The sequence below is a fragment of the Periplaneta americana genome, chromosome 17, assembly GCF_040183065.1.
Source record: "Periplaneta americana isolate PAMFEO1 chromosome 17, P.americana_PAMFEO1_priV1, whole genome shotgun sequence".
Taxonomy (NCBI): Eukaryota; Metazoa; Arthropoda; class Insecta; order Blattodea; family Blattidae; genus Periplaneta; species Periplaneta americana.
This window is the reverse complement of record NC_091133.1, coordinates 33810587-33882675: the sequence shown is the minus strand read 5'-3', so window position 1 is coordinate 33882675 and position 72089 is coordinate 33810587. Positions and strand designations below refer to the sequence as shown.

General features: G+C 35.2%; 1 protein-coding gene and 1 long non-coding RNA gene across 2 annotated transcripts; one reads left to right on the top strand and one right to left on the bottom strand.

The window, feature by feature from the left end:
* Positions 1-56035: 56035 nt before the first annotated feature.
* On the bottom strand, positions 56036-66443 carry Srp14 (signal recognition particle 14). The gene is made up of 4 exons (XM_069816283.1): positions 66304-66443; positions 66124-66196; positions 65893-66005; positions 56036-56663 (listed from the first exon to the last, which is right to left on the bottom strand). Exons 1-4 carry the CDS (start codon positions 66325-66327, stop codon positions 56547-56549), a joined length of 327 nt encoding a protein of 108 aa, XP_069672384.1. The 5' UTR covers positions 66328-66443; the 3' UTR covers positions 56036-56546.
* A 2656-nt stretch (positions 66444-69099) lies between these two features.
* LOC138692925 (uncharacterized) lies at positions 69100-70206 on the top strand. Its single transcript, XR_011330162.1, has 2 exons — positions 69100-69413; positions 69962-70206. It is a non-coding gene; the product is annotated as an uncharacterized lncRNA (long non-coding RNA).
* The last annotated feature ends 1883 nt before the right edge of the window (positions 70207-72089 follow it).

The window sequence follows — 72089 nt, the reverse complement described above, 5'->3', positions numbered from 1 at the left end:
GTATAGTATAAGAAAAGTAATTCATAGTATTCTGGCTGTATTTGTTGTGTTTCACATTTTCAATGCTGAATAATTTATTACTGCATGTATGGTAATGTGCTTACTTATAATTTTCCTTACCAAAATGAAAATTAGTGTTGTCAATTTTTAACTCGATTTCCACCTTATTTCAGAATTTTAACTTGGCAGCTCTGGAATTATCATATATTGCAGTTGCTAGCTTTTTGCACCTGGATCGGATGGTGATACCTTCAAATATTATAACGATATTAGACAAGAACATGTCTCAGACCCTACATGAACCTCAAATACGAGATAGTTGGAGAAATTTTTATGTTATACCTATTCAAAAACCACATACCATCGAACCAGGCTAAACAGAATTTTTAAGCAGATTATACATGAATGGCTAATTGTAAGACCTTTCTATAGTAGGCCTATTAATGAATTTATTGAGTGTGAGATGGATGGTTCTTCTTTTTCATTATGTAACTGACGATGTCTTTTTCAGCTTCTCATGTATTGATCTCTGGCGAATAAAGTATTATTATTATTATTATTATTATTATTATTATTATTATTATTATTATTATTATTATTATACTACATATTACCGCCTCAGTTTTTAGACCAACACGGAAAAATACGATGGCCTAATCAATAATATGGTTCCCCAAAAGAATTTAGCACTACACATAATTTACTAACATTTTGAGCCCACCGGCGTAGTTCAGTAGGCTAAGGCGTTTGCCTGTCAATCCAGAGCTGCGGTCGAGCGTGGGTTCGATTCCCGCTTGGGCTTATTACCCGGGTTGGGTTTTTTTCTGTTTTCCACAACCGTAAGGCGAATGTCAGGTAATCTATGGCGAATCATCAGCCTCATATTGCCAAATACCATCTCACTATCACCAATCCCATCGACGCTAAATGACAGAATAGTTCATACAGCGTCGTTAAATAACCAAGTAAAAGAAATATTGTTGGCTGAAGCTCAAACGGTCCGATTACACATGAAATGCCTATCGGTAGTTTTCCTGAATCTTTCTAGAGCATAATTATGATACAGTAAATTTAAATATTCTTCTATCAATACTTCATAATCTACATTTACCAGGAAAGTTGATTGCTCTAATATAATATACTCCAACTACAGCCAAGTATCAATAGAATATCGTCCACTGGTTTACCACAGGGTTCAGCACTTGGTCCTCTTCTTTTTAATGTTTATAGGCCTATACCTTCATTAAGTAAATTGCCATTGTGTATCTCCAAAATACAGTATTGCGTTTGCTGATGACATTGCAGTATACTATAAATACAATAATAAGGATTTTCATCAGAATCACCTAGATCATCTCAGGAATTAGTCTCATTTCGCAAGAGCTACTGTAACTGAGATTAGAAACCAATCCTCAGAAATGTTAACATTTGATCCTAGCGAGGAAAAAACTGGCCAAGGAAGACAGAAATTGTATCTACGCCTATAATCATACCATCACTATATATCTCCATATACATCTCCAATGCAAGTTTTAGATATTATATTGGACTACAACTTATAAGAAAATGAACAGTATAATATAATATTATACAAAAACTCCAATCTAAAGCGGCAATATTTAAGCATATAGCTGGAAAATCATGGAGTAACCACCCAAAACCTCTCAGAATTTTATACAATAATTTGAAATAATCACTTCTTCCTGCCCAACTAAACTCAAGCAAAATAAAATGGAAAACAACTAAAAAATTTGATTTCTCGAGTTAGACATATCATGAGAATGGCAGAACAATTTCTTCCATTACTCTTCCTAGTTCATTATAGCAACAACTCATAACGTTGCGTATACCCATTTATAATTAAATAACCAGTTCAAGACGGCAACAACTCGCAATATTTCCTTCTCGATCTTTGAGATTCTTATTTTACCAGTTCAAAACGGCAACTTGAAATTTTTAATACTGTGCTATTATTAAAAATGGTAGATTTTAGCATATTAAAATTATAAAATTTCGGTTTTAAAAATAAGATAAAGAAAAATTTGGTATTTCATGCCATTATTATGTTAGAATTAAGTTGCTTTTTTAAACTTTTTTTGATTAAACTAGTCTAATTTGAAAGAATAATATTGTATGGTGGAAAATTAACTTTGCACTTTATTGATTTCCCAGTTTGATATTTCTTTATTGCAAGCAAATAAACAGAAACTATAGTTATGAAACCACATAGAACATAGTCATAGATTATCAATTCAATTAATCACTTTGAAAGCTTTTACATCGCATGCATATGTATAAATATAGCCTATAATTGAATATCCACTCTTTCGATTAACCTGAAATCACTGAAAGTTTAACATGGAACAAATTACAATATTGCTCTCCTTTAATCTGTTTCGTCTGTCTGTGACAATGAAATTCATTTCATTTAGTGTTCTGTTCAAGGACAGGTCTTTCGCTGCAAACCCTACTTTCTCCAATCTTTCCTATTTTCTGCCTTCCTCTTCGTTTCATCATATGATCCATATATATTAATGTTGTCTATCATCTGATATCTTCTTCTACCCCGAACTCTTCTCCCGTTCATCATTCCTTCTAGTGCATCTTTCAGTAGGCAGTTTCTTCTCAGCCAGTGACCCAACAAGTTCCTTTTCCTCTTCTTGATCAGTTTCAGCATCATTATTTCTTCACCCACTCTTACCAACACGGCTTCCTTTCAACCAGTCTTCTTTTGCTTTATCAGATTCTCTTCTTATTTTCTGCTTACTTTCCTGTAGTTTCTTCTACTTTCTTCTGTGTTGCTGTTTTTTTTCCATTTGTTCCTCTCCTTCATCTTCTCCAAAGTTTCTTAATTCTCACACCTTCTCTGTATCCTATTGTTTCTTCTGCTGTTGTCTGTATACAACTTTTAAAATGAGTTCAGTACTTATTGCTATTCTCAGGTGGAATTCTAATTTAGCGGCTATCTCTTGAAAATTTGCTTCAAATTTTCTCCTGTCCTCTTCGTTCTTCAGTTTTTCCATGTTCAATTTCTTCGTCACCTGTCTTCCTCGTATTTTCTTCAGACGAATATCTACTTCGCCTATCAGCAGGACATGATCTGAGTTAATATCTGCTCCTGGTAGAATCTTTGAATTTTTTAAGCTATTTCGGAATCTTTCCTGTACCAGTATATAGTCTATCTGATATCTGCTTTCGTTCCTTGGGCATGTCCATATGCATCTTCTTCGTTTATGTTGTTGGAATAATGTTTTTCCAACAGTCATTGCATTTCTTTCACAGAAATTTACCAAATATTCTCCTCTATCATTTCTTTTTCCCAATCTATATTTTCCAACTGTTCTTCCATCTTGTCCTTCTCTAGTCACTCATTAGAATTACGCATGCTCCCTTCTACTCCTTCTCAACTATCTCTTCTATCTTGTCATAGCTTTCTTCCACTTCCTCATCTGCTAATTCACTATGTGGCATATAAACTTGCACTAGCACTAAGTTCATTTTCTTCCCTTGTAATCTCACCATTATCATCCGGTCATCTACATAACGCACTGATATCACTTTATCTTTCACACGTGGTCCCAGTAATACACCAACACCATGACTTCCTTTGCATTCACCATTTTAATAAAACAACCTAAATTCATCACTCACCAACTCACCACTATTTTCCCACCTCACTTCTGATATTCCCATCACATCCTCTTTTTTTTCTCATTTCTTTCTTCAAGCTTTCCAACTTACCTGCTTACATTCCACGTTCCAATCCTCAATCTTCTTTTCTTCTTTCTGTTGGGTTGCTTCATAATGTGTCCTTCCCCAGAATCCCCCTTCCGGACATACGAATGGGGGATAGTTTATGTCCGGAATCTTTTATCGTGGAAACACTCATCATGCCATGTTTTCAGTTTTTCTTGGGAAAGATAAATGCGGTAGCTTCCCGTTGATTTCCGCATACTACTCTCCCTTTCGCGTCTTAAAAATATCCCAGGGGGGGGCCATACTTGTTAAAAAAATCGTTCTGCATCCACGCTATTTGTGTGTGCCCAGATGGACTGAATAGCTGCTTCAGCGAAATGTGAAAATTTGAATTTCAGTTCTATACCTACTAATTTCGGGGTTAGAATAATATGTTGTCATGTAAACAAAAGTACGTGTATGAGTAAGATGCCGTTGGCTGATGAAACCTTACAACTTCTGTGCTACTTGGCGTAGGTGAAAATCTATTTCCCTGAGTATTTCGTAAAATCAACCTATCATTTCAATACAATCATAACAATCGTTTTCTAAAACAATCTGAAACGTTGTTTAATTATACAATTACGAAAATATGTCATAAATTCATCATTATTTAACATATTATAAGTTATGATAGCGTATGCGCAGAATATGCTATGGAAGGAAGGCAGAAGAGCGGAAATTTAAATTTCAGTTTTGCAAGATGGCTGCTCGCAAAGAATATGTTAAGAACCGGAAAGGCAAACCATTCAAAAGTGGCGAAAAACAAACTTATTGTTCTAGAGGTGTTCAGTAAATACTGTGAAAAGTATCCAACATTAAGTATTCAGGATATAATGAATTGACGGCAGAGTTTACTGGTGTTTCTTCACCAAGCGCGCAGTGAAGTGATAAATAAGAGGCATTTATCTACACGGAGTAAAACGCGTGAAAGCAAAAAACCTGTGGCAGAAGTGCAGTGTGACGAGTTTATAAGAAGTGCATAGCGTCGTAAAATGCATCACTTTTTTTTAAATAAACGAGCCATCGGGTACGTCATGGTATTAAGAGCACCTTAAGGAAAATCTGCGCTAGATTTAAAACAAATAGACGAGATATTGTTTGTGGTTATTGTAAAATGCGGCAAGAGACATAGTTTAGTGCATTTTCAACAATTTAGTTTTACCATCTGACCAAACAAAGGGGTGCTCATAATAACCTGGCATGCCCATATTACCCAACACATATGGGTAAGATGAGCACCTATAAGAATCTAAATAGGAAGTGGAAATTATTTATGTAAGTGTGAAAGAATATTCAAAACTATTTATTTATGTAAAAAAATTATCAATAATCCTATGTTTAAGCAGCACTGTTTTGAAATATATTTACTATTAGGACGCACAGAATTCACAAACAAAAGTCTTTTTTACTTCATCGAAGTTGCTGCAGTTCTTCTGGGCCCATTTTCCACATAACTGGCAACAAACCCATTCTTCCCTACTATCTGGATACAGCTCAGTGCAGTACAGACATTCAGCATCTTGATCATTAATCGCTGATTTGGATACCTTTGTTTTGTTAGATTCTTTCTGCTTATTTCCAGTAGTCCCTGTGGCAGTGTTTTTTGTTCTGAATTCCAATTTTTTCTTGGATTTTTGCAGCCGATCTTGTTTCTTCTCTTCCTTTTCTTGTTCGTTTTTCTCTGTTTCTTCCAAAGCGATTTTATGTGGTGTTCCTGTCACCAGAAATGAATGTTGGACTTTCCTCTTTCTGGCATTTTGCCCTTCTTTTGGTTCCCTTTTAGGAATTGGAATCAAGTCACGAAAGGAAGTGTGTAGGCTACCAGGTGAAGAATGAGAGGAAGTTGGGGAAGCAACATTTACTGAAAGAGTAGAAATTTGACCAGATAAGGGGGATTGGAGGACATGAGATGGAGCTGAAGAGGGACCAGGCTTATCAGTAATCTGGACATGAATTGGAGACTTGGGAACTCTGTCATCAGAAGTGCTTTGAGATTCTGAATTATTTGTGATACCAACTCCAGAGTTGGACGGTGGTTCAGAATCATCAATCATGTCTCCAGTCCTGTAGAAATCAGAACAGGCTCTGTGAGACACTTCTGCACCAATAAAGTCACTATCACCAAAAATGTTCTTGTTGAAGGTTGAATGCCTGCTTTCCTCAACCCGGATTCAGCATTCTTCAATTATGCACCTATGGAATATGCTGCTGCAAAAATTCCAGGAATATCACATTCAGTAACAGCTCTGCCTGGGTTATTTAAAATCCATGTTTGTATTTCCTCGTCATAATGATGATTGATGCTCCTGAAGACAGCAACATCTAAAGGTTATAATGTATGAGTACAATATGAAGGTAAAGAAATAATCTTCACATTGTTTCTCCTAACTTTCAAAACAACTTTGAAATTTCTAGTATGGCTCTTGTGCCCATCGAGAATTAACAGTGTGGGTGCTGATTTATTTTTTGGCTGTACTTTTTCCAAAAAATGGTCCAACTACGCTGCGAATGGCTCTGTTGAGATCCATCCAGTCTTCGTTGCTATGCCGATGTTTCCAACAGGTGCCTTGTCCAAGAGCTAAGGCTTCATTCTGACTCTGGGAAACAGAAACAGTGGTGGTATATAATGACCAGCAGGATTTGTGCACACCAAAACTGAAACCGTCTTCCCCTCCTCTGCACTAGTTAAAGCTCCGATGTCCCTCTTTCCTTTCTATGAAATTATGCGTGGAGGTTTATGCACAACAGTATAACCCGATTCATCACAGTTGTAAATGTGATCTGGAGGAATCAGTCTTTTACCATTCTCATTATACAAAACATTGTGCAAATTCTCAAAGAAGAGCTCGACTTTAGCCCTATTGAATCCTCGGGCCCTCTTAATTGAAGTGCCTTGTGGACGTCTAATGGCCAGTATAGGATGACGATTAAGAAATCCTTTAAGCCAATCCCAGCCTGCTCTTAATTTATCTCTATTGAATGGATGCTGAATGGAATTGGCTTCACAGTACTGGTACACATAGTATCGAACACGCATAGGAGTTAGACCATAAAGTCTGGCCTCCATATCAAGCAAAATATTGACCAGTTCCTTTTCTTGCTCATCACTCAGTACAGTTTTTCTGCCCAATGATTTAATAATACTACCACAATTCCTAAATACTTCAAGATGTCTTCGTAAGGTTTGCCGAGGAACATTAAATAACAGAGAAGCTTTCTTCTGGCTTCCTCCTTCTTGCACATATTTGACTGCTTCTGTCATAGACTGTACAGATCAGTCTCCACGTTTACATTTATTACTGCTCGACATCTACAACAGAAAAATAATAATAGCACAATCATTAAATTGTTCTAAGCATTTATTACTTGAATAACACACTAAAAATACATTTGGCTCACTTCAAAGATTAAATAAAAAATTATAAAATTAGAAGAAAAGTGAACACAACTTAATGGAATTGAAGCCAGGTTTGCGTGCTGCGAATGCTGAACCATCTTAGCTATAAAGTTCAATATATAAGTATGTAGAAATATAACAACATAAAAATTAGTTTAATTATGATTAGAATTTTTTTAAAGTTAGTCAATCGTTTTATAATTAAAGTTAAATTTATCTTCTGGGCAAAGCACTGAAACGAGAAAATCGAGGTCTCCAGTAAAAACTGAATTCATATATCAGGCTAGCATGAGCACCTATCAGGCTAGCATGAGCACCTCTGCTCATCTTTGCCGGACATGATCAAGTATGTTACACTGCCATCTATCAATCGTATAATGTATTTTTGAGGTTAACCAAAAACAGGTAACTATAACGTCATTGCCAAAAACACACACTAAAATACATTCATATAGCTATCACATTATGCTTATTTCACGAAGATTAATATATTAGTCTAGCGATTATACGTTTTCAAACATGAATAAATAAAATAACAATAGACAAGTTCTACTTATCGAAAAGTTTATGCCCTCTCATCCGCAAACGAACAATCTCCCAGATGAATGAACTTCTATGCCACGTTGTAGATGCAGTTAGGTAAAAACTCGCTATGAGGAGCTGTTTTTCTAATCACTGAACTTCGATATATGTAGGAGTGCTCATCTTAGCTCATAATAGGGATATCTTATGCGAAATTTTACCGCTAGATGGCAGGAGCGTTCCATGCGGCGGAACAGGTTGTAGGGCCATGGATAAATATATTTTTCCATGGTAGGGCTATGTTATGTCATATACTACAGTTGATTACGTCTTCCCGCTTGTTGGTTTTCTGTGCATGTCAAAATTATATCTACAATTATTTTTATAACCTGGTATAATTTAAAATAACTCAATATTTTCTACCTCATAATTTAATTTAATTTACAATAAATAATAACGTAAACCTGTATAATATTGAGCGATTCCCCGAGATGGGTGGGGAAATCTGCAGTATACAGAATATAGATACGAGTAAATTGAATGTTCATGAACCTAAACGAGAACTCTGAGAACGAGGTGCACGAATAAAAAAATAGAAACTACCGGGATGTCGAAGGTGAATATTGCCCTCTTTAATCATTAGTATTTAAGAACCGTACGCTAAAAACGGGATATGCAGCCACCAATGTGTTTCTTTTTATAGGGAAGGGACTATCGAGATTGAATTCCTTGTATTTTTTTTTCTGTAGTTGCAGAAAGATCAAATGCAATTTTTAATAGGGTGATATAATATGATCGCAGTAGTATCACGATTAGTCGTGCGTTTTGTAGGTTAAAGACATACAGTTTTGAATACTATGTAAGATGATTTTGAAAATTTGAAGTTAAAACATGGTTTTAATAGGGTACAGTACATTAAAAACATTATTTACGAAATGGGTTCCACTACGGATCGTCCTGGATAATAAACTTCCTGTTTTATCGAGAGTTTACTGCAGGCGTAAATTTCGGAGACTCCTACAACTACATAATCTAAACTAACATACCTCGCTGTCGAGGTTGCATATGATTTTATTAATTTTTCTTTTCCCTCTTCCAAAATGAAACTGTAGTCAACAATTCCTTACTTGAAGTACCGGTAGTTACTTTTATTTAATAGCTAGCATTTTCGAGGCGCAATTTAATTACAGTACTTGTATTTTTTAAGATTTAAAGCATATATTCAGAATATTTCGGGACCTGATTGAAGACAAAAAGCTTTATCTGGTTTTTACATATAGGAACATAACAAAAATTTGCCATTTTTAGTTGTTTTTAAGAGTATTTAATATACTAATACACTACGTATATTCTCAATGTTTATATACCGAAAAACAAATGCACACGCGAAGCGCATCCCTCAAAGTAGGCTTACACGTGCGCTATGTGTTGGTGCTAGTTCAGGATATCCCTGTACCTTGACCTACCCATACAATAAATAAAGTAATGATAATGACTTTTATAAATAGTGATCCCGACTTGCCGAACTTCAAGAAGACAAGTCTTCACAATATTCTGCGAGAGATCGTGTTTGAGTTCGTACAGAGAAACAGAAAGAACATTATTGCTGACCGCGAAGATGTATTATTGTGACGTAGAAAATGTTTGAGGAAAATACGAGAATATAGACGAGAGGGATGTAAGTTATATTTTCCTGACGAGACGTCGGTCAACGAAGATCATGCTGTTTCTGAAGTGTGGGTAGATTCTACCATAAAAAAAAACAGCCGTTTTTGTCAGAGTTGACTACCTGGTTGAAAAATCCAACTGGGAAGGGTAGGCGTCTCATTTTACTTCACATAGGAAGTGAAGATAGTTTTGTGGAGAGTGGGGAGTTCATTATGGACTCAAAGAAAACTGTGGACTATCGTGAAGAGATGACCGGGGAAGTCTACATAAATTTTATTGGTTTAAAAGGATTTTGCCCTCGCTTGCACCTAATAGTGTAATTATTATGGATAATGCGTCCTAACATAGTGTGAAGTTGGATCACGTTCCTACTAAGCAGTGGCTGAAAAAAAAGACATGATCGTATAGACGGATTCAAAAGGAATAGAATACAGTAAGGACATGGTGAAGGACGAAGAGAAAGAACAAATAAAACAGCTAACGTAAACAAGAAGTTTGACAAATATGTTGTGGATCCAATGGGAAAACAGGCAGGTTACACAGTGTTAAGTATCCTTCCTTATCACTGTGTATTAAACCCCATAGAAGCCGTTTGGAGAAAAGTGAAAGGGTATGTTGCTCTAAATAATAAATCTTTTAAACTTAATGAAGACAGGACTTTACTAAACGAAGGCTTAAAGATGGTAACACCTGATAGCCTACGTGTCGGTCGTTCATACGCCATGTAGGAAAGAGAGGAGGAGAAATTATGGAAATCGGACTGCCTGTGCGACACCATGGTTATGACTTCGGATCTGGATTGCATTCATATTTACTTATTTTATTCGCAATATTTCCGATTTTTTCGTAAGAACGTGACTTCAACCGAGCGGTAAAACATACAGTTAAAAGTAACTGCCACGTGGTGGGTAAAGTAGTGCCACAGTTCTGTCTAATCACAGCAACTCACGGATGGATACCTTTTGCAGCTTAGTTTACAGTACAGTTGAAACTCTAGCTCGTTGAGTACAACAAACTCTTAGCCCGGAAACTGTATAGCAATATTTGAAGGCAGTCTACTTTTGAATTATCTTTATCTTCAATAGGTATTCTAAGGTTTTTGTGAAAATATTCATAAGCACCTGCAGGTAGCTCGCATCAGCTGATCGTGTGGTCGCCCAAATTGACGACTTAGCGCTGTAGTTTCGAGTTTGGCCGCTTAACTGTCATGTCCCATCTTTCGAAAAAAAAAAAACAGGTATAAATATTATTCGCGGGTATTATTATTACTATTATTAGATTACATTAAAGAATTAACAATCATGATTTGATAAAAATACAGGAGGATTAGGAAATCAATACGGGAGCTGGTGGCATCCAAATAATTAGCTGAAATACGGAAGAGTTGGTCACCTTACCGTATTGACTCAGATCCTGAAGAAGTAGGAATTCCTTATACAGACGCCTGTTTTGTGAAATTATTGATGTTATTTCAATGAGTATTTCCATCAGATTCTGTAATATACAGAAACTCCAGTTTTTCAACATTCTTGAAAGCAAATACTTTGCACAATATAGGGAAACATTAAATTTCGAGAGTCGCCATTTTCTTGCTTGAAGGAAAACTATGGTATGATGTTTGACTTCATACCTCATAATGTGAACTGAATGTTGTTTACTCTGATTCAGACATGGAGTCGGCCTGGTTGGCGCAGTTGGTATAGCGCTGGCCTTCTATATCCGAGGTTGCGGGTTCGATCCCGAGCCAGGTCGATGGCATTTAAGTGTGCTTAAATAGGACAGGCTCATATCTGTACCTGTAGATTTACTGGCATGTAAAATAACTCCTGCGGGACAAAATTCCAGCACACCTGCAACGCAGATATAACCTCGGCAGTTGCGAGCGTCGTTAAATAAAACATAACATTTTTTTTTTCAGACATGGAATAGAAGAGTGTGTTTAGTCTACATAAGGTCATTAGAATTAACAAGTTTCCCCCCCCCCCAGAAATTTATAAATAAATTGTGTGAGTTAGTGCTGGCCGTCCCAGCAACAAGTGCAGCGCATAAATGCTCATCCTCGGCATTAAAGAGAATTAAAAATTATCTGCAAAACTCCCAGGGACAGGATAGGCTTCCATCTCTCGCACTATTAAACATTGTGAAGTCACTTCTTAAGAAACTATGGTCTAAACCAACATTCGAGGACGACGTTATCGATATTTTCGCCACTAAGAACCGGAGAATTGATCTAGTCTACAAGAAGTAAGATAAGTTTGTACATTAATCATTCAGTGTGAATTACTGTGTTAATTTTACGAATAATCATACATTAGTCATACATTGACTACTTCCCCTAATAAAGAACTCACGTTACGCCACTGTTGAAGACGTATATTTCCGTAAAAAGTCTAAATACGAGTATATAATGCTTAGTGTCACAATAATCACTTTATCTTTATTTTTAGCACAATGAGAATATAAAAATGCACGCGACATGTTTTGAGAATGTTACTAATAAAAATATAATCATCAACATCCAAATACAGTAAGTATAGGGCCCAAGGCCGTTACGGTCTCCATTCTCGGTCTACCTTTATTTTTGGACGGCCTAAAGATCTCTTCCCTTGGGGACGGTATTGAAGCATAGCTTTTGGAAGCCTCTTCCGATTCATTCTAATAAAACATAATGCATAGAATTATAATTAGGTTACAAATCACAAGATTACAGGAGAGAGGGAAGACCTTTGAAGATATTAGACCCTATTGCATGAGGCCGAAAAAGATTATGGCGATATTGATGTTGAGATGATGATGATGATTATATTATTATTATTATTATTATTATTATTATTATTATTATTATTATTATTATTATTATTATTACTTCTATTAGGTAATATTAAATCGGGGTAATATTTTTTCATTAGGTCAGTCGTAGCAAATTTTATTTAAGCTCTGTATTTCCTGACGCAAGCAGGTCACTTACTATTTTTTGTCAGCAACTAAGTACAGTCTATTGTACAGCCTTTCTTATCTCTTGAGTAGCTTCATTTATAAAACACATAACAAAGTTTGCGGAAATAAGACTTGTATCCTTTCATTCGTTACTCTATTTACCAAGCTCCTGTCTCAATACGGTAGAGTTGCTAACACACTCCATTGATGAAGTTGATTGAATTATTTCTTATCTTAGGAACGTTAGTACTGCTTTCGTAACAAATTAATTATTATTTATTCAAGGAGCATAATACTATCAGATTTTAAGGTTCTAAGAGGCTTTATGATATTGCTTAAGTAGGAAGGTGCTGTCATGGGAATTATTTACGCTGTACTGTGTTTGGATAATTAAGACAACGAAAATACATTCAAATCTTACGTTTGTCTTCCTTTATTATTATCTCCTTTCTTTCTTTTTTCTTTCTTTCTTAATTTTCTTTCTTTCTTTCTTTCTTTCTATCTTTCTTTCTTTCTTTCTTTCTTTCTGGGTCATTCCATGGTGACTAACGTAACAAACTGAAGTATCCATTCAAGACGTAAGGGATTATGTACACGAATTTTTATAAATGTTAAACTCTTTTAACTGTTTAATAATAACACTAGTCAACAAATTTTAACGTTGAAAATTGTGTCGAAATGAAACATTGTTATCTATTATCCATATATTTGCCATGCTGAATCTAAAAATGGAACCCATTTTTCAGCCGCACCCTCAGATTTCGAGTTATTACCCTTATTACACTTCTGAAAAATTCGATATTAACTAAGCAGTTCCACATTTTTAATATCTAATGCAGAATGCATAAACATAATTATCCACTATTATAGTGGGGTTAGTACTAGAAATAGAGTATCCTTCATGTTATAATTATGTAAATGGCTACTTACATTTACATAGTGGATGGCAGGCGTCGCACAGTGGTCCTAATCGCTTAAATCCCGGACAAAAGTAATAACTTCTTTTCTAGTGGCCATATTAACTTGAAATTTGGTACACTTATTACTAATAACATGTATCTAACGTGTGCAAATTTTAATATCATTTCGAAATGGATAACTACCCCTCTCGAGGGGTGAGATAATTAGTCTATGCGCTCATTAATAAGGGCCAAATTAGATATTTTTATCACACTGCTGTTATTTTATTGCAAAACTCGATAAATGCAATAATTATAGTCATTTTACGTACACGATTTCATCAGCAACCCCTAATATAAGGGTTGAAAAGCTACATAAGTTATGTAATCCACAAGTTTAAAATTATATATAACCTGTATAAGTTATAATCGAAATTCAATTAAGGATTTTATTTTTGTGGGTGAGTACATTCTTACATTTAGTAACATAAATAATCCCTTAATATTTTCGTAGTTTTGTAGGGGTATCCAAAATGTTACGTATCATTTAATACTACTGGTAATATAACTTGTATGAACTTGCACACTTGTAAATTCCATTATATTATTGTGCTAAATTATATTAGAATATCTACATTTTTATACATTTTGTTATGAAGTTTACGACTAAGCAGAAATAAAGTACAGTATGCATTTTGATACTTACAAAGGTGTTGAGCATTTGCATCTGAGAAGTGTGCCTTGGATGCACTGAGTAGTTTCACTGTTGTAAATGCAGACAAGTTGAAATACAGAACTGTTTGAAGGTCGCAATTCAAACACCAATCAATCAATCTTCTTAATGTATCCAGCTGTTTGCTGACAACATAAAGTCCACTATAGTCCAGTGTAGTCTTTTAAGTTTTTGTTTTCATGAGAAATGAGGTGTATTTGATCGTTGTTCATTGTAGATTCCTGTTGCTAGTAGCCAGAGTTGGGGTGTAGTCAATATATACTGCAGGACTGTGTTTTCTGCAATTGGTACTGACGATTTTAATTTACTTCTTTTGTAGTTTTTGGATGGACAGTATAGAAGAATGTGTTCCAGATCTTCATCATGATTATTACATCAAGGGTGATTCGAATTTGAATAAGGAAGACAAAATATTCTTACGTAATAAAGTAAAGAATTTCAAGAGGAACCTAGATCTCCAGCCTGTCACTCGTCCCCGCAAGCTGATGTTTCAAATTCGTCGTCTTCTTTCCCCTTCTCTTCTTCGGATATTACCAAAAGACCAAGCACTTCCGAAGATATATTTAATTTTTATTTTCTTTTGGTGGTTTATTCAAACTGGAAATTAATGGGTCAGAAGTCAACATTAATCTGCTAAAGAGTCTAAATTGTCGTCTCGTTTTGAAATTCTTCGAATAAAACTTTCTCGAAATGTTGTCACGTCTTACTTTCTAGAGTCAGTGGCATCTTCTAATAATTCTGCAACCGATAAAATAACTGAGCTGCCGGCACAATTACAGACCCATGCAGGCCTACTTGGGTAGCATACAGTAGGCCTATTGACATTTTTAAAAATGTCTATACTTGCTATCATTGATAACACTTTTCAGAAGAATAAGAAGAAGTAGAAGAAATGTCTGTAAATGGTAACTAAATTTCTTGTTATAATCAGTCTGAATTTTTACGAAGATACGTGGTTTCGTGGCGGTGACTAATTTTGTTCTAACGCTGATAATATTGAAGAAAAAACACATTCTTATTACACTTTCTAGTGACTTTGTGTTATGACTGTCCAAATTTAACAATTTAATTCAAATTTATTCTTTATATATTACACAACGTATTCTTTATGTTGCACAAGAATCTTATTACTCTTTTCTTTAATTTTCTCGTAAATTTCTTCGCAAATTCATTTTTACACACAACATTATGCACACATTATACAATGACCTGAAATCAACAAAAGTCCTCTGAATATGGAAAAAATTAAGGGTCCTTGTTGTTTACTTCCAACAAATCACTCCCCAGTCTTTTAAGTAATCAAACATAAATCTCGGCAATTGCGTATGGCGCGACACGTGTTGACGGACCAGGCGCACAGATATGATTCAGAGGTCATAATTCGCAGAGTTGCAGGGTTTTGCAGATGAAACCTTCAGTGACAAACTTATAAATGCCTACAAATATACATTATGTAAGTTTCACGGTGTCACTGGTGAACATTTTTTTAAAACACTAAAACAATTTGCCTAAAACAAGAGCAATAGAAACTTGATTTATTATCAGTACTTAGAAACAAAAAATACTGAAAACTGTAATTGTTCCTAATACATAAGACCATAACACATTCACAAAAATATACTTAGCATTTTACTTTGCATAATTAAGGCAGACAGAATTTCAGAAATCACATATAAAAATGCAGAATTAATCAGGAAAGATTTGTGTCACTTTTGCCCGTAAGTATTGACCAGAACCTTTGAAGTATTCTTCGAAAAACACTTGGTCTTATTAGAATGACTATTGAGGATTATTATTGAGGTAATTTTGTGTTTTTAATATGAAGTTGGAAAAATGACTTTTGTCCGGCTTTTTAGCGATCCGGACCACTGTGCGTCGCTTTAATAGTAAAATGCGTAATGTTGAAGTTTTCATGTTCGAGGAAAAGTTTGAAAAAGCGAAACGTAGTTGAAGAATTGAAAGAAAACATACCGCTCGTGTATCGTACATTATTTTGTGCGAAGATCGTTTATTACATACCTGAAAGAGGAATTTCTAATTAGTTGCAATGAAATCTCCATCTTGGTTTCTATTCAATGACGGCAAATTTGCAAAACAAAAATATCTATCTTCAACATTGTTGCTTTAAAATGTTTTCTGTGTTTACTATACTCCAGCAGGCCGTGATATACGTGTCTTTTTTCCCCCCCAGTCTATAAATGCGAACTTAAAACAAACGGTAAGGTTATGTAATGATTTAGAGTTTAGTTAATTTTTGAAAATATTTAAAAACAATAATTAACAGTGCAATTTAGGTGAAATTTCAGTGGTAAGTTTCCAATTTATAATTATTACTATATTGAACGTCTCTAAAAATAATATGTTAAAAGCCTAAAGCAGTAAAATCAATATGTCACTTAAGCGGTAAGAAGAGGGAAATTGTTATGTGTGTTAGGTAGGGAATACTGAATGTGGAATTTTAGACTTTCCGCGGATTGGTTTTGTGTGGAAACTAAGCAAATACGCACGATCTCGCAAAAAACACTTTTTTGTGTTATATTATTCTCTCTTTGTAGGAACCAGCAGTAATCATTCATCATAGATGGATCCAATCTCCCTTTATAACACTGTTTCATCTGTAAAATGTATTGGTGAAAGCGTTCCTCTTGTTCGTCACTCACTGCACCCACGTTTTTAGGAAAAAATGTAAATGAGAATGCAGGAAGTGAATTTTGAGAGACATCCTGCATAATTTTGAAGCAGATTCTGAACAAGTTCGTCACTATTTTCTTCCTTCTTGTTGCCGAGGAACCAATTCACAACACTTTTAAATGACTCCCATGCTGCAAGTTCGTTAGGAGTTAATTTTTGTAAAAAAAAAATTGGTCACTCATCACTTTTTTTAATCTGAGATTCAATGAATATTCCTTCTTTTAATTTTGCATCATTCTTCGTAGATATTTGAAACCTTCGACTGTTGTGTCCATACACAAAGTTCTCCATGAGCTCTAATTTAATGTGTAAAGGAGAGAGATATATTTTTTGTGGGTCAACTAAAGTTTTAAATTTTGTATTATGTTCCCTGGCAGTGAAATCATCTCTTCTTGGCCATTCCTTGACTATATAGTGATGTCGAGTAACTCGCTGTCCCAAAGGCACAGAAAACAAGGATATTCAGTGAATCCATTCTACATTCCAAGTTTCTACTCTAATCAATAACTAACAACTTTAAGATCCCCGCAAATATGCCAACATTGGTTTTCATATTTAATGGCTTCAAGAATATGACACATGTTTTCGTATAGGCTATTTCTTTCATTGCTGCACTGTATACTACAGGTATAGAGAGACGTTTATTGCCATTGTATAACAAAATGGCTTTCAGACTAATTTTAGAAGGATCTACAAATAAACACCATTATTTAATATCTACTTTTAACATTAGCCCATTTACATCGCTGCATGCACAAACTCCAGAATCTGTAACTATGAAAAATGGTAATAGATCTTTATTTCTGTTTCTAAATACTGAAACATGATTATCTTTATCCAGCACCTTTCATTCCTGAAGACGAGATCCTAGAAGCTCATCCAGCTGTTTAGATAAGTACAGTTGTCAAAAGAAAAAGTGGCCGCTCTCTAGAAACAAAGTTCACTTCGGGTATCTTTGCTACAATTCGGAGACAGTCGATGTCACATGTTGTTGGACTACGTTACCTGATATCTACAGTTATAATTAGTGTCCTCTGTGTTTACTTTATAGCGTAATGGTAGCGTTCCCGCCTGGTATTCATGAAATCCTACGTTCGAACACAACCTAGTGCTTTTTATGTTCTTTTTTTGTTTTGTTTTTAAGAGAGAGAGAAAATATATATAATTGTTCCTGTCTCTTTTATGATTATTTTAGTAATTGACATCAGGTTCATGAATGTATTATGCCATGACTTTATCATTATTTATTATGACATTATGGCTGCAAATGGAAATAAAAAAAGATTCTATTCTCAACAAAAATATCTTTCGTGTCATAAAGAAAACAAACTTCCTGGCGTCTGCCTTAGAACATTCAAACAATTAAGCGTTCAAAAAACAAAACAAAAAGCCACGATTCAATATTTAGTCTATCTTTCCCAAATCTCGATCACATCTTGCTGTCGAGTGGGCATGGAATCGACTAGTCTTTTCAAATAGCAACTGTTCTCAGCCACGACATTCCAGGCATCCTGGACATACATGCGTAAGTGTTCTGCCCATGGACAGGTCTTTCACTGCAAACCCAGCATTCTCCAATCTTTCCTTTTTTTACCTTCCTCTTAGTCTCCGCATATGATCCACATATCTTAATGTCGTCTATTTTTTTATATCTTCTTCTGCCCCGAACTCTTCTCCCGTTCACCATTCCTTCCAGTGTACCCTTCAGTAGACAGTTTCTTCTCAACCAGTGATCCAACGAATTCCTTTTTCTCTTTCTAATCAGTTTCAGCATCATTCTTTCTTCACCCACTTTTTCCAGCACAACTTCAGGGGGCCCAAACGTGCAGGTGAGGAGAGTGGATTTGATTAATTGGACTTCATCGAAATTCACCACAAAGGTTAAATATTAGTCCTATCAGGATTTTTGACCCGATCAGAGACCGAGAAATTCCAATTAGTCTTTGCCCCCCGCAACCTGGACGATCTTCTACAAATCATCAGAAAATCTTGGAGGGGGATTGGGCCAATTTTTCCTCAAATGTTTCTATGTTAGTGCTCTCGTAGCTGAGTCGGAAAAACGTTGTAATTTAGATTTCAACGTGTCAGGTTCAATTCCTCGTGACTCCTTTTTATTTTATTGTGTTTCAAGATAGTGTAATGTATAATATAAAAAGAAAAAACTAACACCAGTATTATGCAACTATATTGTTTCAAACCTGATATTAAATTTATTTCTATCGCTAAAGAACGATAACAGACTATAATTGATAACGTGAATATTATTTATATTGCTAAAGAACGATAACAGAATGTAAATGATAAATATCAGTTTGTTTAATTAATGTAAGATATTATACAATATATAATTAATTATTAAATAAATAACCTATTTTACAAAGAAAAATTGTTATTTATATTATAATGATTACTTATATAAAATACTGATTATTTATATCGCGAGAGAACAATAACAGAATATAAATAACTTTCATATTATTTATAACTCTAAAGGACGAAAACAGAATATAAATGGTAACTTCAATATTATTTATATTGCTAAAGAACGCTAACAGAATACAAATGATAACTTGAATATTATTTCTATCGCTAAAAAACGGTAACAGAATATAAATAACGTGAACATTATTTATATTGTTAAAGAACGATAACAGAATATAAATAACTTGAATATTATTTATATTGCTAAAGAAAGATTAGAGAATATAAATAATAACTTGAATATTATTTATATCGCTAAAGAACGAGAACAGAATATAAATAATGACTTGAATAACATTTATATCGCTAAAGAACAATAACAGAATATAAATTTTGATTTGAATATTATTTATATCGCTAAAGAACGATAACAGAATATAAAAAATTATACTGTTGAAGACTCTAATCTTGGAATCTGACAGGAATGCGACGCGACCCTACACTTCGCGATAGTGACCCCTATTAGTAATGCTAGCCTGCTACCAGCTGTCTAAAAATTGTGTTACCTACCTCATAGCGGAAGCTGTTGATCAAGTCCCATGTCAGCGTCACATTCAGATGCGGTGTCACTGTTCTACTACCCCTACTGCCATCACCGTCATCAGTATTACTAATGTTATCACTATCACTACCACTGCCGCAAACCCCCTTAAATTTATAATAACTAGGCTTGTAATGTTGGGGACCGATGTTACGATGGTTTCAAGTTAGCTATCCGTTCACCAGTCAGTACTCTAGCATGCATAAACAGTGTACCTGCTGAATAATAATGCCCAAGGTTGAAGGTTTTCAGGTGCATATATTTTAAGGGAAATTTGGCGAGCTTTTTGAAGTGAATGACGGGAATATTATACGCAAATTAAGTAATACAAATATACGAGGTTACAAGCGATATTATATACAGAGATATTGTAGCACAAGAAAATCAAGGAGGAAACTCAAACCCACGAATAATTCTACAGTATGATACTTCTGCACATAACGAAAGGTGCGTAAAAATATATCTTTGTAATGCTGTGTAGCGTACATTTACTTTTAGAGTTGTCCAGATTTGTTTATATCCGCCTTGTTATTTGTGTAATTGATCGCAGAACCAAGTCAATGTCCTCGTACTAGCTCACATCCTCGGTCTATGTACCATGCTGCAGTCAACTTGTATAATCGGTCCCCAATATTACAAGCCTAATAATAATTTCATTAATCACATATGATAGTTCATCTTTTTCCCAGTATTGTCTTTCTATATTTTCAATGTATCTATAGAATCCTTCTCAGTCTTCATTTGTCACAAGATAAAGTGCAGTTTTTGTCACTTGCATTAACTTCTGTAAATTTAAATCGCCCATGACATTATTGTCCCTGACAATACGTTTCACTTTAGTTAAAGCCAATTCAATTGGACTCAACTCGCATATGTAAGGCGGCAATCTAAGAACTCTGTGGTTATGTTGTTACAAAATGTTGTCAATTCTGTATTTTTTTTTTTTTTTTTTTTTGCCTTCAGAGATAGAATAAGGTTATAGAGGTCGTTCTTTCTCATACTTTCATCACAGTTTACTTCTTTCTTGCGAAGCCAAGAGATCATGTCTGTCTTTACTGCATATGCAGATGGCGGTTTGTCGATCTGGAGACAGTGATGCGGAGCGTTGTTGAGAACAATAACTGATTGAGGAGGAAGATTGGATATCGACTTTTGTATTACCAATCTTCCAAAATTTTCGGCGTTCATCTGACCGTGGTAATCTCCCGTAGCATTTCCGACTTTATAATATATAAGTTCTGCATTAGGAAGGAAGCCATTATATTCTTTCTACATGTACCACGATCAATCTTTGTTCAGAGTTTACATTCGTGTGAACATTTACACTCTCATTTTGATAACATTTTCGAATTGTCATATTGTTATTCACCCAGGTCTCGTCTATATAAAAAAAATTGAATTCCTCCTGCTCCGGAATTCATTTATTTGCACCAGATATATCGATCTCCAGTCTACGATGGGTGAAATTATTTTCAGAACGTCTTGTAATATTGAACACGTGCAGTGATGATACACAAGGTTCAGTACGTTATCTGTTGTTTTTTATTCCCCGCTTAGCCTCACTTCCTCGCACCGAAAGTTCCAAGATTAGAGTCTCGCACATTAACTTGAATACTATTTATATCGCTAAAAGGACGATAACAAAATATAAATGACTTGAATATTATTTATATCGATAAAGAACGATAACAGAATATAAATGATAACTTCAGTATTATTTATAACGCTAAAGAACGATAACAAAATATAAATGATAATTTGAATATCATTTATATCGCTAAAAAACGATTAAAAAATAAAATGAAAACTTGAACAAGGCTCGAACTCACAATCTTCGAATCATTAAGCGAGCACTCTACCGCTGGTCTATGAGACGCATATATGGAATAATTTCCTAGTTCCGGAATGGCTTCTACAAGCACATGCATCGTGTAACATCGCCGCGACCCGAAGTGGACTTAAAAAATATTCGCTGTTCACGAGTGCGGCCAATTTTTTTTTTTTTTTTTTTTTTTTGGCAGCTGTACACTAGGCCTGAGTTCTATTATATTACTAATTCATGCGTATGATGCTTATTTCATACTAAAGTTGTGATAATAAGCTAATGCATGATTGGTCTAGTTATATTTCAAACTAAAACATTAGGTAGCGGTACGGTACATGTTTTTATTTTACAGGTGCATATTCTGTGATATGGAAACAGATAAATAATAATTGTAACAACAAACAAGTGTTTACAATATAGGTCTAATGTAATGCCCTACACAACTGGAATTGTTTTGTTAATAATAGTTAATCCTAATAATTTTCTTTTCATCTGAACTATTACTACAATATGCATTTGTATTTCTGTTCCATCTGTATGTTGTCAAATAACTACACAACGTCTTTGGTTACGGTACCGGTATCAAAATGTTCCAGTCTTATTTCATTTTGTGTCAAACTAACGGTAACTAAGCTTGATTATGTCCATAACGTGGTCGTTTTAATGTTAATAGGATTTATTTCATTTATCCATTCAGATTGATTTATAAGATACACGAAACATATACAGGGACATCATTTTATTTTTACTTCCATACAGTGATAGAAGCCTTACGGTTATAGTAAACAGTACGTTCAAAAAATATGTGCGCGATTTCCAGTGACGAAAGAGCTTTCAATATTGAATCATTTTCGTCCATTTGCCTACGTCGCATCCCGGTTTCCTGCACCTGCTACTATTCGCCTCTCTGTAAAGGCTAGTGCCTGGGCTGTCTTAGCTCTTTTCTGAGAACATTAATTTCTGTTAGGAATTGGACGTCTACGTAATATTATACCCATACAATATTATACCCATACAATTGTTTAAAATAACTTAAATAAAAGGGCCTTGTTAAGTAATTAAGTGTCACGTGATTTCCTCCCTTTATACGACCCTGCGACATAACCACTTGGACGGACAGAAGATAGCATGTCTGAGTAATTTCATCTTTTCGGATCGAGCAGAAGTGAAGATTGAATTTACAGTACGTAAGGTACTCTTTTATAGAGTAGGTACAGAATTATTTCAACATGAGTTACTGATACGAAGTACGAACCTGATAATTGGAATTACGTACAATAGTCTATGGTGCGATAATATGCACATTAGAACTGAAGCCTGTATCAAAATGAATGGTCACCATTTTCAAAAATGTGTTTAAATATCCATATTATGATTATTTTTCAATTTAACCTCAGTCTCTATAGTGTACACTAATGTGCTGTAGACAGTATAATATACACTTCATAATGAATACGCATGGACATCTCAGTCCGTGAGTAAAAACAGTCATTGTTAATACTGTACTGCATTTTGATTAAACAAAAACCTAATGAAAATTATCAAACTCAAATTGTGATATTTCTTAGTTTAAGTAAATGGATGAACTACTTTTCTTCCCTCCTATACCTAGTAAAGTGATTTGTTTGTATATTACGTCAGTATCATCGAACTCCAGTCATGGAAGGGGTTAGCAAACGGTGTTTCCGGGTCTCAATCGTTAAACCAAAGGTATAGCTAGGTTAATATTAAAAATGTTAGTAAAAATAAAATGATGTCACTGTATATTAAACATTTAATATTGCATAGTACAGCCGTCTTCTAGCCGGTGCTTCTTCCAAATCATGGCGACGGACGCAAGCTTCAATTTGTTCCTACTCTAAACTTCTGCACAGCCTCGGCTGTAGGGGTTTGGTCTAAACGTAGTAATTGTAAACAAGAAGAAAAACCATAATTCTGATGACAAAATATATCCCGATTTCCTAGGATTATAACGACAAATTTTCATCAATTTTGTAATTATCTGTATGTAACATGAACTAACATAAGCAAAATTATTTGACTACATTACACTAAAACGAGTTGTAAACAATAAAAGAAAGGACAAAACAAATAATTCTCTACGGAGATTCGAAGCAAGCTGTGGAGGTAGCCCAAATCAGCGTCTTGTATTATGGAGTTAACTAAGGCGGCGCACAGTGTGTAATTTAGCGAGTCTAGCCGGCCAAAAATCATTTCTTGAAAACTAATCGCTCAATTTTCATAAAATTTGGTATGTAACTTCAATTATTGAAGTAGATAAGTTTTTAATAATGAAAATGAAAATAACAACTATTTTTACTGAAAATAAAATTAGTAATATTGTAAAAAAATCGATTTCAGTGAAAAAATAAATTAATGTTCATAATGTGGAATGCGCTTAAAATTGAAAGAGTAAGATGAAGAAATATTGCTACATATCTTATTCGTTCAGACGTCAGATGCATCCCCATCAGAATCCGTATCCACGCTGTTAGTCTCTCCTTCGGCAGCACCGAGTAACAGAGGCTCGGAGAGAACAGCAGCACTACTATTAAAATCGACAATGATTTCCTCTTCTTAATTTCTTTAAGCTGATGATGTAAGTGTCCAAAGAAATAAGTAGCCTCAGTAAAAGATCGGTATTTGTGTCTTTTTTTTATGTTTTTCTTGCGAAGACTTCTCTGAAAAGTCTAATATTGTATTTTTTCCTCGTTTCCTGGGCCTCCTCAGATAGTTTGCCAGTAGGTATAATAGTGTCCTGTGACCTTCTGTCCACGAGCCAAGAGTTTGTAAAGGGTTGTAGGCATGTAATACTATTTGTGCAAGCATAAATATAATTCCCTTGTCTCCCTTGCATACATGTCAAGTGCCCGTTCATCAATATAGCAAAACCTCAAGAAAAGGTTTCTAATATTGTGTGTGTAAACGACTTAGTAAATTTCCATCTATTCCCGTAATATATGCGAAAGTGGAAACCTCCCTGAAAAATCTTCTTGCGGTATTTGCATCATTTTTATTGCGAGTGCTTTGTTTTATCACGCCAACAAATAGTCCCCTTTCCTGCCTGAACCTATCCTATCTTCAGTGTTTCGCAATAAATAAAACGATGGATCTAAATTAACTGTTACAAGAATTTGCATTTCCCTTAATTCTTTATATTGATTAGAGGTCAACTGTAAATCAGTAATCAAAGCGAGAACCTTATTAGGTGACAATTGTTGGTCGTTCCTGCAAAATCAATTTTCACGTTTTTTTTTTTCTCAATTTTGTCGCACGTTGAAGTGTTGCAAGTAAAAGCTCTCCTACAATATTGGCCGCATCTCTTTTCGTAGAAGTTCTGAAACTCATATGGGCAGCAGAAAGCTTTTCTTCTGGTGATCTTTCTTTAAAAAGTGGACTAATTTTTTTCCGTTTTGATCTTTCGCTCAGTTCTCCGAAAAGTTTACGTATACGTCCCCGAATGCTTGTACGGGCAGACTCAAATTGGAATTGTTTTGTAGTAGATTTCAAAGTATTATATATTTTATTCTCAGACTTTGCATCTTGGTTCGGTTCAAACATAGCACATTATATTTTAAGAAAATTTTCTCATTCATGCTGTATTTTTCCCACCGTAATCGAATTTTCGAGCATAGAAATTTAATTAATTTTTTTATTGACTGTAAAATGTCTTCAGAGTAATCTTTGAGACCAACATGTTCAATTATATTTGAGAATTTCACTTTTTTCTCTCTCTTGTTCCATACCTGGAAAACAGCTCTCCTGATTACGGAGCTCATGGTGTCTGAAAATAATTAATAGTTTTTCTGTCTGCATCTGGTTGCAGAAAAAAATCACGACGCCTTGCTCAGAAAAGCATAATGAATATGTCCACAAAATTTTATCGAGGTGATAGAGGGCTACACCTTTTAAAATTCAACTCAAAGTAATGTAATAAGATAGAACTTTGACTCTCTGCACATGTTCATTCAGACTCTTATTCTAGACAATAAGATAATAATTTTTAGCAAAAGAATTAGTTTATTTGTAAGTATATACCTCCTTATAATATATCCACACTGTATATTAAAGAAAAATATTATATTAACTTCCTCACTTTGCATCATTCAAATACAAACTGCACGCCCGCCTCTGCAGCGTAAATGATCTTATCGGAGACATCCAACTTTCGCTCTGTTGTGAGGGTCCCCTAACAGATGTAAGCATCTGTCTACACTTGGATAGTATACTTTGGAGTGTTATAAACACGCCTGTATAAGAATTTAGAATTAAAGATGGGGTGTGAAAATTGATTTTTGGCCGGCTAGCTGCTTGAAATTACACACTGTGCGGCGCACGGAGGTTTACGGTAGTGAACTGCACGCTCACCCGAAGGGACTTAGAAAATTTTCACTACTCAAGAGACCGGCCACTTTCATTTTGACCAGGTGTACAGTGGATCCTATAATAGACCTACAAGGAAAGCTGTAATATTACTTACTTATTTACTTACTTACTTACTTACTTACTTACTTACTTACTTACTTACTTACTTACTTACTTACATACTTACTTATGGCTTTTAATGAAACCGAAGGTTCGTTGTCGCCATCATATAAGCCCATCAGTTCCTATTCTGTGCAAGATTAATCCAGTCTCTATCATCATATCCCACCTTCCTCAAATCCATTTTAATGTTATCCTCCCATCTACGTCTCGGTCTACCCAAAGGTCTTTTTCCCTTCAGCCTCCCAACTAACACACTATAATAATAATAATAATAATAATAATAATAATAATAATAATAATAATAATAATAATAATGTAATATTACGATGGCTAAAAAGTAATATCTCGTATCTGTGAATTTGCAAGTGAATAAAAAATTGTTTTAAAAAAATTACTTCTCTCAATAATTTGTAGAAACAAAAGCCGCCCTAAATAAGGGTTCGATAGATCGGCCTACTAATCAATTCATAAAGAATAATAAGTAAACAAAATAATTTTGTGACACTTGGAAAGAAAAAGAAAAAACATTAAGATAAGAAAACGTAGGAAATCATTTACAATAAAAATTTTGTTGGGTACAAATGATTACTAATTATAGCTAAGGATGATTTTAACACGTGAGATCCTATGGAATCAATCGTTGCATCAGAAATTTTATACTGTTTAAGTTGATTTAAAGTTTCACGTGGGATCGTGCCACGGGCACCGAACATGAGCCCAAAAACTGTCCAATGTGTCATGTGGTATTGTGCTCCAAGATGCTGACAACAAGGCTCATATATGACTTGTTTTTCACGACACACCTCTTGTGGCTGTTGCTCATGCATCTCAAAACGGATTGTGGGATCAAGAATGACACCCTTATACTTCTGCCGATCAATTATGATGATATCAGCCCGTCTAGTAGAGCCATCAGAAGTGACGCAACCAACTTTTCATGTATGTTTCTCCTTCGCAATATCTTCTACTCGAGGAAAAAATATTAGTTACCTAACTATCCAATTTTTGAACATAATAATAACATAGTTATTCTAAATAATGTAGTTAAACTGAATGACCTTTTTTTTTAGATACCAGCTATCACTTTTTAGTGATCGATTAGCACTAGTCACAAAACGTAGGTTAAAAATTGGCTACAAAAATGAAAGATGCAAAATATAAACAAATACAAGTAATTGATATAATTCTCACATTATATCGAATTGCACGAAAAACTTTTCAGCGTAGATGAAATTCTCAATATATAAAACAACGGACCAATAAATGAAATAAAAATTAAAACTAAGAAAAAAGTAAACATCACATGAATTTGATGTGGAAAAAATAGGTTATTGATGCAGTAGGTTATAAAAATAATTTCCGAGCGAGTGACAGTTTATTTTAGTCATATTACTTCAAATAGTAGACGCCCATTCAGTGCAGAATACGAACATGAAGATCTGTTTATTAGTTGAAGTGAGACTGTTTGTAACATTGCGATATCTTGCAATTGGAAGAGATTTGAATATTTAAAGTTTTCTGCTGTAATGGCACAATCGTCTATTAAGTTCTGTTCAGCAAAAAAAAAAAAAAAAAAAAAAAAAAAGCTTCCTTTGATGGTAACTAAATTGGAGAAATGACGAAGGATAAATCATTTTATAAATGATTCAATCCTTATTTATTGTAACAATGATTATTATTATTATTAATTCTATTATTATTACTATTATTATTATTATTATTATTATTATTATTATTATTATTATTATTATTATATTTTTGTTATAGGCTATGAAGAGGTACCTCTAAAAACGTTCCAACTGACATTCTGGAAATTCTTCAGGAAGGAGAACAAATGTTTTGTTCGTACCTATTTTTTTTTCTTCCCCCCCCCCCGCCATAATATGATCAGAATTCTTTATTCAGCCCTTCGTGTTTGACTCCTGATAATTCTTCCTTCAAATCTAAATGCATTCACCTTAATCATATTAGTTTTCATTTTGTTTTAGTGTAATGTTTTTGTACTGAAAACTTCCGATACTGAAATGTGTATTTGCAATGTTTTTACAGTATTATTGTTTCATCGGACAACTGTCGGTAGGAAAGCTGGAGAGAAGCATATTATTCAAATAAATTTAATAATAAGTGACAATATTAAAATCTGCAAAACATAGGAGCAAAATCTCAGAGTACAACATCCCCTTTCTCCTCATACTACTGCTCCAGATGGGCAGGAAACTATGTACTCGTAGAATACAAAAAAAGAAAATGAGGAAACTAAAATGAAGAGTTTAGCTATGTAGTACAAAATAATTTTTATTCATTTGAAAGAGAAACACATAGTGGAAATAAATCTCTACAAAATAAAGAAGAGCTTTGTCTTTTAAATTAGAACCAATAGGCCTGTCCATTAAATTCCAAGAAAATTAAATTTCCTTAACCTCGCCTTCTATCAGTCTGCTTCATATAATTGAAAAACGAAAAAAATAAAAATAAATCTAAATAATTGATTAAATGGCGATCTTTCTCGTGTTAATTGTGTAAGCATGTGCGACTTACAGCTGTTTCGGTGCTTCTTCACACCATCCTCAGAAACAGCTGTAAGCTGTACATGCTTACACAATTAACACGAGTAAGATCGCCATTTAATCAATTATTTATATTCAAGTGTTAAAAGTAGTGTACGAAAGATTCAACATGGAAAAATATACCAGTTGATCAAGGATAAAAAATATAAAACCATTAACACCATGGTAACATTATTTTCTTAATGTAGGCACACATTATTGGAGAATGTTTTTTTCACTTGTCAGACATACAATATCCTATGAATTATATAATTCATGTTTACACTATAATGAAGGAACTCAATATAGATACCATCATGACAATATTCACAGCAGGTGGCAACATAATAATCATTTCAATATTAGATACAGTACCTATGAAGCTTCTTAGTTTAATTCTTCAACTGCACACTCCAACGAAAGGTAAAATTCTCTGTGTTCTGAATATAAGAACTTATATATATTGAGAAAATCTGTCTTGGCAGAGTTAATAGGAAGACTTCCACTGGGATAAATGTTTTTGAACTTTGATGGATGAATTTTAAGGTACAACGTTTTCACATAGGTTGTCTTCCCTCTCTTCTTCAGTATTTCATACACTTTCCAGTGTTGTGATATTTCTGGGTGCAAATTTCTGTCGGACTATCCTTTGAAAATTGGATCCACCTGCACTCACTGATATTCAAGTCAGGAAGTCTGAAAATTTTATTTTCAACAGGTGCAAAATCAAGGAACTGCCCTTCCATCAGCTGGATAATGAAGGAATTTACATGTTTTGTACATTGTATCAACTTCGCTACGTCATCTGGAAATTGTAGCGTTGTTTCTTTTTCTCTCAATTAGGGCAAAGTCCCTATCACATAGGAACAAACTATGTACCGTTACTAAGAATTTCTTGTTTACTACTGTGAAATATTCAAATATTGTTTTGTCCGACGCAGCGGTCACACCGATGAAGAATTTAGTGAAAATAATAGTGATGAATTTAGTGAGAATGTCAGTGAGGAAGACAATTGCCAATATTTCATTGGGAAAGATGATGAAACAAAATGGAGAAAAGAAGTGGGAAATATGAATATTCGTACTCGACGTAGTAACATTGTTACTACACGTTTACCGACAGTGAGACAAGGTGCAAAGAATGCGCATTCTATACTAGACACTTGGTCTCTAATTATAGATGAGGAAATGATCGATATAGTTGTGAATAATACAAATAAGTACATACTAAAACTCACTGCAAATTATTATTCTGAGCAACGTTTCACTCATCCCACCAACAGAAATGAGACGATAATGTCCCTAATTGGTTTGCTGTATATGGCTGGTTTGTTGCATGCATGAAGACTGAATGTCGAGGAAATGTGGGAACGAGATGGAACAGGTGTAGAAATGTTCTGGGCCACAATGTCCTGGCAGAGATTTCGTTTCTTGTGCCGATGCTTGTGATTTGATGATTTGGAAACACGTCAGGAGAGAAAATCCATCGATAAACTAGCTCCTATCCGCGAGTTTTTTCAATTTTTTTGTAGAGAAGTGTAAGAAAAACTTTTCAATTGGAATTTTTGCAACTTTGGGTGAGACTCTTGTGTCTTTCCGTGGAAGATGTTAATTTCGCATGTATATGCCAAAGAAACCCGCCAAGTATGGGATCAAAGTCTTCAGTATTGTTGACGCAAAATTATTTTATTCTGCAAATATGGAGGTATACGTGGGCCAACAACCAGAAGGACCATTTGTGATAGACAACAAACCAGAAGCTGTGGTGAAATTATTGTGCCAACCGATTTATCAGTCTTCTCGTAATGTGACCATAGATAATTGGTTCACAAGCTACAGTTTGTTGAAGACGATGCTGAGGGACCACAAACTCACAATTGTGGGAACAATCCGCAAGAACAAAAGAGAGTTACCCAGTGTCTTTGTGAATGCAAAATGCAAGGAAGAACACTAGTGTTGATATCCAGCATGCACCATGACAACAAACTAGATGAAACCACAGGGGACAAAAGAAAGCCAGATATTGTCTCGTTCTATAATGAGACTAAAGGCGGAGTCGATACTGTCGACCAAATGTGTGCTGAGTATGATTTAGCACGAAATACCAGACATTGGCCCACGGCGTTATTTTACCATATCCTGAATGTTGCTGCAATAAATGGCTATGTCATTCATAAAGTGAATACTGCAACAGTAACACCAAGACGAAAATATCTTAAAGAATTGGCAAAAAGTTTAGTAGAAAGCCAGCTGAAGAACAGGGCTCAGAATAAATACAATCCAATGGACCTAAGAAAAACAGCAGCCAGACTGTGGAACAAGCCTGCAAGAACATGCTCCTGAATCCTGAGGACGTTGCTGTCGATGTGAAGACAACAAAACGAAATATTTCTGCCGAAAATGTAATAAATGGCTCTGTTTGAGTCATGCATGCATGTTATGTGACAGCTGCTCAGGAAACGACGATTGACATTTTCGTTTTGAATTGTGGATAGGCTGTGCTACGAAACTAGTTTTTATAGTAAAATATATATGTCACTCATTAATTTAAAACAAATTTATTAACTATTATAAGATGATTGACTGTTTTGATGAACATTTTGTATAACATAAAATTAAGAGATGCATGCTTTCCTGGGCATCCTACAATAGTAAGCTATGTTAGAACATTATTTGCGGCGTAGTATTTCACCATTTTCTTATTAGTTCCCTTTAAGTGTACTTACACACCTTACACACCTCAAATAATCATGAACTGCTCGCAATCCCGGCGAAGCATCAACTCCCTACACTAGCGCCGTTGGTGTCTCTACTTATATATTACAAACTCTTTGAAAGGATTCCACGAGAAGAATAAAGCATTGATCTTATGGGCCTTGCTTAGTACACTGTTGCCGCAAGGTGCCTCCGTTAGAAGAAAGAGTGAGGTATAGTATCTCTGTCTCACTCTCTTCCCAACACGTACAGTTTATCTAGGCATGTCGAGTCCAAATGATTGAAAAAACCTATTAATACCATAATGATTTCTGAAAAAAACATACATTATATTTTATATACATTACAATTATTAAACTTTGGATATTTTGGCCATTAATCAACTTTTGGATACCTGAACTAGGTTATAAAACAATAAAAAATAGACATTAAAATACAGTTTAAGCATCTAAAAATACAATTTTAGGCAGCTGGATATACGATTTTAGGCGCATATACTCACTCCAAGTACAATAACTATATAACGATGCAAATAATAATATTAAGTATCACGCTATACAGTGATAAAGACAGTAAAAATTATTGTGGTTAGGAACTTCATTTTATTGTGTCTTAAATTATGAATAATCAACTTATTATTAATGAATTCATTGGTCTCATTGCTCTGTATGACTGCTGATACATACGTCTCAATATTACAATTAAACTAATTAATTTCTTATTAACACATTATTCATAATTGGCTTTGCAGGACATAATGATCAAGACTAAGACTAAATTTTCTGATGTGAGACTTTACCTTTTGTTAGTTTTGCGCTTATAAAATGGTTCTATCTTTCCACGCGATATTGTTCTCTTGTATTCCTACTGCCCGCTCAAGTGCTCAAAAAAAAACTGTTACTTTCCGGGAATTTTCTCATTCCTACAACCAAACTATTACAATGTCTTTGAGCCAGAACTTCCTCTTTCATTGCTGCACTAAAAATGTCTCGCCCGTGTCGGACTGGTTAAGGCTAGCTCACAATAAACCGGGAACGGAAACGACAACGAGAACGAGAACGGAAATAATATTAAATACATTTATTTTAACAATATTTCCGTTCTCGTTCTCGTTGTCATTTCCGTCCCCGGTTTATTGTGGACCAGCCTTTAGCCTCCCTATCTTCGAACGTGGAGACCCGGGTTCGATTCCATCTGTTAGCCAGGAAGAAATTAGTGTGGAGACATGTGGCGTCACAGAGTCAGCAGTTGGAAATGCCTGCATATTGCCGTCCAATTGTAATAAACAAATCTATGGCACGTTATTAGACATCATTAACATACAATGACAATATATCTCGACTCAAGTTCAAAGAACTTTCTCCCTTCAGAATTCTATGAAGTTCCTTCAGTGGAATAGCAAAACTCGGAGTGAGACAAGTGGCCAACAGGCTTGAAGTTCACATATTCAGTTTTTCTGAGCCCCACATTCTCTTGGAAGGACATGTTTTCCTGTATCTTTTGTTTCTTCTCCCATTTCTCTATTGACATTGATAAAGATTTTCTTAATGAAGTTTCACAAAGTGTAGAATGAACTGACAAAGAAAGTGAAGTAGTTCGTATAATGACAATTATTTTTCCAGAGAAATTAATAAATAGTTATTATTTGCAGGATTATTTCTACTCTCATTCTAATTTCCCTTCGACACAAAATAATCTTACAAAAGACAATGTGACGGAATTAGGTACTGTACCAATACGAAAAAAGAATATTATTTCTTCAAATATTAGCGCTCATTGCTCTAATCCACTCCTTGTTATAAGTGAAAGAATGAACAAATTAACAATCGAGTTCGTAATCTTAAAATCTCATTATAAACACTAAAAAATGCGTATAATTGTGTATGAAGGGTTCAGAACCATAGTGGGCCAAGCGCCATTTACTAAAACCGCAGAAAACAAGGGTGAAGTTATTACCATAATTCAATGGAAGTATATATATATATATATATATATATATATATATATATATATATATATATATATATATAAAGTATACACATTAAAACTAAATGATATAGCAATCTTCATTAAACTCTGGTATTCACTTAACTTTAACCCTTGCTTTCTCCGTTTTTAATAAATGGCGCTTAGCCCACTAAGGCTCTGAACTCTTCATATATTATCTGCAGAAAGAGGCAAAGGCTAATTGGAATTTCTTGATCTCTGATCGGATCAAAAATCCTGATAGAACTGATATTTAACCTCAGCGGTGAATTTCAGTTAAGTCAGTCAAATCTACTCTCCTAACCTCCACGCTGGGGCCCTCTAGCATCTTTTAAGATACAAAAGAGAGTGTGTGCGGAAAGCAATGGAAAGGTACCGCATTTATCTTTCTCAAGAAAAACTGCAGACATGGCATGACGATTGGAGAATGCTGGGTTTGCAGTGAAAGACCTGCCCTTGGGCAGAGAACTATGAATGAATGAATGAATCTGCAGAAATGAGAATGATTAGGCCTAAGATGTATACTTATAGGCTACTGTATTGCATTTGTTAATGTGAATTCAATTTTGTAAATCTGGATTCATTTTGAAATGATTTAATTTACAAAATGTAGAAATAATATGAAATAATGCATTGAGTATACTATGCATAAGTTATAAGTGGAAGTAGGTCCTTCGCAGTCTCGAATATGCTAACTAACAGATTACAACATTCGCTTTTCAGTGTCCTCCTGTTCACTTCACCTGGTATTGGCAGTTATGTTGTCTGCAACAGCTATGGTTCTCACTAAACCAACCTGGCCTCTTGATCCAACAGATACGTGCATCTTTACATGTGACTACTGTTATAAGGTAAACATAAATAAATAAATCCTTTATTTTGCCTTTATTTTTAATGGAGAATTAGATTTTTTTCAGAATAATTACGATAAAAACTTGCAAACTTTTTTTGAGAACAGAGACAGTTATACTTACTAGAATTAAGTATATATGTATTATTAATTACAAATTCTAGTAATTTTAAAACATTTAAATATAATCTGTTTATTTAATGCTGTCAAGTTGAATAAACGATCTCATTTTTTTATCATGAAACTGATGACATTTTAATTCAACATGATTACATATTTTCAGATCGATTTATAAAAAAGGAATACAAACTTACGAATATTGCAGTTCGAAGTAATTTTCTTGATTGTTCTTTTTCCGTTTTAATACTTCTCATTTCTGCTGCATCAGCTTTATCCATTCATACATCCATCTATTTATTTATTTAATCTGGTGGAATTAAGGCCATCAGGCCTTCTCTACCACACCACCAGAATACAAATAGACATATACAAAAAATAAATGCCGAGAAAAGAAGAGAGAGGGCTGCCAGTGCTCTGTAAGCAAAGTTAGGCTCTCGACGAAATCTCTTAAAGTAGGAGTTCTATAGTGCGAAGTGCCTTAATTTTATTCAGTCCATTACAGTTGTAAATAAGCTCTGAGAATTAATCATGGGTCCCAAAAAAGATAAAGTGATTGAAGAGAATATGAAAGATTGTGTGAGGCGTGTGATGAAAGACGCTCTACAGGACCAAGCCATTTTGGAAGGTATTGCCAACATAATAAGTGATAAGGGCGACGTTAGAAAAGAACATGGAGGTGATAAAGCAGTTAGAACAGTCGCTCAAAAAAAAGGACGACAAAATAGCAAAATTGGAAGCGCATATTCTGGGGGGGAGGGGGGGGAACAGATTATCTCGAGTAGTACTAAAGGCGTCAGTGTCTGCGAATTTTTGGTGTTCCCGAGGAAAACGACGAGGACACAGACAAGATAATTATAGATACGGCGAAAAAAAAAATTGGTATCAAACTGAAGCTAGGGGAGCCACAGGGTAGGCAGGAGAATTGATGGAGCTACGCGTCCTGTCATAGTCAAGTTCGTTAGCTATAGGAAGCGAAACGAGGTCTTCAGAAACAAATGGGGTCTGAAATGCAGTTCTACGACGATCCGTGAAGATCTGACGCGGATGAGATACAATCTGCTGCAACAGTGTATCACCAAGTATGGCCTTACTAACAGTGGCGGCTCGTGGCTAAAAATAGGAAATTAAAATTTGGTTGACCTACTCACTAGTGGTGTAGTGTGAAGTCCATGCTGCGCTTTTATTGCTACAGAAGCTGTCAATTGGCGTTGCCAACACATAAATTGTATCCCCGTCAGTCTAACATCTGGAAATCCGTCATAATCCGTCAAAATTTAAAAAAAGGACTCACTCAATACATCTAGGCTATATACAAATAAAAGCAAATATTAACTCAACTTTTTTAACAATCTTCATTAAAATAATAATATTCATTAACAAAATCTACTTCTAGTTCTGCAGTTGTTGATGTACTAGGTTGGTCTACGCTTCCCCAAAAATTAAGCAATATTGAAAGTTAACAGCAGCTAAAAGAGTCAAAAGACGGTTTAAATCGTAATTTCCGTCAGAAAATCCGTCAAAACCATTCTTTTCCGGTCCGCTACATTGAAATTCCGTCAGTTTTGACGGAAAACTGACGGAATTTCCGTCCAGTTGGCAACACTGATGTCAATTATTTTGGAGTTGATCCCCTCCATATTGGCAACCAGCAACCAAAATTTTAAATTCGAATAGCATTCCGGTACTCGGAGGTTGAAGGAGTAGAATAGGAGTACTGGATGTTTGAATTAAATTGTATTACATATAGTACGTATAAATAAACAAATAATAATAAATGTTATAAACAATACGTTTCAATTTTATAGGGAAGTTTAATAAGTAGCATAAGAATAAAATAGTCGTCCCTGCATTCAGTGATAGGACTTGTAAAATAGACACAAACTCACAAATAGTACACTACTGCTCCTCAAAGATGTCGTGACGTCCGCGAACCCATCTACAAATAGTCACTCACTCCTGATTGATTGTAGGTTTTATAACACGCGAATGGGAACGAGTCATTTCAACTCGCTGCTTTGTCTTGCAGCTCACACTGTTTATAATAGGATACTGTAGATTACGGCATACATTAAGAGAATGTAAGCTTTGTGCGCATGTGCAAGGTTCGCTGCATTTCACTGCTGATCATTGCGATAAGGAAGTCAGCACACATTACCGACTGGGACTTGCAGACAACGCATAAGCTATAGACCAGGGGTCGTCAGCACAGAGCACGCTGGGGCTAGCGTCTCTTACCCGCAGAAAACGCAGTGCACCATGGTGCTCTCCGTAGCTGCTAGCGGGTATGCTCTCTAACTCTCCCTGCTGCATGACGGTGCACACGGGACGGCACCGCGTACCCTTTGCACATTTCAGCGAGTGCTGACGACCACTGCTATAGACATTAGCAGTTCCCGATTCTTCGTACATTGGAGCACCTAAAATAAACAAAAGAAAACATAAATAAGATTATACAAAGGACAGAATATTAACTGTGTGGTGCAGCACATAAAGAGCGGCCGCCACTGCTTACTAATGTGTGGACTTTGGACGGTGTTATACACGTTAAAAATGGCGGTACTAAGCGACGCACTACCCGTGTCGGTGATATAGGCCTAGTTTAAAGCGTGAGTCAGTGCCAAATAAACTTTGAACCAGAGGCATTCTTAATACAACTTATTCTACCTTTGTAATTATTTTCTCTTATCTCTTAACTGTTTATATGGCATATCGTCCTGTTATACCAGTAGGCCTATCTAGTTTAGTCATATAATCATAGTTATAATTTCGTACTTTTAGAATTTACGTCTGTAAACTTCAGCATTGAGACAAGTGAATAGTCGTTAAGTTGACAACATTAGCACATTAGCCTACGGTACAATACTGCATGTTCAGTTCAAAGTGTGTCATGGCTCGATGTATGACGTCATGTGGTGGCTAGTCGATGAGCCTAGACAATTTAATCTTCCTACACTTCCGCAGAGGCGTATTACCAATGTGCCAGAGAAGTTGCCTAGCAAGTACGGCATTCATTCTGAAGAGTACTTACCAACGAGTTAGAAAGAGAAGACTATAGAGTGGCCATGTTGTCCTGTACAGCGCTCTTTGCGGTGCCACCGCGAAACACGGCAGATCTGAGCTAAGCGCCCACTTTTGTAAAAATTCGTCTGCTTACAATGTCGTATAACGGAGGTAAGAAGTACAAAAAAACGAAGAAAAAACATGCCTGTTGTGTGTGCTGCATATAATTGCAATGTCAAAAGGAAAAAGACAACTGATATATCATATTTCATGTAAATTTTATGAAGTTAAGTCCATAGTTCTGTTAATTAGCAGCATTTTTTTCATGCATAAATGTGTAACAACGCCCGGCATAAACAAAATAAATGGTTCACTGGTAATGTACTTAAACTAAATACGGATAAAACCATACAATTCCGTTTCAGACCCAGTGAAAAACAAATAGCAATACAATATTAAAACTGTATTTCGACACCGGCAGCCTTTATTTCTGCTCCTTCTGTCCTTACTGCTTATACAAGAAGACGATGAGCTGTAGCTTATAAGAAGTAGGCCTATTTCGAAGACAAACGATTAATCAAATAAATGGTTCACTAGTAATAAAGTTAAACTAAATATGGATAAAACCGCTACAATTCCGTTTCAAACCTAGTAATAGCAATCAAATATTAAAATTGTATTTCGACACTCGCATCCAAAATAACGCAAAACTCTATGTCATGGAAGGACATGAAAGAACATAATTGAGCACCCACGTGCAATAATGGGGTAAGTATGAATATATTTCGTAACTACTTACCCCATTATTGTACGTGGGTGCTCAATTATACACTAATAATTATCTGTGGTGCCACAGCCCTTGAAAGGCTCAGACAGACCAGCCGGCTGTTGGCCTCACGTTCACATTTCGATAATAATTATACTTTACTGTAACAAAAAAACTGAAAGCGTGTTTTGTCATGTTTCACCCACGTTACAAGCTTGGAGGTAAAGGTTGTTTACTACAGATAGGGCCTACTTTCATTCTATATCTTATGGTATAGTAAATAGTTTTGCAACGTGTAGAGACTGGAAAACAATTTAATAAAATCATCCGAATCATACTCGTTCATTTTATAGGCAATCTTGCAGGTCGCATTTAAAAGAACCTAGGAATATTAACATTTTCTTCGGTATATTTGCTAGGACTTCTTGTCATACTACATGACAATTTTGCTTAGGTTATTCTTTTAAGCATTCCTTCTAGGAATAGCTCAAGTGTTTTAAATTTAGCGTACATAAGTTTAGATTAAGTTCCTAGCACGTATTTGACGAAATACTAGGTTTTTCCACTTCAGTTTAACTGATTTATGCAAACGAAATTAAGACAGCTGACGATTCTAATGTCAGTTATCACCACGCCCACTTTGTTTTGGGCGCATAAGTTCATTACCGACGGTCGTTCAATTTTCTTCAAACATGGCGGCGCAATGACCACTCTATATCTTTCTCTTTCTAACTCGTTGGTACTTACTGATACGTACGGTAACTCCAGTAGTGGCAGGAATGTGAACTGTTTAGAAACACGTAGTCTACTGAGGTGAGTTTTTTTCTTACTGTCGGGATCAAGCCCCTACAGTCTCGGCTGCGCGAAACGAGGAAACCGGGGCAAATTGAACGCTGCGCTTGCCGCCATGATGTTGGAGAGCAGACGCATAATAGCAGAACGTAGATCACGCAATTTAACGCTGTGATGATCTAAAATTGACAGATTATGGCCATTTTCGACGTTTAACCTAAAATTAGGACGAAATAAACATATTCAAAGTTTCGTTGATATGCGTTAGAACATTAAAGAAAAGAAAATACGAACGCAGCAATTTGTAGAAAACATGCTCATACATCCATAAATAGGCCTACACAATACACATTTATAGATTGTATAATTTTACGTTAATCAGCATATTGTTAGGTTTCAGAGAATCGAAAATTATATTAACATACATTACTCTTAGGTCACAAGACATAAATGTATGCACCTTGATTACACAAGTTCTTATTATAATCAAATTCTTAAGTGAAATAAATATGTGATTATCAGTATAGACCTGTTGTTAAGTTTTAGAGAATCGAAAATTATATTACCGGTACTTGTAGACCACAGGACATAGGTAATCTGGCAAAATATAATGTGCGAAGGTAGCCAAATTACATTGAATTCATTCTTCAATTTAATAAACGGAATGCTATCAATTATAAAACGTACTGGTACCTAATACATTGCAAACAATAGGTAACGTGAAGACCTAAAAACTAAACAATTTCTTTATGCAAGATAAAAAAACCACATAGACCTACTTTTTTGTGTGTGGATTTTTTACATATTGTATTGTTATTTTAAATAAATAAAATAGATATATTATCATTGCTTGCGGAGTGATGGTACATAATTTTTACGCACATATGTAATATCAATAAGATGCCATTCCTTGCTTTTGTTAATAAAATATATCCGGCAAAATGTAAAAGAGTTATTTATAGGTGAACTCTGAATCATAAGTTCACAAAGAAGGCTTAGCTATTTATTTATTTATTTATTTATTTATTTATTTATTTATTTATTTATTTATTTATTTATTTATTTATTTTTTTATTTATTTATTAGCTGTATATTTATTTATCCATATATGGATCTTGAATGAAAGTTTATTATCTTGCAGATAAATTCATCTACATAATAAAAACAAAAAGTTATGTTTCCACTAATGTTTTAACATTTGATGTGTAAGTCTAAATACAGTAATTCACTCAGTGGGATTTCTCTACAGTCTGATATACCTGTACTATCAACTAAGTATTCTTTATTGTCGTAAACTACTGATTGATTTTTAATGATATTGACATTGTAACAACAGAGATAATATTATATCGTACCTATTGCAAATGACTTGGAAAATTAAACAGGGATGGTATTATCGCCGCGCTCTCATGGTTAACATTCGGCAGGTCTTTGAAATTTAATTGTATTATTGTTTTAAATTTCTTTGTCGCCGCTCCATTCACTCACCTCAATTTCAATAATGCAACCAATAAGCTGCTTCCATTATTAAATGACACTTACTTGTCTAATCCACGTGGACTAAAAACGAGGATACAATGTCTTGTGCTAAGGACGAACATTAAGGTATGTGATTAAAAATTAATATTAAAGAGTTATTATTAAGAGTTAAAAAAAGGCAACGTACTCGTATATGAAATAATAATAATAATAATAATAATAATAATAATAATAATAATAATAATAATAATAACCAATTAACAATATAACAAACTAGTGCTTATTCTTATCGAGGAAGTAGACGTGACAACGTGACGCTTAGAGTGAAACCTAGAGAGCAACAATCGGTCGGCAAAATTATGTTTTAAAAGCACACCGCACGTTATTGTAGATGCCGGCATGTTAAGCATGAGTCCGCGGCGATAATATGTCATCTTTCAAAATTATATTGCCATTACTTTCACACTGTTCACTAAAAACACCCGAGACAAAACAAAGGACAAGTATGACAATCGTGTTTGCCGCTCTATTTCTACCAGTAGCATGGCGGCGTAAACATGCGCAGACAGGTTTCAATTTTGGACAGCACACCAGCGCTCTGTGTGAGTCTAGTATACTATATAACGTCTTTGGTCGGGATATGGGGAGAGAGTCAAGACGATTATTTACGTATTCATTGATATTAACTTCGATGGTCAACATGGACACGGAGCGTTTGATTTGTGTTGTGGAATGTTGCCGTACACAACCGATGATAACAAATACCCTGTGTACGACTTGCCCGCGCAAAACATAGTTCGAAAGAGGTTATGGTAGCACACAGACCGTACAGACCGCCATCTGTTGCTACAACGTTCAAGTTATACCGCACACGTTCTCAAGTTCAGATTGAACCCTTGAATATAGGCAACTTCTCTGACATAAAAGCTGAAACTCGCTTCAAATCGCTGACTCACAACAGTGACGTCATGGCACACTTTGAAATGAACACCCAGTATATATATTATAACAGAGTGTCCATATACTAAGTATTTGGCATGTTCGCCAGTTTGAACAGAAAGAAACCATTCCTCTCGTCGAGAATCTTGAATCACTTTAAATGTATTGCCAGTACTCGTTCTATTCTCTTTATAAATTGTTCTCTTATTGTAGCATAAAATGCTTCAATCTTCAGTAATAATTTCATACCTAGATAATTATTTTACATTTAACTTATACTTCAGTAACTAATACTTTCTTTGTTCTTTAATTCTACAATAAATTATAGTATTTATTAATCAGGTAACGTTTTATTAATTTGATTTTATTGTAACTGTAAATTTAATGTTAACTGTAATTTTAATTTAAATTGTATTCTTGATATTGTAGTTCTAATCCCTTCATAGAGGGAAAGAATAGGCCTGATGACCTTACTCTACTAAAATAAATAAATAAATAAATTAATTAATTAACAAACAAATAAATAAGTACCATATCAGTAGATCTATCCATTTTACAAACCGCTGCAATGTTACTGCTTGGTTATGCTAGGTTTGAGTGCGCGACACTGTCTGTTTACATTTACAACAGGTTTCCAGAGTCTGCCCGCCTAGTGTACCAGGTACCCAGTGTGCAATATGCCCACCGTGATGACATCTGCTTTACAGCTTCCCCATGTGAATTAATTTCTTTTATATAAGAAATAAAATATTGTAAAATGTTGCCTCATAGTTCTTAATTACTTGTACATTGAAACAGCATATTTCGGCATTAACGTCAGAATTTTCTTCAGTAGAGCTGTTGAAAAAGAAAAAGTTTTACATATCGTCTTCTGCTAGGCAAAGAATAATAAGCGTCACTTTTACCGAAAATGAGTTACAATGCTTAGAATAAATTGTCCAGTACTGTGCTTCCGTGAGCTTCAACAATTTTTTTTCTTCTGATAAGTTGGTTTAAACTTTGACTATCGTATTCCCCATCATGCTGGATAAGTAGTATCGTAACTAACTCTCCTGTAAAGTTAGCAAAATGGTGGTTACGATACTCTGCCTTGCAGGAGACTGTGTGTACCTTTACCTTTTTCTTAATAAGATACCATAAAACTTGAACTTTTCGTATTAGCGTCAAATCAGAAGTGAAAATGTTCACAATGAAACTATTTTTACTGAATTTTCTACATTAAAAATGGAAAAATAATATACTGAAATTATATAAAGAAAGTGAATGAGTTTTCTGCTGCTATTATTACCAGTAGTTCACAGATTTTTCTGATAATTTTATATTAATAGTTTAGAAGACCATTTTCTATTGCAGTGAAATATAAATATTGCAACATTGCAAAGATTGAATCTGTTTTCGTACTTAGACAAAGACATTTAAAAATTAAAAATACCAGAAGGATGTTTCTCTCATTGTGGTCATTACGAAAGAGTAAATCCACTGAAAATTGAAAACACAATATAAGAAATTGTAAACAATAGAGCAGAAAATATAAAGAGAGTAATAATTGTATAAAAAAAGAGATAAAGTAAATCTATCCTCTGATTGATGTTCTGGCTGACATGTACAGTACATCTATTATCAGGCAGTATATCTCACTTGACGATATGTGTCAGAGGAAGAACAGTTGTTTGTATGCATCTGAAGTCTGACTAATGTAATATGTAGCTAGTTTGCGATGTATGCAATGGAGGGAGAAAGGAACTGGCCATCCTACCCCAGTATCTCCTGACCTAATTGCCTCATAAGGGTGCCTTCTTGGTATCGCTTGTGAGGTTCAGACCTGTCTTTGGACAATTGACTAAACAAAACAACAAAGTAAATCTGATCCTGTGCCATAGCATCATTAACTAAGGCATATGCCTAGGACTCGTGGAATGTGTGCTGGTTTGAGTTCTCATGGGGAAGGAATTTTCTCATGAAATTTTGGCAGTGCATGGGACCAGTATCCACCCAGCATCGTGGTCAATTTGGGTAGTTACAATAGGTAACAAAATCCAATTACGAAAACCAGCTATAACAGCTGAGGGATTATTCTGCTAACCATACAATACCTCCATTCTGGTTGGATGATCATTCATCTCTGCTGAGGCATATGAATGTGAGGCAAGTGAGGCTGATCAGCCTTGGCTCTTCATGGATTGTCATGCCACAGATAAAGTAAATCTGAAAGCTACATGGGATGTATTGAAGATAAAAGAAATAAAGAACAATGTCATATCTTAAATATATTATATCTGTCCAACATATACCTTTTCTTAATAGATGTGTATTTACCAGTGAACATTGAAATACAGTAAAATCTTATTAATATGCTCCCGTTTATAACTCCACCCCATTCATTAAGCTCTTTTATATGGTCACTGGATATTTCATATACCGTATCGATGGTGTTTGCGTAAAAGGAAATAAGTCATAAAAATGAGTTTTGAAATAAATAAAAATTTAATTTCGGAAACTTATTGCAAATAATTTTCTACACAAATAAAACACAGCAAATGCTAGTATTATTTTGTTTTTTGTATAGCCACTTCTAAAATGTAACTTGTGTATTCACCTGGGAAACAAAACTCCGCTTGCACAAAATATGACTTAAGCCCCTTTACCTGAACACCACTGATATAATCGTGCATAATTCTTTCTTGCAACTCTTTCAAATCTCGCTTATAGCACATTTTGTGGATCGGAAATGACTAAAATTTCCGTATAAAATGCGAAACTTGTAATGTTTTAAAAGCATGGTGAAAAAATATGTTGCTGTGACTATACTGAGGGTCATTGCACCACGAGTGCAAGAAAGAAGTTTCACCCTCTAACTGAAAACCATAGGGTTATGGTAGGCACTGTTGGAAGTTGCAGTTACTGGTACTTTCCTTGTATGAAAACATTTTAACATTTAAAGGTCTCTCTGTCCTTTCTGTAAAATTTAGTCATCCTTTAAATTCTGTGGAGTGTGTAGTAAGTTTGCAGTGCAAAATGGCACAAACAATCTGTGAAATGATGGATGACGAGAATTGGACTTCTGTACAGGAGAAGTTGCTCAAATTAATATCAATAATTTTGTGTCAGTTGAAGTTGACAATAATCTAGTTACCCCAGAAATCCGCGGTATTGACAACATGATTGCAGATCATGCTGCCACTACTGCCCAAAATGAAGATAGTGATAAGGAAATTGAATCAGCAGATGAAAGTGTACCCACATCACACAAAGCCCTCGGAGCAGTAAATGTGCTCCTAGAGGTGTATCAAGTGAAGTTATCTGTAGTTCCTTGAACCACATAGAAAATGTTATTCATAATAGTAGTACAAACACATGGCAAACAACAATCAAAGATTTTTTTCATATGAAATGAGCTCTTATTTGCATTTTTCACTGCAACTATTGCACAATAAAATATATTTCCTATAAAGTTGTGTCTAAATTGTTTTCCCCATTTCATAAAATATTTTCAGTCTATAGTGCTGTCCGACTTATTATGCTTGAAGGTCACAATCCCTTAATGGGCTTATAATGTAACTGAAATTCAACAAACGATTTTCAAATGTATTTTTGTTTTAAAATATTAATATTTTTCTTAAAATACAAACTTTGTTGTTTCAGGGGGACTTGCTGTTGAAATGTGCAAATGAGTGTCTGGATACAGAAGGGGAAATGACAAGAATCTGGCACAGAACATGCCCATATTTTGGACAACCCATTTACTTTGATAAGTAGCCTAATGCAATAGAATTAATTCAGTTCAATTACCCATTACAATTGGTATCATGAATATTTTCTGATTGCCCACTATAATACAAAGGAGAGAAATTTATGTGTACTTAAGTTTCAAGAAATGTTAAAATCTGAATGTAAGAATATGTACATATATGGTTAAAATAAAAATCTGCTTTAACCAATATTTTTATTGACGTGTCTTCTCTTTTCATTTGTATGTTTTTCCTCCACAGAACAAAGAGAATAAAAATTGCTGAGGTTACTACTGAAAAAATCTCCACACAATCTGGTTACATAGGCCACTAAGCTCAAGACTTCATGCAATCCTTAAATTTGACCTTAGTTTACCAAAATTAAAACATCTACTTAAAGTTATAATTAATTTTAATCATCATTAATCTGTGTATCCATTTCTAAGAGTAATACATTGAAGTGTTAGATCATTTTACTCTCTTAGGTATTACTTATGATGTACCACTTGCACATGAATTAATAGCTATATTTCGTCACCAATGGTTATTGTATAAGGTGTATTCATTTTATATCCATCTTGCTGTTTTACTATATTCATTAAAGTCTTCGTGAATATGTTAAGGATAATGACTTAGGAATGGAAGCACAACCTACATAGTTTCCGAGATGTGTGCTTCATATTCATTCTAGTGAGAATTGGGTTCATAGCCGGATTTTTATCGTCCCTTGAAAGTCCATTACTCTCAGCTGAGTTTGAATCTGTGAACTCCAGAGCTAATGGCAAGTACTGTAACTATTAGACCATGGATGGCAACATACACTCATATAGAGATATAATCTATGACTTGTAGCACTATAAAAACGCATAAGCGAGTACACAATGCTTAACAAAAAAAAACTGTCACTCCCTTATCACCATATGCTTACACAGTCTGCAATATAAGCTACTGGGAGGTATGTAATATCTGGCATACGATTAAAAAATCTAAATGTCTTTAAAAACAATTTAACTAAAGTGACAACAGCTCAGTTGTTTATTTGTTACAATTCCTATCATGCACTTGTGTACAGTACTTTCTTTGCAGTGTTATTGTATGGCTACGGTTACCATATATCTGGAATTTGCCAAACATTTCCCGCGTTTAGGTGTGTCCTGTAGCCAGACACTGTAGAATATCAGACACTATCCTGCTTTTCCCTCTCGTCAATTCTCAGTGAATCAACGAGAGAAACCATTTATGTCTGGAGACAATTAAAAGAATTATGTTTGTGAAATTTAATTTAAGACATCTCTATTATGTGGATTTTCACAAGTATTTACTAAATGACAAACAATATTCCTTGCTTAAACAAATTGAGTCATCAGAGAAGTATCAACAAGCAGGAAATTGAACAAGGTATGTGCTTATTTTATAATCTCTACAGTTAAATACACAGTTACTTTAAGTAGTCATTATTTTGTCCATGTATTATGGGTCTCTATCACTATAGCATGGCGCATCCTCAGGTTGCAGATAAAGGTGGAGGCCTCCAGATACGAAGTCTAGCTGTGAATATATTGAATAAGCAGTTGCGGACAGCCGATAAGGGGTGGTCCTCCAGCTTGGAGGTTGGGCAAAGGACTAACAACCCATCACCGTAAAAAGCAGCTTGTTACGAAACCTCAAAATCTTTGGGAAGGCCGAGACGTAGATGGGAGGATAATATTAAAATGGATTTGAGGGATGGGATATGATTGCAGAGACTGGATTAATTTTGCTCTGGATAAGGACCGATGGCAGGTTTATGAGAAGGCGGCAATGAACCTCCAGGTTCTTTAAAGCCATAAGCAAGTGAGTATTTTGTATGAATTTCATTATATAGGCCTACTAAGACTAAAAATTTACTTTATTATATAAATTACTGATAATAAGCGTCCCATGTCATGTCACATTATAATGTCTGCTTTTTTGCGGAAAATCTGGCTACTCCAAATAAAATGTTCCACTTTTAACTTTTTTCATCTATGGCAGAGAATGGTCCTCCAGCTTGGGGATTGAGTGAAGGGCTAACAGCCCATCACCGTAAAAAACAGCTTGTTACGAAACCACAAAATAAGGCATTGTATTCTTCACCTAACATAATTAGGAATATTAAATCCAAATGTTTGAGATAGGCAGGGCATGTAGCACATATGGACGAATCCAGAAATGTGTATAGAGTGTTAGTTGGGAGGCTGGAGGGAAAAAGACCTGTCATGCGCCGGTCGCTGACATTCCTCTGGCATGTCGTCGACGTGTAGAGAGGGGAAACGGGAGTGACAGCACGAGAGGGCTGATGCTTGTTTTTGGAGAGGTGATGATATGATGTTGGTGTTGTGCTCCAGTCTTCGTTGACGTTCTTCAGCTTGCTGTGATCACACATGGAGAGAGGGAAAATGGGAGTGACTGACAAGTTGTGTCGAAGCTTGTGGGAGGGGAGGATGATGCGACGATGTAGAAAGGAAATACTCTGGTACAGATACAGTTGTTTATTTAAAACTATTAGCGTTCTTCTCTAGTTCGTGGGCAGGGGAAATGTGAGTGCCGTTGAGAAAATCTAGAATATGGAAAGTTTGGCCCTCTTGACTAAAATCGATAATATCCTCTGACTCTGACTAAAGTTAACTCGAAGCTTTGCTGATGCCAGGGCTGACGATATATGAGAGGGGTAACGGGAGTGCCTGGGGAGAGATGAGAGTAGCTATGGGGCTGGTAGGAAGTGAACGGGATGGCAACGTAGAAAAGAGAGAGGGGAAACGGGAGTACTTGGGGATGGGGGAAATGGGAGTGGCCTGAAATCTGACGATGTGGGAGGGGAGAGGAGAGCGAGAGATGGAATCGGCTTCGAATGATCAACTAAGATGCTTAGCGACTTTTCGACAGAGAGAACAAGCTCTGTAGGTGTCGAGGGATCACAACGAGCCTAGCTTTGCGATTTTTCGACACCAGGAGTGGGGAAACGGACAACTCTTCCATCGAGGGATCAACTAGCCTGCCTAGCGACTTTTCAACAGGAGAGGGGTTCGAAGGCAGGACTCAGGTCGGGCAAACTGAGACCGGAAAGATCAGAAGGGACGGGGGGAATTGATCGGGATAAAGTGTAGGAGTGTGCGGAACTACAGAAGGAGAGATGAGGTGGCGAATTGTGCAGGGAAGAGAGAGAGAGATATGAGGATAAACTGGAGATGGACCGCAAGGCGGCTCTCAGTTCCTGGGTGGTGTACATGCTGAGACACATACGAGCGAAAAGAAATATAACTGCGAGAAGATGGGCTTTGACAGTCGGCAGCTGAAGGCCAAGTGCCTGTCTGAACTGGGCCGGCCTTATATACCCCACTCGAGATGCGCATCATGCGTCTTGACGTCATATCCCCATGCTACTGGCTTCGCATCACCGAGTACACTCACCTCCTCCCTTTGTTTTCTTTTGCCACGTGGCAAGCAGAGAGTTTGGCGATACGGTCCATGCACAAAGAGAGGAAGAGAGAACAACTGACTGATCCCAAAACGCGGGTGGGTTTCCACGGTTTGTTCAAAACATGAACCTAAAGTAGGCCGCACAGGCATAAAAAGACGACATACACAACAGACCTTTGGGGAGATAGAGACGTAGATGGGAGGATGATATAAAAATGGGTTTGAGGGAGGTCGAACATGATGGTAGAGACTGGATTAATCTTGCTTATGATAGAGACTGCTGGCAGGCTTATATGAGGGTGGCAATGAACCTCTGGGTTCCTTAAAATCCATTTGTAAGCATAAGCATTGCTCTGCTTCTTTACAGGTAACAGCAATCTGTCCCAAAACCATCCTCTAACTTGTCCTTCAAACCACTTCTTTTCAGAACCAATAACTAATAATTACCAACGTAAGCCTTGTCAGCTTGAAAAATAGAGCAGGTAGTACCACATATCGTCATTGCATCTTGAAAAACTGCCATATGACATATTGGTCAAAAATAAGTTGTGTGGTGCAAAGAGAACAGGAAGCTGTTGCGAATCGTCCCTTGTAATCCAGTATGTGAATACTTAATAGTTTCACTTGTATAATAGAAAAATAAAAATCGCTTTGGTAATTTGTAACTTGCTTTGCTTCTCTTGAAAAGTTTCGGTTTTGCACATGGTTTTTTGAGGCGCAACAACGATATACTGTACTGTACTATATTCTTTCATTTCTGCTATCTTTGTCAGTTGACAGGTTTATTTGTACTATAGATATGAAGTTTCACAACCTTTATAGAAACAAGAATATCTTGAAATGTAAAAGCTGAACTATGAATAATAAACAATACAGGAACAGACGGTGCGAGATATAGAAAAGAATAAAGATAAACTTATTGAAAATGTAGAAACTTCGAACTCTGCACTATTTGATGTATGTTGTACTACCAATTATTTCAATTATTCATCCTTATTCCCTGGCTTGGCTCTTTGAGTGCTAGAGCCATGCACCTAGGCACTCACTTGCCCATTGTGCGCCCTATATATGCAATGTTTATCCAAGTTCGAAGGATGGCCTGGTTGGGATTCGTGAATCTGATGCTGACAGACAGGCCATCTTGCCTCAAATTTGGCAGAGCTATATACCATCCTGATATCAATAACTGTTAAAATCTCAAGGCCTGGAGCCCAAGTTCTTAAATCCTATATTAGCATCAGAGAACCATACTACCCCTAATACTTCACACTAGCTTATTTCTAACTAATGCAGATGATAGATGAAATGAGGTGGTGAAGTGTGCCGGTAGAATGAAATGGGAGTACCTCGAGAAAACTCTCCAATATCTGCTTTGTCCATCACAAATTCCATCACGACCAGACTGGGAATCAAACCTGGGCTATCTGGATGGAAGACTAGCATGCCTGTACTGACAAGAAACCTTTGTTATCCCTCATATCAAAACCCCTCCTGAAATTTTGCACTCTTAAATCGCCCACAGCTCACAGTATGTAATTTAGAGTCTAGCCAGCCAAAAATCGTTTCTTGAAAACTAAGGCCGGGTGCACACAGAAAATCAGACGTGACACTACATTGTGCTTTACAACGCCACACAACAGCTTAAAACTGTCTGCTCCCGACAACTGATTCGCTGGCTGTGTGGGTTTGAAAAACTAGCCAAGGCTAGAAAAATGCGTCAATGAAAGAGAACTATCTATATGAGAAATTCTATTGTATGTGGTTATTATTTCCTAAGATGCTCCATACGCCTAAGAATCTATACGATTGAAAGAGTCTTAAAATTAAATACTACTAATGTGCACAAACGTCATTTTGTATGTTTATGACTACTTCATGACTCACAATAAAGAAAAATAATATATTAAATCAATAATGAGTGATAGTATAGAGCAGAGAAGTAGGCCTACTACAAATTATTATTATTCACCTCGTGCTTTCATCTCATTTGCAATTTCTCACATATTTTTAGAAACTACTTCATTGTCGTGATATTGTTTAAAAGATTTTACAGATATTTCCTGTACTAAAACAACTAATTTATCCACATCAAGCTCTATTACAAATAATGTGCATTACACAACAATATAGTACTTACAGATAGTAAAGCGTGCAATATACTAACACATGCGCAGTACACTGCAGCTATCAGACAGTCTCCTCACGACGAATTTCTAGTAGTCATTCAATGTTGTCTCTCCGTGTCTCCTTGTGTCTGCTCGCAACTGTCACGCCGCATCTGTTTCGGTGTGCACACATAATAAAAAATCAATGGGAGACAAGTACTATGAGACAAAATGTCGCGTCTCGCCGCATCTGATTGTGTGGACCTGGCCTAATTGCTCAATTTTCGTAAGATTTGGTATGTAACTTCAATTACTGACAGTGCATAAGTTTTCGATAATCTAAATGAAACTAGCATTAATTAAAAAAAAAATAGCAATGGTAATAATTTTTTTTCGATTTCAGTGGAAAAATAAATTAATGTTCATAATGTGATATGCACCTAAACTTGAAAGAGTAAGACGAAGAAATGACCAATAGATATAATACACTGTCCTATGATCTGCTTTCCATGAACCAAGCATTTGTGAAGAGTTGCAGGCATATGATACCACTTGCACATTAGTAAATATAGTTCCCTTGTCTCTCTTGTATAAATGCCAAATGCCTGTTTATCAAATGCAAACCTGCAAGAAAGGGTTTCTAATATTACTTGTAAAGTAGATTAGATTTCCATCTACTGTCATAATATCTGCAGAAGTGGAAACCTCCCTGAAAAATCTTCTTGCAGTGTTTTCCACCATTTGTATTGCCACTTCTATGCTTTAGCATGTCAACAAATAGTCCCATTTTCCTGCCTGAAACTACCCTAGCTTTAATTTTTCTCACTAAATAATATGGTGGATATAAATCACTCTTACAGAATTTTACATTTTTCCTTAATTCTTTATACTGATCAGAGGACAATTGTAAACTAATAATCAAAAAGAAAGCCGTATTAGGTGACATTTTTGGTCATTCCTGCAAAATAAGTTTTCGCGCTTTTTTCATTTTGTCGCATGTTGAAGTGATGCAAATGAAAGTTTTCCTACAATACTGACAACATCTCTTTTCTCAGAAGCTCTAAGATTCATTCGGGTAGCAGAGAGTCTTCCTTCTGACGACCTTTCTTGAAAAAGTTAAGTACTTTTTCTCTGTTTTCATTTTTAGCTCAGTTCTCAGAAATGATTACGTGAATGTCCTGACTGCTCGTACTGTCAGACTCAAACTGTAATTGTTTTGTAATAGATGGAAATAAACTGCAGGAAATAATGAAAAACCACTCGTTACATGAAATTCTCACCAATCTACAGCTCTGGAAAACTGCGTATTTGATTTACAGTGGACATCGTGTAATCAGCTTATAGCTGGACACACATATTAAGAAGTAAGTAATAGATGGCAAAGCACTATATATTTTAAGAAATTTTTCTCATTTCTTCTGTATTTTTCCCAACATAATCGAATTTTCAAACATAGAAAGCTAATTGACCTCTTTATTGACTGTAAAATGTCCTCAGAACAGCCTTGGAGACCAAAATGTCAAATATATATTTGAGAATTTCACTTTTCCCCTTCTTTTGCCCTAATTCTCGAAAAAATCTCTCCAGGTTACGAAGCGCATGGTATCTGAAAATAATTAATAAGTGGTTTGTATGCATCTGTTTGCAAAATAAAATCACGATGTCATATTCAGAAAAGCATAATGAATATAACTGCAAAATTTTATCATATAATAAGGTACAACTTCGACACTTTGCATATGTTTATCCAGACACTTATTCTAGACAATAAGATAATTTTTAACAAAAAAAAAAAAAAAAAAAAAGTTATATGTAAGTACATATCTTCTTATAACATATCTACACTATATATTAGAGAAAACTACTAAATTAACTTCCTCACTTTGCACCAACTAAATACAAACTGTGCACCTGCCTCTGTAACATAAACGCTCTTATCATAGAAATGCAAATTTCGCTCTCTTGTGAGGGTCCACTACCAAATATAAGCATCTGTCTGCTTGAAATTACACACTGTGTGGCTGAATGATTAGCCCTTCTGCCTTCCACCACATCCAGATTCGATCCCTGACTGAATCATGAAGGAATTTATAATGGACAAAGCAGGTATGAGGTGTTTTTCTCAGTGTTCTCCCTTTCCCCTTACCATTGCACAGTGGGCCAGATATGAAATCTGACGGGAAAAAATTATAATGAAGTCATAAATGCATCTGATAGGCATTATATTAACTAATATGTTGTTACAAATTAATATATACATATTTGTTGCTAAATAGAGGTAAAATTAATACCGGCACGTAACTTGTTGTTTCTTCAATTATGATTTCTTAAACAAGAGCTTAGTTATAAAATTACTTTATCTACCACAATGTTTTAAACATAAAACTGGCATGTCCAAAGTTTGTGTTAATCAGTTCTAACAGTTTTAGTCATAATCATAATCATTATCACCACCACCATTATCATCATGATCTTCTTCATCGTCGTCATTGCTGTCTGTGTTGCTATCATTTTCTGCTTTGTCATGGCATTTGCTCGTCCCTTGCGACCTTTCCAGGACTTTTGATTTGCTTAATAATTGTCGAACTGCTAAGGCAAAGATTCTTGTCTTTTCTGTGGAAAAGGAGAAGCATTTGAGATCACAGGATCAGAACTTAATAAAAGAAAGTTCAACACATCTCTAATGCTGTTTTGTCGCGATATTTTTCGTGCATGTCCTCCCCTATATCTCCTAATTTGTTTGTTTCTAGCTTCTTGAGCTTCTTCAGAGAGCATTCCAATTGGTAAAATTGCAGATCTAGTAATTATTCCTTCATATATAAGCACTTTGTGCACACTGACCGGCATGAAATAATTACCATGAGTAAAGTTTGAGATATAAATCTCTTGTTTTAAAAGCAAATGCATCAAATTCTCTACATCAACTGAAAAACCACTCGATATTGTGAGCAGAATGACAGAAAAGTGTCTGATTAATTGTTCGTCAATTCCTGTAATTCATGCAGATTTAACTGGCTCACTGAAGAATCGCCAAGCAGTATTCCCATCATTAGAGTTTCCAACACCTCCAGGCTTTGGCTGGTCAACAATGTCCCTTTTCAGTACGAAAGCATTGTATTATCTCTTGTTTTCTTAAAGATACTACTTCTTTTTCTTCTCGTTTTCTCACCTGCCACTTTTGTATGTCAAGTCAATACGCGATGTGTAAAAGATATTCAAAAACTTGATCCAGGCATGCAAGGGAGAGAGTTCAAATCCATAGCGGCTGCAGTCCCCTGTTTCTGTCCTACAATGAATGTTCATTGTTTTGGGGGTAGCGCCACAGATGTAGCACTTTTGTGCTGAAGTTTCTGTAGCAGAATTGCACATTTTACCGTCAACCATTGTGAATACTAGTTCTGAAAATACATGAAGTTCTGTGCCACACACTATAACTGGTAGGCCTTAAAGTTTGTATTTGCTCTTCCATCAATTTGACTTCTCTCTTGGTCATAGCAGCAGATAATATTGATGTATATATGTCGATCTTGTTTCAAAGGTCAAGGATCGACATATATACATCAGTATTATGAAGTTTAAATGAGGAACATTATTAACAATTTCACAATTTTATGTATCATCGTAATGCAGTTACAGTTTTTAATTTTACGCATATTAAGTCTGTACACTATTTCAGACATATAAGTTAATTTTAAACAGTTCATTTTCATCAAATTATCATTGTATTTCACTACAGAGACCAGATATAAGCTATTATACAAAGAGCCTGATGATGCCCGAAGGGCGAAAACGTTCGTAATTTTCATTGTATAGAACATAATGACTACATATATGGATAAGTGTCATTAGTTTTTGTAAATTTGATTTGTCATATGACTGAATAAACAACACAAGATTATATTGTATTATAACATTGACAGTCTGAATTATCACAATATGCTTTCTAAGCTAAAATTTTTAGCATAGTGCACACACACTCTGAAACACTATGTTTTATTATAATAATTATGTGTAAATACATCTTTAAATTTATTAAACAATAATGTCATACCTATGAGCTTAGGTTCCAGTTGTGTTCTGAAGGATATATCACTTATTCACTATGTTTGCAACTGATTCTTATAACAGCAACGTGATTATTCAACACAGCGTGTGAGCAGAGACTGTTGACTCGTGTGTTTGGGGCTGTCCCTCGTTATCTTTTAGGGAGGAAGTTTATTTTTATACCTCAATAAACTATCCTCGGTTATACTAGAACATAAATGAGATGTTACAAATGAATTTCACAACTTAAAAAAATAACATTTCTTCCAGTCAGATTTAACAACTGGCCCACTGTGCACTGTTATCATCATTCCACCAGTACTCCACAATCACCCTCAATCTGCAAGGTCCGAAGTCAGGACTCCAGAACAATTCGTATTTAATAAAAGATAATAAATATATTACAAGTTTCACGTATGTACTAGAAGGCAATGCAAAAGTAAAGTGGACTGCAAAAAATGAGCGACAAACACATCATTTAACACAAAAAAATATTAATGTTAACAATGTGGATGTTCCATGAGTAGTCTAGTCTCTGGCCAGAGATAAGTTTGCAGCAGCAGAGGTGAGTTCTAACCAGCGTGCTATTTCCTTTCCCCTTCAGCTACTTTGATTCATTGAACAAAGTTCCACAATGTCTCATTGTCAGTGCTGTGCAATCGTACAAAGTATTAGATATTTATTGTGTTGTAGTGATGTTTGCAGTTAGTGATGTGTTATTTCTTGCTACAAACTACTTTAAAATTAAAAACATAATTCGAAGTGAGCAGCCATCATAACAGACACACCAGATTTATATCATTAATTTTTTAGTATTTCATGAATTGGCTTTGCATATCACTATCAAAACGTCTTCAGCTCTCGATATACAAGGAGTTGAGTGATTCAGTTGTGATACAGAAGGTAATATACCAATTAACTTATTATACTTATTCTTCTACTGATAAAAAAAGAAGCAAGAAAATCAGGTAAAACTAAAGATGGCCGTGACTGTGGAAATCACACGCAACACAATGAATATCTAATACAATATATGACTGCACAGCACTAACAATGAAATCACTGAAGGGGAAAGGAAACAGATGCTGGACACTTACCTGTGTTACCACAAACTTATTTTCGCCCAGAGAGTGGACTACTCAATGCAACGTCCACATTATTAACACTAATATTTGTTCATGTTATATGTTGTATCAGGCACTTATTTTCTGCACACCTATTTACTTTTGCATTGCCTATGAGTGTACAAAATTTCAGGAGAAGTTTCTATATGAGGAGTAAACCACAGATGTGACTGTTTATTGCCTCCTTCAACATCATGGCTAATTTAGAGTCGACTGCATGTACAGAGGGGAGAAGGGAGGGAGAGATGGGGATGGGAAGGAGGGAGAGGAAAGGTGTGGGAGGGCAGGTAGAAAGAAGGAAAGCGAGAATCTAACATTTGAGGATATTTCTTCGAATTTCTCACAGTTATATATTCTCAGCAATCGGTACAGTACAGTTTTGTACATCAGTAATCAACTGATATCAATTTTAAATTCCTATAACAGTAATTTTAATAGTACTATGAATTACAAGGGATATGAATGAGAACAGAAGTCAAGAAGTTGTCATGAAAGAAATATGTTTAATGTTTACACTTCATATGCATCATAGTTTTCGTTCAACTGAGAAGTTTTATTTCTGGTTAGCATATAAGCATAATTCCTTACATTATTAATGAAATTAAAGATCTTATAAAATAAATATATTCCTATACCATTTACAATATCTAACATGTATCAGCAGCTCTTCAGAACTGTACATTTTTTAAATATAAAACAACACTTTTAATGTCAAGTAAATAAACTTACATTAAAAAACAATATTTAGCACATTTTCATCAGAAAGTCGCTCATTCATGCTGTACAGTCAATAGGACTACAGATAACAAAATCAGGGTTAGCGAATATAGTTTTCAGATTCACAAACACTGAACAAAACGTCAAGTCAAATAACCTTTCACTTCCTAAAATTTAACAACACATGTGACATTCACTTGAGAGAACTGAAATAAATGAGTTCAAAATATATGAGATATAAAGAAAAAGAGAGGAAGGAAAGTTATTACTGATCTAATCACTGAGTTGCCTTTGCTTTTGTCTTAGTTTTCTTCAGTTTCTTCAAACCATCTAAATTTCCTTTGAGCAAATTACAATACGCCTGTTGGAATTTGTTTACATCTTTAGGATGAACCTGAAAAAATGCAAACATATACAATGTTAAATATATAATATAGTACTATACCCTAAATAAGTTAACTTATAGACAGATTTAATATGAAATCTGATGATAGGACAGGATTGGTAGTTTGTCAATCACACTAAGATTTCAATTTCCAGCCTTACAAAGAAAGTTTAGAGAACAGTAGTGAAAGTGTGTTTAAATTTTCAATACAAAAAACAAATTTCTCTTCTGTTGACACAATGAAGGTTTATACTATATATTTAACATATACTATAGGTATGCTAAGTACAGAATGTCCAGAAATTAAGTATCAATTTTGTATAAATAGGGAGTTTAGGGGTAAGATGTGTATGGTAATGAATTGCAGGTACATTGTGTATCTATACTGTGTAGTTGCTGCTGTCACAAAACCAATGAATGGACTTCAGCAGCAACTACACAGTACAGATAATTAGTCTAGTTGCAAAGACAGCCAAGTTCATTTTTTTCGAAAGTAGGTTTAAGAGTTATTCTTATGGAAAATCGTACGTGGAATTCGAATTTACTATTATTTTCTGTCAAAAGCAAACAGATATGTGCTAAATTACACTTTAAAAATAAGCCTTCGTTACAAAGACAGGTCCACTTCGTAAGCATATGTATGACAATAGCAGCCAACTCCACGCAAAACCAATCAGAGGCTTGAATTAGGTCATGTGACTGAGCAGGTGGTTATGGGAGATGGGAGAGTAATGTTAATAACATTGATTTCTTTTTGCTCTGTGCAAAAATAACTTTACTTTGAAAGCACCAGTGAGTTTCTGCAACGTTTTCTATAAATTGTAGTATGAAATTACTCTCTATTAGGTATGTTTATAACATTGATTTATTTTTATTCTGTGTAACAATGTTGTAAATAATAACTTTACTTCCAAAGAGTCAGTGAATTTCTGCAGTGTTTTCTATTAATTATGCTGCAATTTTTTCAAATTAATTTCATGTGGTTGGACTAATATAATGTACTTTTCTTAAAATAAATACATGTCAATTTATTCTTCAAGAGATAAAAGATATTTAAATTTTTAAATCACTTTGTTTCCCTATTCAAACACATGGGGTGTACTGTTACAAAAACAGAACCTCCCATCCTTTGTTACAAAGCTGGCCAAGTTCATTTTTATGGAAGATGAAATATTTAAATTAAGCAAATTATTTATTCTAAGCTGCGAACACAATGTAGAAAAAAATTTAAATTCCTAAGTTGGCTTAAACTAAGTAAAACAGCTTTTGGCCTCTACTGAAATTTTTTGACAAATGAACATGGCCGTCTTTGTAACTGGTTACTCAGATACACAATGTACCTGCAATTCATTACCATGCATATCTTACCCCGAAACATCCTATTTATACAAAATCGATACTTAATTTCTGGACACCCTATATATGGAGAAGTTACACTGGCATCATTTATCGCAATGAAGAAAAATACCTACTTTTTTTTTTTTAATTCTCGTTCATATTTGAACTTACATCGTACATTATATCGCTTTATGACTGGAATTTGCAAATATGAACTAGCTGAGTACACAGTTATGCTTATAAGATGCGTTCAACTAATCCCTCTGCAGAACAAGTGTAGTTCTTAAGGTTCATTTTCGCGTGTCCACAATGAGTTTTGTCTAGTACTACACTTCGGTACAAGCCTTAACATCCTTGCCCCAACGCGCTGCCTGAAAGTAATCTTGACACGTGCCAAACATCTGATTTTAAAGACTTGCCACGTCTTTTGCTATATACATTGTAATTAGACCACGGGAGTGTGGGCCCTAAGATGGTAATTGCATTTGACTATACAGATGGGTATAGAGTATGACGTAAGTCTCTCTCTCTCTCTCTCTCTCTCTCTCTCTCTCTCTCTCTCTCTCTCTCTCTCTCTCTCTCTCTCCTTTCGCCATACTGTTCCGTGCATCGAATCTGAAACATTCAGAGTGTGTTTAGCTAATTAGCTGTCATACTGAAGAGTTGTGTGTGCTAAGTGATATATATTGCAATGCCTAAAGCAACTCACTCACGAAGTGCAATACTAAATAATTTAGTGGAACAATTCGGATGTGATATATTTATTATAGAAGGAGAAAGTGTTGTAGGCCTACGTTCCGTGTGTAATTTCAGATTATTACGAACTAAGAAATACTATTTTGAAAGACAATGTAATAGTAAAGCACATAAGGAAAATGTTGAATGCAATGCAAACAAGAACCAATCAAGTTCAAAAAGTCGGTCACAATTCAATAAAGACTTATGTGATATGATAGTACATACGAACATTGCATTCAGAACTTTGGACAATCCCCACTTTAGATCACTTCTGGAAAAATACACAAATCAACATATTCCAGGAGAAGCAACAATACGTAAAGAATATTTACCAATTTCGTACCAGAATACAATTGCCAAAATTCGAGAAAGTGTGAATGATCAGAAAATATGGGTTTCAGTTGTTGAGTCTACAAACCTAAGTGGTAGATATGTGACAAATGTGGTGGTCAATATACTTTCCGAGAACTGTGTAGGGAAAAAATTTGTGCTAACTTCAGAGAAATTGGAAAAGGTAAATCATGCAACTACTGTTCCAAATTTTTTATAAGTCTATATGCCTTTTATAGCTGGAAGGGATTAAATATGATGTACTTCTTTTCATCACTGATACAGCTCCATATATTATTCAGGCAGCAAAACAACTTAAAGAGCGGTATACCAACATGGTGCATTTAACTTGCCTGGCGCACAGACTACATAGAGTTGCTGAAGCTATTCGTGCTTCATATAGTGATGTGGACTGTTTTATAGCATCTGCGAAAAAAATATTTCTCAAAGCCCCTTCAAAAATATTAAAATTTCGAGAAATTGCACCATTTCTCCCACTTTCACCTCAACCCATAGTTACAAGATGGGGCACCTGGCTTGAAGCTGCCATATATTTCGCAGAACATTACAATAAAGTCAGACTAGTTATTCATGTATTAAATGGCAAACATTCAGCTGCCATTACAACAGCAAAATCCTTGATTTCAGAAAATATGCACCAAATTACAATTCACAAAGACTAATTACGGAAAATTGCCACAAGTCATAACTCAACTGGAAACGTCTAGTCTACAAATGTCAGAGAGTATTAAATTAATTGAGAAAGTATCTGAAACAATTAACAAGATAATATCCCAAGGACCATGTCCTGATAAGGTAAATGATAAATTCTATAGTGTAATACAAAAAAAAAAAATGGCTATATGCAGTGTTGAACAGTTTGGTGCAAAAGCAGAACAAAAACTTAAATGACAATGTAAACCTTTTCAAGTACACTCCATTAACCTCATGCGATACCGAAAGAAGCGAAAGAAGCTTTACGCAGTACAAACATATTCTAACTGATAAATGCAAACGTTTCTCCTTTGACAATCTACTGTATGTACATAGTTGTAAATTGTAATTCCTTATTATGAAGAAAAATATTCCATCAATATTGCATTAATTAGGTAAGTACGAAATGTAAGATTATTATATGTATGCAATTCATATACTCAAGACTGTACATAAGAAGTACGCACAGTGACTTGCTTACCTGAGAGTTCATTACACTCGCCACGCAACACTCCAGTCATACATACCTTGACGATAAAAGGCACGCACTCCCGCGGTTTAATTATAATATGTATGAATCCTTTGAATGTCAAGAACATGTTGTTTAGGAATTAAAATTTATTACAGGCAAAAATAAAAAAGTACATGTAAAGATTAAAAAATAAGTCAATTTAAATGCAAACCATTTATAGCAAAAGAATGGAAACATGAAAAATAAATTAGCAGGATAATACAGAAATAGATGAGTATAGTTAAAAAAATTGTCACTTTTCAATATAGCTGCATGATTTAAGCCTCATCTGAGTCATCCGACGAACAATCGTCCATTTCTACATAGATCCTACTTCAGATACCAAACAAAGATTGGATGTTTCTACAGGGTGAATACTAAATACCATCTTCAATGACCAGAGCATGATAGGGAATATTGTGGCGATGAAATTCGAGATAGGAACCATCATGGTATGATGATTAGTTATGGAGTTATCAGAGGCAATACTCAGAAGTCAAATGGGGTAATAGTTACTTTCGATCCATAGTGTGTAGTAATTGGAGTTAAATGTCAAGAACACAACAATGATGTGATGTGTGCGACATGTACCTGTCCCTGAAATGGTCGAATTTCTTGGCTTCAGTGTAAGAACTGTGAAGAAAATAACTCTAGCTGGTTTGTCAAGTACTATACTGTGAGTTCTCCATGCAGTGTCCCAGTTCAAACTGATATTACAATACATATCTGTTTCGCATTGTGAAGTAAGGTAACCACATGATGTTTACATTGCATAGTCAAGCAGGCAATGTTTTCAAAATGTGCTGCGCGACCCACCTGTTGTACAGCATTGAACTAAATCCTAGCACACCTGTGTAATTTGAAAGTACAGCTTATTCAATGAGAACATGTGGAAGTTATAGTCTGAGCTTAAACTCATGCAGACAGAAACATTTCCCACAGAAATAATACTTGTCCCATTGGACATTTGGAAAAAACTGCAAGATAGAATATTCGTTTCTATCTTATTTATGCATGTTTTGATGTGGTCTATTACACCCTAGTCTTCGAAGATGGCATTTAGTATTCATCCTGTATAAAAATATTATTCTATCCCCTTGCCTGAAAGCAGCTTCGACATGTGCCAAACATCAGATTTTAAAGGGTTGCTGCATCTTTTGCTAAATACATTATTAATACGTTATGAACTCTTTGACTGTTATGACCATGTACATTTAGAAATTAAAATTTATTAGAGATGAAAATAAGAAAGTACTTGTAAAGATTGAAAAATAATTAAACTTATAAAAAATAGTTAAATTTAAAGATAAACCATTTATGGCACAGGAATGGAAACATAGCTTAGTATTTTCCCACATGACTTGAGTCAAGTTCTCTTACATTAGATGATAAACCATTTCGATAACACTCATAGATTGTTCTGTGCAATAGGTCACGAAAAAGTTGTTTCGGTCAGAAAAAAATTTAGTCGTCTTATGTTCTTTAGTCAGAGTTTGATACTTGTCGAGGTTGATGAATGAAATTTTCTTTGCCATGTAAATTTCTATACCTGTCACATACACAGTTAATTTATTAATTGAAATTCTTATTTTATAAAGACACCCTCCATTAACAACTACAGAACACAGAAAATGTTTAATTTTTTTCACCATCTCCATATTGTGTGTCTGCAATTTCGCTCTTTTTCCAGTTACAAGATCCTTTTTCTTTATGAGAGTCTTCTGAGACGAAGGACCAGGGTTTGAATCATTCTTGGTAGAAGTTCTTTGAGATGAAAGGTCAGAATTTCTTGCCTTGCAAACTTCTGCACCACTTAACCATGACCGAAAAATAGAAGACATTGTTTCAGTCGATCACTGCACTGCTCATACAAACACTGACACAGACCGAGAGAAGCAGAAATTTGTCTTTTGGTTAGAATGTTAGATACTTGTCAACATCGCATTTTTCCCTAATGAGGGTCTGGTCGCTACTGTTCCTTTGTCAGTCTGAGAGTCAGTCCCTTTAAGTAAATAGTTGAAAAAGAGGCTTCTTCACCATTTCAAGGAAAAGAAGCCATCAAGGCTTGCCTCGAACTATACAAGGGTGAGGGTGGAAGAAAGAGAAAGGTATATCATCTTTACAAGCAGGCAGTATGTTGTGGAGAAACAGTTGAATGCAATGTAGTTGTTGGCCTACAGCTGTTCAGTAGAAGTCCTAATTTTGGAAGACATCTGTATTAAGGTACAGTCACACGTCGCTACTTTTGCAGCGATGCAGTACAAAAAACTGCGCAACTCTCGTACTGCGACGTGTGAACAACGGTGCAACCAGAAAAGTAGCGGATGCCGAACCTGCTGCTCGCTACTTTTCCATGCTGCGCGCAGCTTAAAACTAGCGACGCGTGAACAGGGTTCTCAGGGTTGCAGCCGCAGCATTTTTGATATTGGTTTTGTTGAAACTTTTGCTGCAGTTGCGACCAGTGTTGCCACCCAAATGTGCCAATGATACTTTTATTGTTTGGATGTATTTTAATGTTAGATGTGATGAAAATAAATTATTTGTAACAGTTATTAAATGCACAACACAGTCTGAGCATATTTGCTGACGATATAATTCACTTTTTTAATTTTCTGTAGCGTAGTTTCAAACAGGAGGGTTGCCAACATTGATTACGTGAATATGCTGTTGGTTATCATTTAAGTATATAGGCGTTTTTAAAAGCTTTATAGTAAAAATAATGCCAATTTTTGAATACTAGTTAGGACAGAAAAGCAAATAATAGGAAGTAAGCTTTCGCGTAAGTTTATTAATAATGCGAACATAACCACAAAATGTATATTGAGAAGTCAACACGGAGATGGAAACCTGCAGCATGACTGCAGCTGCAAAAGTAGTGCCTTGTGTGTGAACAGACTCGCAACCTCCAGTTGCAACTTTTGCTGCACTCGGGTTGCGCAGCACGAAAAGTAGTGTGCAGCACGCTACTTTTGGCTTACGTGTGAACACAACACGTAACTTTTGCAGCTGCAGTACCAAAGTTGCACAGCAAAAGTAGCGATGTGTGACCGTACCTTTAATAATATAAATATTCTTAACTTCCATTTTTTCCATTTCGAGTAGCATAAATATTATTCCTTACAATATAGGCCTGTATGCCAATTAACAAGTTCTATAGTACAGATAGTTCATTTTACGAGGAATGCTTGCATTACGGGCCAAGCGGCGGCAAAATTGTGTGCTGCGCAAGTGACCTTGGCCATGACTTCTCCTGTACAAAATCCCGGGTTCCAATGTGTCATGATTCAGTTGAGTTTGAAGTTTGCTGTGGTGTACACGTATTTTGTGAGAAGCTGACATATACTAAGGCTATGGAAGAACGAATTTATCTAGTGGAATGTTATGTAAAGAAAAACAATTATAGCAAATATAGATTTGTGTGCAAATTTTCCAATTCAGCAATTCCTACACAGTCTTGCATTTGGAAGTTAATGAAAAAGTGGCGTACAACAGGTTCAGTTTGTGACAAGCCTAGAAAGTGTAAATGACATAATATTTTAACTACAGAAAAACTTGAATATATTAAAGTGCGACTAGAATTAAGTCCAAAGAATTCTCTTCGTCGCCTAGCTCAAGAAACAAACATATCCTGCAGGTCAGCTCACAAAGCAACCAAGCTAATTAAATTCTAACCATATAAAATAAGGTTTGTGCAAAAATCAAGCCAGCAGATTTTGCCCCTAGAATATGATTCTACAATTGGTTTCTTGAAAATGTTTACAATGGACATCTTGATCTACAGCTAATGTTCAGGACTGATGAGACCTGGTTTTATCTCAATAGCCATGTCAGTTCTCAATATATGCGATATTGGAGTGCTGAAAATCCGCATATTGTACAGCAAGTCCCATTGCACAGTGATAAAGTAGGGGTTTGGTGCGGTTAGTGCGAGATGAATAATCAGGCCAATATTTTATACCTAACACAACTGTGAATACAGATGTACGTGTATGTGAATAGAATACTGCCTCCATTGTTCAGCCAGCTTACAGAAGAAGAAAAACAATATGGTTATTTTCAACAGGACAATGCTACCCCACATATTGCCGAACGTTTAATGAACACATAAAGGAAGTTTTCAAAGACCAGATAAAAAGCAGAGGTTTGTGAACCTCTAGTTCTCCTGATCCCAGTTACTGTGATTTTTTATCTTAGCGGAAACTTAAAGTGTAAAGTGTATAAAAACAATCCCCATAGGAAGGCAGAAAATAAGAAAGATTGGAGAAAGCTGGGTTTGCAGTGAAACACCTGCTCTTGGGCAGAACACTGAATGAGTGAATAAATGAACTTTAGAACAACTGAAGGATGCAATACGACAGGAAGTAACAAAAATTACTCAAGCTGAACTGCAGGATGTGTTACATAATTTGTATAAGAAATGTAGGACATATCTTACAGCAGAAGGCGGTCATTTTCAGCAGTATCTGAAGTAACTGGTAAGTACGCAATACAGTATTTCGTATTTGAAATCTAGTGGCAGCAACGACACAAAGCATGTGGCCAGTGACACTATTGTCACGCAGTGAATGTGTGCCACATTGCCACTAGGCTCAGCATTCCTCGTAAAATGAACTATCTGTAAGTCTAGAATCAATTAATGTTATGTGTTACTGCACATGACTTAAGGACGCTACATGTCGTTCAAAAACTTTTACTACTCCAAAAGGCTAGTAAATTTTATTTACTTGTAAGGTAGTTTTATTTGCTCTTCAATGTTCTCTTTCTCAAACTTAAGATTCGTATGTATTAGTCTGTGGTTTTCTATAGCACGCGACACTGAAGACTTGTTTGACGAAAAAAGTGGAAAAATGGTCTAATTTTCAGTGAGAAAGTAGTTTGGAAGGTGAAGAATTCATACAGAACGTCAGTTGAACTTGAAACATACAGGTAGTTTATTAGACAATAGCTAAATTTCGAACTGATTAGTGTAGCTAATATAAAAGAGATTATTTAAAGCGTGAACTAAAGAGGCAGAACGCTTCAAAATGAACAAGAATAACGAAAAAAAAAAAATGCGACGTAACAATTATGAGCGAAGCTAACCTAACCAGTAATCCAAGTTGGAAGTTTCAGTGTCGCGTGCTATGGAAAAACCTTACTCGCGTTCTGTAGAATCTGTACTCAGAGAAAAGGAACAAGTTTACAATAGGTTGGCACGGCTTCCAGTCGACAAGAGTGCAACTAGGCACCGTTCCGTGCTGAGTCGGCGATGACGTAAGACACAGCAGACAGGGCTATGCGTGAGAATACGTTGGATTATACTATTTTCAAGCTATGACTTGTCATTGATCGTATATGCAAGGCATAATAAAAGCCTAAACTAACCAAACCTAACCTGTCCCCAGATTTGTATATGCTAGACATAATAAAAGTCTAAACTAACCAAACCTAACCTGTCACAGATTTGTTTATGCTAGATGTATAAACAGACTACGAAGGGAACTACAGCAAACTCCCACGGACTTGGTCCTGCTCGGAGCGACAAGGTAGCCTAGATCTCGTGCCGTCCTATTGTAAACTTAATAGACTAATTCATGAGATACTAAAAATTATGTATGTAGAGCTTACTATAGTGCTAATTTTCTTGTTTTTTAAACTTGCTCTCAGCAAACACATGTATTCTGATGGCTCTGGCAGAGGCTTCCTTCCCTCTCGAGGAGTAGGTTTCGTTCGACCATCATCTAAGTTTACAACAGAAATACATTTTTGTTACACTGAAATCTGAACACTGATTTATAATAATTTAAACGCAACCTGCTAGCCCTGATTATGTGTGATGTGGGCTGCTAGTTAACTTACATCTTTTCATTGTCAGTGTCACAGACCCTTGATTACGTGACCTTTGGAACATCCGAGTTAGTTCACTTAAAAACTATAAAACAGAGACATAAAAACATATAAACATATCAAGATATTTATTTGTTCAATTTATGTAATACAAATACAAACTTATTAATAAAATATGTTACACTCACTCACCACTTCATTCTCTAGGAGTACCATGTTGGCATGTGGTTCAGTGTGGCCAACTCGATTCTTAAAAATCCGCTGTGAAGCCGTGCAGAAATCGCTAAATTGCTATATTGTTAATGTAAGATTATATTATTTTGCCGCTGTAAGTGCTAAAAATATCCGCTAAATCCCTATATCAGCAATACAAATTTCATAAATTTTACCCGCTAAACTAACGCCGAAAAACGCTAGATCTAGCGGGAAAACCGCTGAATTGGCGACACTGATTGTGGTTGAATATAAACTGCTACCATTCACGGTGTTATAGCCTAGATCATATATGATCTAGGATAATACTAACAATAAACACAAAATATTTTATCCGTAAGTTGTCGGTATTGTTTCACCTTTTACGAATCGAACGAGCTGTGTTTTGTGATGCCATCTATTGATGTAGAAGTAGAACCAAGAGTTAAGATTGAAGGTGGCTGAGAATTATATAGAAGTTCTGTGTTGTGTGTACGAATAGGGTTAGAATTGGGTAGGCCTATGTACATATGTTCAATGTATGCATACTATAAGCCGTTGCTTACGGGATTACACAAGCTGGCGCATAGCACGATCGTGAGCAGGTCTCTGTGAGTCATGACAATTTCTGCCGCTAGGTTCGCTTCTCTGCCCTATGAAATGATGAATAGTACCATTACAAAGCATTGTGCATCGTGAAAATAGTTCGATTAATTGTGCATTACTGATTGAGTATGAATATTATAAATATGCCAAGCATATTACAGTGTTATTTGAACTTTGTTCAGCTAAGTTATATTCGAAAATTGTCTGTGTTTTGCTATGTGAAGAACTCTGTACCAACAGGTCGTATCTTTATAGGTTAAGGTAAATGTCAAAATTCTCTCATATAACAAGCAATGCTATGTTAAAAGTGGCGAATTGCATTTTCCGACTCTCGAATGATGTGACCCGAAATGTAAAATAATTTCATGCATTGTTTCACTTACCAAGCATTACTGATATAGGCCTAATGAAAATGGGAACGACGTGATGTAAACATTGAAGATAATGTTGTTACTGTTTTCCCTTTCTCTTTTAGAAAATACCGACAAAAGTAATGAATTATCTTCATGCTGTAATTATTAGGTAATTAATGTGTATTTGTCTGTATTTTAGACCTGTGTATTGTTACGTAATTATCAGTGAATTAGGTTAGAGAACTTAACAAGGTTAGTATGAGATTAGGTATGCACCTCAAACTGTAACTAATAATGGCTGCTGCCGAAATAGGCTGAGGTGGTTATCGTGTGAAACAAATTATATCTGGAATATCTAGTTTTATTATATACGGATACGTAAAGTTTTTTTTTTTAGCATGTGTTTGTAATTTTGTGAGGTTATGTCTAGCCTAATTTCTTTTTATTCTTGTATCATTACCAATACATTAATTTATTTTATAATATTCATTTCAGGTGTTACATCTATGGTGGCAACTCTACTTATGTTAGGATATGAAGTAACAGTATATATTCAACTTCATCATTTGCTAAAAATTAAAGAAAACTGTATGTGTTAGACTCATTCCATCGTCATTTCTTCTTATGTATGTGAACCACGTTCGTTCTAAAAGTGCTACAATAAATGAACACTATAGACAACTTGATGGAACAATTTACAAGTTACTGTTAAAATGCTCAACATTTTCAAGTGGTGCTATACCCATTGTTTCAAAATGTACATACATATTTTTACATTTCTATAAGAGGTGTCATAAATTATTTCAGCATATTTGTAAATTCTTCAAAATTAATTCTTCTAATTAATACCACAAAGTAATGAAATAATATAGCCTAGACCTATATGTGATTTTATGCTACCGGTACTGATGTTGATCTTGGTAAATTAATCCAATTTCACAGTGTTGTTTTTGTATTGTGGTTCATAACAATTATAACAGTATGTACGTGGAAATGTTTTTAAAATAATAAATTCTAGCTCATGATTTTAAGTGGTCGTTTCAATGGGAGGTTATATTGGAAAGATGATCACAAATGGATAATTTACTGCAAGATACAAGAACTGAATATAAGTGAGTGTTCCGTTGAAAGTGAAAGTGAAAATTTCGTTTTACAAGAGCTAAGTAGGCGTACACGCACTAAAATACTACAGCGTTTACTATTACTATGCTCAATAGATTAATCAGTAGGCCTATAGAAATGTTTTCACCACTGCAAGAAAAAATCGCGCAATAATTATACTTCTCAGTTATTGTGACGTCCGTATTTTTTTTAAAAAGAGAGGGAAAAATTAGGCCTTCTTGCAAATGCGTAATTATGAATTCAAGGAAATTAAAGATAATGCAGTACCTTAATTAGTTGCAATATCTTATTTAATAACAATATTAATAATATTAGGTGAAAAGGGTAGGCTATAGTGCGTATATGTAAGATGTCAAGTTAATTTATTTCCGGAAATGTTTGGTGTATGAACTGAAGTACAGAGCAGACAGTCCCTCAGTTTATATGTAATATGTTTTAATATCAAGAATGACAGCCTTTTATTGTAATATAATTCAGGAGTAGAAGTTTGCAAATTACGTCTATTGTCCATAAAATATTGTACGAAGCATTTAATAAGCAATGATGAGTCCTTTAAATGTCCCAAATGTCAATGTCTTTTAAGTGTTCTGCTATGAATATATAGGGCAGAACAGCGCTCCGAGCGGCGGAATTGGCATTACGAGGGAACCACTTCAGACTCGTTTTTCAAGCTCTATGCGCCAGCTTGTATAATCTCGTAAGCAACGCTATAAGCAGTCAAGAATAGGAATATTAAAAAAAAATCAGTCATATAAATATGACACGTGTTGTTTATTTGTGATATAGATTCTGACGACTCAAAAATCATGGATATTACGACAAATGTTGGTTATGATGTACCGAAGGTTGTTATTAGTAATAATAGTGGTGTAAAACTTTGTGAATCCATAAACAAAAAGCCTTGCGGGCATCAAAATTTAAAGCATATAATAGTATCTCTTAAAATTATACAAGAAGACAGTAATGCATTTTTGACGAAGCTTGTGCAAGAACAGACACCAGCCGGTAAAACAGGAGAAAGTAATGAAGGTGAGTAAAGTGACAGGGAGATGATTACTGTCCAGTCCACGAGAGTTTTGTCGTTTTTAACTCTGCTTTTCTTCCAACTAAAACTATCAAGGTCTAAGCGGAATTGAAATAAAAATTATCTTAAAAACGTAAGTAGTTATTCACACATTTTTCAGTTCCATGGTGAATAATGCAACAAAAATGTGCCGGAATGCTGTTCCAGCACGTTCCGTCAGAAAAGAAGCACTGCTTACATCACTTGTATCCATTTAGTATCTTGTGAGGTAGATTCTTTCTATGAAAATTAATAAGCCCAAATTCATAAAATATATATATATATATATATATATATATATATATATATATATATATATAAAGACCATTGCTTTATCCACTACATAATGCCAGTGAGTTGGTTTTGTTATGGTCTGGCAGTGATTCCAAATTTCGTTTATGAAACAAAGAGAAATAGAAGCTGTTGGTGAAGCAACAAATGGAAATCGTTGTTTTAACCTTACAGATAACTTGTTTTAATTTAAATATATTGTGTTACAATTTCTTACTTCCAGACATTGCTGATGATGACAATGAGGAGCAAGATGATGATGACAACGATGACAATGTTTCTCCAAAGAAAAAGAAACGGCGGCGATAAATTTTAATTAAGGTGTGAGTGTGACACGTGTCATTTACAGAATTAAGTTGTACTGTTTATATTAAATGAGAAATATCTTGACTTAATATATATGAACGTAAAATATTGTAATCGAATTTTTAAACAAGTTTTGTCGAAATATAATTAGATTGGATAAGATTAGGCCTACAGTAGATTAGAAACTCGTGCATCTTGAGCCTCAGGAGTCGACTTGCATCCCCTACCTTGATCCCTGAACAGCTTAATCTTTAGCAAAGATTACTATGCTCTTAATTGGAATTGGGAGAGCTCTCTGAGAAGCTTCGAGGAAGGAGAGTGTTTAGCTTTGTTAACACTTAACATTCACGTGAGTTTTGTCCATCTTTTAAAAACTTCTGGAACAAGTGAAATCCAATCTTATGTACTTTCCAGTGTCCAGTTAGCAATCAACCTAATTTTCTGTTTATTTCATATCTTCTGTTATTTTTCATCAATTAGAACCTTTGAATACCTTTAACCGTCATTGCTGTTCAAATGTCATTGCCACCATTACCGTCCACATCTGTGGAGTAACGGTTAGCGCGTCTAGCCGCGAAACCAGGTGGCCCGGGTTCGATTCCCGGTTGGGGCAAGTTACTTGGTTGAGGTTTTTTCCAGGGTTTTCCCTCAACCCAATACAGTAGAACCCCGATCATCCGTCACCCTATTAACCGATTGGTGGATTATCCGACTTTTCTCTCGCTTTTTTTTTTTTTTGCTACAGAAATATATAAAATATATTAGCTCGTTTTTCTTTCTAGAGAGAATTATTACAAGAATGTACCCTTACACATAATGGTTTACTGTTAGAGTTCTATAAAATATCTTCCACGGGTATCAAAGAAATCGCATGCATTTATTCATAGTGTTCTACCCAAGGGCAGGTCTTTCACTACAAATCCAGCTTTCTCCAATCTTTCTTATTTTCTGTCTTGTTAAGTATAAAAAAAGTGCAAGTAACTGAGTGGTTTGGGGAACGATAAACTGTGGGTCATTTCAGAATATGAGATTGGAGTCACAACTGTGTGAAATTTAATAAAAACCAAAGATAAAGTGTATAAAGTATGTAAATCTACAACACGAGACCTCTACTATTCCTATCTTTCCACAGACAGCCATTACAAAGAGTTTCCTTTCTCGTTAAAAAGCCATTGTTAATAACAGACTTAAATAAGTGAACTTCCTATCCACTACCTAACGTGTTAAATACAAAACCACTGGCAAAATTACGAAAATGTAAGCAATATTCACTAAATTACGACAGTCTTTTATGGTACTGATTATCCAATGTTTTCGATTAACTGTTCAGCTCAACCCCTTCATTACGACGGATAATAGAGGCTCTACTGTATGGGCAAATGCTGGATAACTTTCGGTTTTGGACCCCGGACTCATTTCACCGGCATTATTATCTTCATCTCATTCAGACGCTAAATAACCTTAGATGTTGATAAAGCGTCGTAAAATAACCTACTAAAATAAATAAAAAAGTTATCATTACCATAGTCCACGTTAAATTCACAGTACAGCATGCTGTATCTGTACAAAAGCACAGCCATTCGGAAACAAAATCATTCACAGAACAGGAGTGATAAGCACAATAAACCTCAGGCTGCAATGTATGCCTTTGGGTCTCTCCTCCATAAAATAGGCTGCCTTAAGATCTTACATCTTATTGGATAAAATATGTCCAGGCATGCTTTGTAATTTTTCAACAAAAGAGAACTTTTTCACATCTGATTTTCTTTAAAAGTCAAATAAGAATATTTTGTGAAGCTGTGTTGAAAATGAGCGTGAGGATACCTCTGAAGTGAAGAAATAAATTAACAATCTTCTGCTCAAGCTTAGGACAAGACAAGAAAGTGCTTTACAAATAGTGAAGTACTTGCTGAAGTGGTCAGTCTGCAAGAATGCCTGATATCAGAAAGCTCTTTCAGGCAAAATGACATTTGGTGTATTTACAAAAATGTAATGGATTTCATTAAAGCCTTTGTCATACAGTTGGACTGCTGAGCTGAAGAAAA

What these genes read in the sequence shown, in the direction of transcription:
- Srp14 (XM_069816283.1), bottom strand. Translation starts at nt 66,327, where the DNA reads ATGGTACTCCTAGAGAATGAAGTG. An exon ending in TACTCCTAGAGAATGAAGTG is followed by an intron (nt 66,197 to 66,303) that starts GTGAGTGAGTGT and finishes TCTGTTTTATAG; the next exon opens with TTTTTAAGTGAACTAACTCG. An exon ending in ACAAGAAAATTAGCACTATA is followed by an intron (nt 56,664 to 65,892) that starts GTAAGCTCTACA and finishes GCATTTTTTCAG; the next exon opens with GTTCATCCTAAAGATGTAAA.